Source organism: Chroicocephalus ridibundus, chromosome 1, assembly GCF_963924245.1.
Source record: "Chroicocephalus ridibundus chromosome 1, bChrRid1.1, whole genome shotgun sequence".
Classification (NCBI taxonomy): Eukaryota; Metazoa; Chordata; class Aves; order Charadriiformes; family Laridae; genus Chroicocephalus; species Chroicocephalus ridibundus.
In genome coordinates, this window is record NC_086284.1 from 205,207,789 (window position 1) to 205,279,877 (window position 72,089).

Consider the following 72,089-nt stretch of genomic DNA (forward strand, 5'->3'; position numbering starts at 1 on the left):
GCCAAAGCTCAGCTGGAGTTGAAACTTGCAAAGGACATGAGGGACAACAAGAGCTTTTACTGCTCCGTTAGCATTAAAAGAATAAACAAGCGTGGGCCTGCTGCTGAATGGGATGGGTGATTTAGTGACAGTGGGCACAGACAAGGCTGAGGTACTCAGTGCTTCCTTCACCTCGGTCTTCACCAGCAAGGTCTCCCAGGCTGTTGTGCCTGGAGAGGAGAGGGAGTAAAGGAGAACTATCTTCTCCTTGGAAAAGGGTGAAGGCAAGTATGTCTTGAGAAATCTTGACTCATCCAATGTGATCAGATCACACACGCCGAGCTTGTGTGATCACACTAACCTAAGGTGAGGTTGAACGTGTTTAGCCTAGAGAAGGGTTTAGGGGGCACCTAATAGCAACCTTTCAATGCTTGCAAGGAGCTTGAAACAGAGGAGGTTCCAGCTGGATGTAAGTGGGGGGGATAATCACAATCAGACTGCTTAATCGTAATTAAGCATTGGAACAAATTGTCCAGAGACAGTGGAGAACATCTATCCCTGGATATTTTCAAGATCTGACACAAAAAAACCCTGAACAATATAGTCTGAATTCCTTACTGACCTGCTTTAAGCAGCAGACCAGACTAGAGATCTCACAAGGTCTCTTCCAACCTGGGCAGCTCTATGAATTATCACAGAGAGTTTAAATGAGTTCCCTGAGATTCAACAGTAAATGGTGGGAAAAGAAACGGGCTCAGGACTTGCCAAGACTTCAGCTCACCTATTTCCCTTCCTGATGTATCTCCTCTTTCACCAGTTCAAAATAACATAATGTTTTTAGAGGCTACTCATACACCATTGCATCCAGGAATATCCTCTTAATTCCAAGGTCTGAATACGGAAGCATACCACCTCCTGACTGCATCTGGAGCTCTCATATCACCTTTGTGAGACTGGAACTTCATAGCCATCCTCCTTGCCCCGACCCTGCCTTATGGACCCTACAAAATAAGGTACGTCTCTTGGACAGATGATATGCTAGAAGAGATGCTAAACTGGATAACCAGCAGCCAGAAAACCAGTGTACACTGGGACACAGTGTGACCCAACACATAAACAACTCTTCCTCTGATTTCCTGATCTAGTGGAACTCCTGAGGATCTCCCCATAGACATGACTCATAGGAAGGGTGGCGAAGATTACTCCAGCGCTGTTGCCATAAACAAGGACAACCGACCATTTCTTCTACACATATTTTCTTACTGCGGTCTTCTGGATCATTTATCTTCAACCTTTAATTTCACTCCCACTCTTTTCCATTACTCCATGATAGTTAGTTGACCCTCACTGTCCTCTGAATATTTCCCTCTGGGAGGAAAAGTTTTGAATCTTTAGCATTTCAGCATCAAATAGAACACTGTTTCTTGAGCTACACACTCAGACATCCCCCACTCAAATTTCCAGTGTTGCATTTCAATTCTCCCTGTAAAAGAGACCCTTGGGTTTAACAAATATTGCACAACATTTATCAGTTAATTTTTACTTAAATCTTAAAAGTCTTTTAAATTTAAAACTTTTAATTGGAATCAAGTTGTTAGCAAATGGCAAATCTTTGTGACAGTATAAGTTAGGTGACTGGATAATACATAAACAGTAATAAATATAAAGTGACACAGAAATAAATCCTTTTAATAGGAATATGGATTGATTTCCACTACTATGATCAGTTTAAAAAAGAGAGAAAACATTACTATGTAAACCATAGGAGGAGGTACCTGCAGAAAAACATACATCAGATACCTTCTGCCTCCCCAGCAAGAAGAGAGAAACTGCTGCCAGAAGCAGCAAAACAGGTTCTTTAGGTAGAAAAACAAAATGAATGAGAAAATGAAAACATAAGGAAGGTACTGGTTCGATATAGTAAAATTAACAGAGGCTATGGAAAGGTTCACATTTCATTTGACACCAAGGATTATCACAAGCCTTTACCTCACTGGGTTCACAGAACCACAAATTTCCCAAAACATTTGTGGAAAGATTATTACTTGCTACGCAATCAGCTAATGCCATATTTATTTAATTTCTTTTGTTAAAGATTATCTCATTTCCATGTTTAAAAAAGTAATATTGCCAGATAGTTGATTAATGGTTCATCCTAAGCAATAACTTCAGTGCTGTTTTGACACAAAAATCCTAACTCTAAAAATTAGCAACCTAAAATCTCACTCCTGTTTCCACTACGAGATCTCAGGATTGAATTTACAGAGGGAGAAATAGAAAAGACACCTTGCTAATGATCCCAGAGGAAGGACTAGCTATAAACAAGTGCGGGTTTCAGGGGCGGGTTTTAATTATTTGGTTCATTTCTTGAGAGCACTGAGGAAGAAATGAGACTGTAGGCGGGAACTGAATTCAGGGAGCTTGGCAAACCTTCCGGGAGGAGAAGAGAAGTTGGCAAGAAAACACTGTGTGTGGGGGGCTATGCTATAATTCAGTTCACTGCAACTTATCAGATTGACAAACTCTCCAAATGTCGCCAAAGTGAAAGGGAAAAGCCAGACCCTACAGGTATCTGGCGGGTAGGTGCAATCCAAATCAATAGCTCAAACCGGGATCCCACATTGATTCCTGATGCAGCACAAGCTGTTACATTGCCCGCCTGCCACCTCTCTGCCTACGAGGCTCAGGCAGCTTTTCCTTCCACTTCTCAGCACCTCTTGTAGCGCCTCATAATTTGAGGTAATATGTTTTCTTAATTAATGCATCAGTCTGATCTGTATTGAAATTGACGCCTAAAGTTCTTCCCTGTCTCCTGCCACAGTAGGCTCCACTCTCCTGTTCTCACTTCATGTTTAATTACAAATCACTAAAATTAGGACAAAGGTGAGTAAAGTAGAATTTAAGAGGGAAAAAAGACCTAAATCAAAGTGTACCATTCATAGAAAACTCTGTATTATGTAGCAGGTGCCCATTTGTTCAGCCCAAAGACCTTCTCGCGGCCCGCAGCCTGACTGCCTCGGTGCCCACCCCTCCAACCCACCAGCATCCACAGGCAACATCCCTCTGCATACATCCAGAGAGCATTTCTAGGCCATGCTTCGTGCACGCTAATAGGATTAAGCTCTTCGCAAAATGCAGCTGCAATCTTTTTTCCGTGCAGAGAGTGAGAGCAGAGAACTGCCCCTGCATTTAAAAGGCGGCACCGCAGGAAGGGGCCATGCGGAGGCTCCCAGACCATGCCATGCAGCACAGCTCCCAGACCAGCTGGCTACCGGCAAGCCTAGGCTGCGTGCCAGCCTACTCAGTGTTGTCCACTGTGGAGAGAATTGAAGATGGGTTTGGTCTGAAAGAGATCAGAAGAAACCTACGTCTCACCTATACCCGTAAGGATGGTGGGGCGCTGCTCTAGGAGGGTGTCTGCTGCTCCAGTGACTCTGCGCTTCACAGGAATTAGTCAACAGAGATCTTGGGAAGCAAAGCGCCCCATGCGCAGTGCAAATATTGTGTAAGACCACTTTTTTTTTAAAAAAAAAAGTTTTTTTCAGAGATCACTTCTGTTTGAGACATCAAAAAGAAAGATCTCCAGCTCCGCAAATGAGTGCACACACACTCACTGCTTCATCACTTCTGCAATTATTCACTAAACGCGCTGACTTTAATCCTGCTCAAGTCAATAAACTGTTAACATCCTAAATTTAAGCACCTGAGGTAGCTTTTGCTGGTTATGGGCTTAGGCTAATATTCTAAATCCATCTCTCTTTCCTTCCTTGTTACCTTAAGAAGCAATGCAATACAAACCCAAACATAAACTTCCATGAGGATTTCCCCCGGTTTCAAAGGTGTTCCAGACAATTCTGCTTCCCACCTCTGCACAGGAGAGGCACAAGCCATGGCACAGTCCGGCAGCAGTTTGCACGCACCGGCACTGAGTGAGCAGAAATGATCCCGCATCTGTACGCAGGGTTTCCCCACCTACAGCTAGGATGACTTGGCAGAACAGCCCTGCATCCTTACGCAGTACCACAGCCACATACCCTTGCTGATTTACTGGAACGGTCTTAATTTGTCCCCTTGTCAAATGATAATCTCTGATGAACTGTTATGAAAATGGACAACGCTTAGGGCTCTGTCCTGATCCCTTTATAATCAAAATATCCGCACTCCTCAGGAACAGCAGGAGCAAGGTCTTTGCCTGATAAACCTCCCAGTTCATTTTTAGAAAGGGTGCAAGGGAAGAATCACACGTTTCTTTAAGCTTGTAGTGAGATAAATTTTGTAGCCTTGTGATATTTTTTTTGCCAGAAAACTGGCTGTTCAGCACAGCTTGCCCTCTATACCATTCTTTCAGAGAGCATAAATAAATTATTCCTTTTTTTTCTCTCTTTAAAGAAACAGTATACAAGATCCCCGAGCATACTGAAGTCAGTGGCAGCTCTGCGTGCTCACTGGAGAAGCATTGCATGTTACAGGATCAAGCCAAAGCAGAAAGTGTCTGTGCGTGTTAACGCAACCCCAGAAAAAAAGACAGTTCAAGGCTGAAGTTCATGTGAGGACACCAGCTGATGTCACAAGCTGTGAAGCCGCAGCTCCTCGAACTGATGGGCTGTAGCAAAATGCTGGGTGCCTGGCCCTCTACTGCGTTTTACAGATGTGTTGATTTATCCTGTTTTGCTTCAGGTATTCTCCTCCAAAACCAGCAGGAATATTACAGAAACCGGGCAATCACTAAATATGTATAATCTTTCATGTTGTCTACACAGCAAAAACAGAAATTCTGGGCAATCGGTGTTTTTAGGTGGGGGGGCAGGTTTTTTTTCTTCCCAGGTAGGTAGAAATCAAATGAAGAGAAATATAAGCTTCAGCTTGCCAGAATGAACATGGACACCTGGATCATTAGAAAGTCATCTTCTGTCTTTCCATACTGGACAACTGCCATTTGGTCCCCAGACAGAACTGTGGCAGCATGGTTGAACTTTGCGTGTTCTGCTAACTCAGTGGTGTAGCGGGTGTTGTATTTTTACCTAGACACACCACTGTACGTCTCTCTCTCATATTGGAATACATACTGTGTGTTGTGAAATACACAACAAAAATCAATGCGTTTAGCTTCAGGTCTCTTATCCCTCCACCATACAAAGCTTGATCACGTCCCGCAGACACCACCGTTGAGGCTCTTACTGTGTTCGTGCAGAAGCTCCGGGTTGAATCAGTCATAGAATCATAGAATTATAGAATGTGTTGGGTTGGAGAGGACCTTTAAAGGTCATCTAGTCCAACCCCCCTGCAGTAAGCAGGAACATCTTCAAGTAGATCAGGTTGCTCAGAGCCTCATCAAGCCTGGCCTTGAATGTCTCCAGGGATGGGGCCTCCACCACCTCTCTGGGCAACCTGTGCCAGTGCCTCACCACCCTCATTGTAAAGAACTTCTTCCTCATGTCTCATCTAAACCTACCCTGCTCTAGTTTAAAACCATCGCCCCTCGTCCTATCGCTACATGCCCTTGCAAACAGCCCCTCCCCGGCTTTCTTACAGGCCCCCTTCAGGTACTGGAAGGCTGCTATAAGGTCTCCCCAGAGCCTTCTCTTCTCCAGGCTGAACAACCCCGACTCTCCTCATGACGTCTGGTGATAAACAAACACCGAACTGGAAATGGTCTCAGCTCCAGAGGACTCATTTTGTTTTACTCTGGAGCAGTAAAAACTGATTAAATTACAACTGTTATTCTAGACAAACGGCAGTAAAGTCTTCACACTATGTCATAACATCGCAAATTCTCCATTGGGCAAACACTGCTGAGGAAACTATTTAGAAGTACTTCTGAATCTTGAAATATATTTATTGGAAATATTTCACTCTTCTTCCTGTAAAAGCCAGATGCATTCATTATGATGAACTGTACTTTATTTGCCCAAGATGAGCCTCGGGGCACTGTAATGAAGTGGAGGAAATTTCATTTGGGAGGCCAAGAAAATACTTCGTGCTCACTTGATTTAAGAGAAAAGAAACCCAGCTGCTCGGATGTTTGGGAACCTTGGTGTGTGGGGCAAAGCACAGGTGATCGAGTCTAATATTCATGTCAGCTCCCTTCTTGCCTTGCGTCCTACACTCCACAGCCATCACTTAACCAGCTGTAGAAGGTTATTTCAGTTGCACATTAGTTGTGCCACAGACACTCTGAATAGCTCAGAGGTTATTAATACCAAGTGTATTGGCTCAGGTGCAGTGCTGCACAAACAAGGTTAAACAGCTTTCGGTGTCAGTTCAGATCTGGAAGCAGTTCAGCCATTTTTAAATGATGTGGAACATGAAGAATAAGCTCTACCTACCCAAGCCAGCTCCATTCACTGTATATCTAGAGCACGGTACAAAACTAGGAAAACTCAGAAGTGCAGCCTTTTACTTCATGGGGCACCATTAGATTCAACAAGCTCCTGCTCAGGAAGGTCTCTGGATCAAGAAGATCCAAGCTGGTGCTAGACAGATGCACTCAGATATCCATAAGCAACACTTACTTGCCATCCGTCTCATGAGGAATCTTAAGCATTGAAAAAATGCAGAGGAGATCCACCTGAGTGGCTCTTTGTGGAGGGAGCCTCAGGACTCAGCCAAAGCCGATAAACTGTGCTGGATCCACAGTGACTATGCAGGACCAGTCAGGCATCTCTGTAACAGGGGAAACGTCAGGGTGTCCTGTGGCATTCATCCATCTGTGTGACAGCATTTTCAAGTTATTGCAGCTTCACATTGCTCTGAACCATGAAGCAATGGAGCTTTTTTTACTCTTCAAAGAACACGCAAAAACTTCAGTACGGGTTACACAATGCATGCCAAGAAATAAAAAATTTACGTGCTGTGATACAAAGCCACAATCATAATCCAAATTCACCTCTCCCAAAAATCATGGCAAGAAGCCTCACAGCACGTTCGGAAAGGTAGTAATCCCAACTCCCAGCAGAAATACATGCATTGACTTCCGAAGATGAGACCTTATGGCGACATACAGATCTTAAGACAGTATAAAGAAACACTGAGTTGCTGTGGCTCACACTCGGAAGCACAAAACCTGACAAACATCCGAAGGTTAGCTGTGCTGAGGTGCGAATCTTCTGACCCAGGTCCCGCAGTCATATAAACACCTCTTGGTAGCTGGAGTTCAGAAAAGAGATGCCACGCCATGGACCGAACAGACACCTCAGTAAGCAGACCATCAAGCAGTATTTCAACAGAATATTGGTGCGGGGTATGTATATATATACACACACGCACAGACAAAAGATCTAAATATCAAATTACATATAATCTAGTGTGACTGCTCACCAGAAGAATCTGCCATCTCCTGTAAACAGAATCTTGCACTGGATTTAACCTTGTCCTATATACTTCATAAATAAAGCAATTCCTCTTTATTTTTCATACATATTATAGTCAGTTATTTATACAGTCTGCATAACACATAATTTTTAAAGTGGATTTTGAGTAATGGTTCAATCAGACTTCTACACAAGCCTTCGGATAAACTACAGGGGAGAAATACTAGGCTTGCTTCATTCACTGAAAATGATTTAAAATGATGTGTCAGAATTTTTTTATTCACTTTTATGCAAAAGAATCTACCTCTCTGTGCTTCCTAGTGACCGGGATACTATTTAACAAGACTATTGATGGATACTGTTTAGCAATGAGAATTAAATTCTGGAGCCCACTAAAGTCTACTGAGATAATCTTAACCAATTATGCACTGATTGACTCTGGAGTCCCAGCCAGGTATCCAAGGTGAAAGAATGCTACAAGAACACAGAGGAAACACCGAGGTGCTGCAGAATGGTGTAGGATGGGAAGCCTTAGGAAGGATAAAAGGAGATTTAGGAGACTTGGCCTTGAAAAAAAGTCTGCAGGCTCCATTCCGTTTTCCGCATAGCTCCACAGCGAAGAATTGTATGCACCGAGGTGCAGAGTGACAGATGTCTGATAAACTCCAGCAATACCAGCCTGGCTATCAGGCACCGAGGGACTTGTTGCCAATCATTACAAGCTTAAACACTGCCATAAGCACTAGTTGCACCAAAGCAAAAGGAGTAGAGCTAAAATTCTGTTCTTTCGCCAGTGTATTTGAACAGAAAAATAACAGTATTAAGAGATAATGTTGACATTTAATCTGTCAATATGCCTTGAAACTATCACCCAGATAAAGGGAGCACAAGGGATTGGTTCGGGATCAGAATTAATGACCAAAAGAACCAGAAACTCTTTGTGGGGGAGGAAATCACACTGTGCATTACCATGGCGTGTGCAGAAATTTCAGTCACATAGATCTGTGCAACTGTGATGGGACTCTCACAGCTGGATGAAATAAATATCAAGTTTTGCAATAGTGATCGAAGAAGGGATATAATGCAATATCCATCTTAATTTGGCTGTCCTTGTACACCTCCTCAGACATCAACCTGAGGACATATTTGCAGGATAGCTTTCCTCCCAATACAAGAGCAGACTACATTATAGACTTTATATACATATAATGCTGACTGGACACTTCTGCTACACAGAATATCATTTATTATCAGAAATCCCTTGGGAACAAACCTGTCCCCGGATTAATAAGAATTTATTAAAGCTATCATTAGAGCTTTGTTTATTAAAAATATCTAACGTGAATACCTATAAAAATCTCTCACATGCCAAAGGGAAATGTTAGAAGATAATTATTGAAGAACCCTGGCTCTATCAGTATGCTAAATGGTATCAGAAACAATTTAGCTGAACTCGCATTTAAATTGATGAACACGATTTCTTGGTGTGGTTCCATCTGAAGACAGAAGTTAAGCCCCACGTACATTACAAATGCTGGTTTCAATAAGCCAGATGAACAGTCCAAAGTCAGTTTCACGGATAACAGATGACAAACACAGCACAGGAATGGAGTGTTTGAGGTTCCTAGGTTTATTTCTCTTTTGCCATTGTAACTATACTCCCACCATCTACTGCTGCAAGAGATGTATTTAATTTTTTCCAAACTTAAAATATGTTCTCTTCACCAGAAAACTGTGATTTAATATAGTTCTGTTTAGCATAATACCATTTTCTATTAATACTCTGAAGTCTCCTAACTTTACAATATTTCATTACAGATACAGCTTTAGATATGTTCATATGAGCTAAATTAAACCATTATTCAAGTTCTGGCACATCCTAAGGTACAAGAAAGAGCCAGCAGGAGGAGGGGGAAGATGCTAATAAAAATTATGTCTGAGCAAATCATCATTAATTATTCTATTGAAGGCTTGAAGATATATCAGCAGAATTCTGTAGCGAGAAACATCATTTTTTTAAAAAAAACAAGCAGCCCTGTAGTATCTCTCTGACTTTTCTAATTTCTTGCAACAGTTAGGATAAAAGACCGATCTGATCAATTAATTTATTTTTTCTTTTTACTAATCTTCCTTATATTAAAATAGACTTTCCAAACAAAAATTAAGATTTGACCTTTGCAGCTGAGAAATTTCACCATGAAAAATACACAGATAAAGAACATGGTAAGGGGCAAAATTCTGATGTAAATGACATCACAGAAGAAAGTTTTGGGACAAAACAAGGGAGATTTGTATATTTAAAATTATCATTTCAAATTATCCCATAATCATGTTGTCGCCTTGATGGGATGCTCCACGAAAGGAATCCTCAGAAGGAATTAAGGAAGAGTCAAGCCCAGGCAACTTCAGAAAAATAATCTTATATTTCAGGAGGATGTGGAAAAAGGCAGAGCAGCTTTACAGACTAGCTAATGGAAGTGAGCAGACTGGGTTGGCTATGCAGCCACAAACAAAACAAAGAGATAAGAAGAGGAAGAGCTACAGAGAACCCTGAGAAAGAAAATGGAAATTTCAACTTTTTTTGCTGTGATGGGGAAGTAATGGTAAGAACTTCGTGTCCATGGGACTGAACAAGAGCAAGCAGAAAACTTGAGACAAGCAGAAGAGTTAGTTGCAAGTTCATGGTGGATAATAGCAATAATAGCAATTATCATTGCTACTACCAGGTTTTGTTGCAAAATCGCACACAGACAAACTGGCAGAAGGAAGCGTACAGGGAACTCCTGATACACATATTCTTTTAATGTTTCTAACTGCTTCACTGACTTTTTCCTGCTCCATGGGAACACTTTCCCTCCTGAGAAAACTAATGAAAGTAGTTTCATACAGCTTGATTATTGTTAGTAGCTGTCAGTGTTTACCTTTTTTTTTTTAAACAGTAAGTAAATGGTTTAATAGTAAGTAGTCACAATTAAATAAAAGACCTGGTACTTCTCTCACATGAAATGGCATAAAGCAAAAGCACACTGAAGTCAACAGGGCACACTGAAGTCAACAGGGCACACAAGGGTAATTGAAAGAATGTGGCTCACAGTGCAATTATGGATCAACCAGGACCGATGTAGAATTAGGTCCAAAATATCTGGATGCCATTCCTGATCATATTCTTCGCAATTTTATTGGATATTCATATTTCTATGAAAATCTGACTGGTGAAATACATCTTTTCGGAAGCATCTTAATAAACAGCTATTAGTTATACAATTTTGGGTTTGGATTTGCAGATCATCAAATGTCAACCTAAGTGTTAATTCACCAACAGTTTTACAGAAAAGGCTAATTAAGCAGCTTTTTTAATGCAGTACTGATCAGTAGTACGGTCAATATTGAATGTTATTATTTTTCCATACATCTAATTAGTAGAGAGCAAGAAGACCATCTTCCCATCATGAAAGAGCCACAATTGTGACCAAAACCATATTTGCTACTTGCTCCAAAAGAAGCAATGTTTCCTGTTGTCACAGAACAATTCAAACAATAGCTAAACATGATTTACACAGATTAGAAAACCAATTACCATTATAATGAGTATAAAAGAAAGCTTTTGGAAGGCATATGTGTGTTTACATTTCAGGTCAACACCTACTTAAAAGGGGGCTAGGAAGTATTGTTCTATAGAAAAGTATCTTATTCTTTCACTGGAGCAACTGGTTCTGAACAAGGGAGGCAGAGATGGAGATTTTGATGCTCTGGAAGGCCAGGCAGTCCCTTCCCATACGGCAATGTCAGCACTTTGATAACGGGAGGCCTGACTGGCGCAGCAGCTCTGACACTTTACTGTTCGATCATTGTTCTCTGTATGGCCGCTGCAGCTCTTTTTCTCACACATGCTTTCCACCTTCCGAAAATTCTCCACCTCGTTACTCCATCTTTTTCCTCAAACTGACTCCAAGCACACCTGCAGGGCTCAAGGGAGACCTTATCGCTCTCTAAACTACCTGAAAGGAGGTTGTAGTGAGGTGAGGCCTGGTCTCTTTTCACAATTAATAGGCAATAGGACAAGAGGAAACGGCCTCAAGTTGCGCCAGGGGAGGTTTGGATTGGATATTAGGAAAAATTTCTTCACTGAAAGGGTTATCAAGCACTGGAACAGGCTGCCCAGGGCAGTGATTGATTCATCGTCCCTAGAGGTATTTGAAAGACAGGTAGACCGTTGGTTGCTGAGCTCAACATGACCTGGCAATGTGTACTTGCATCTCAGAAAGCCAACCACATCCTGGGCTTCATCAGAGGAAGCGTGTCCAGCAGTTCAAGTGAGGTGATTCTCCCCCTCTGCTCTGTTCTGGTGAGACCCCACCTGGAGCACTGCATCCAGCTCTGGAGCCCTCAGCACAGGAAAGACATGGACCTGTTGGAGCGGGTCCAGAGAGGGGCCACAAAAACGGTCAGAGGGCTGGAGCAGCTCTCCTATGACAAAAGGCTGATAGAGTTGGGGTTGTTCAGCCTGAAGAAAAGGCTCCGGGGAGACCTTATTATGGCCTTCGAAGGAGGCCTACAGGAGAGATGGAGAGGGACTTACAAGGGATGTAGCGATAGGATGAGGGGTAATGGCTTCAAACTGGAAGAGGGAAGATTTAGATAGGCATCAGGAAGAAATTCTTTACTGTGGGGGTGGTGAGACACTGGAACAGGTTGCCCAGAGGAGCTGTGGATGCCCCGTCCCTGGAAGTGTTCAGGGCCAGGCTGGATGGGGCTTTGAGCAGCCTGGTCTAGTGGGAGGTGTCCCTGCCCTTGGCAGGGGGGTGGAACTGGATGATCTTTAAGGTCCCTTCCAACCTAAACCATTCCGTGATTCTATGTAGTGCTGAGGGACATGCTCCAGCAGTAACGTGGCAGTGCTAGGCTAATGGTTCGACGTGATGATCTTGAAGGTCTCTTCCAACCATAACGACTCTTACGACTCCATGCCCCTCTCCTTCCTCCTCCTCCTCACACACGCCCAATGGCCCCGACCCAGGCTCACTGTACTCAACAGCTGCCGCACTCGTGCTCTCCCGGCAGCGGCGCGGTGGCAGCCGGTGCCCGGGTCCCTCCCGGGGGACCTGTCCTCACTGACCCGACCCACCCCACCCTCCCGTCACGGGGCACACCGGCCAGGCCTCCCGCCCTCCCAGCCAGCCCTGCCCCCGGCGCGGCTGCAGGTCCCCCCCTCGCCTCCTCGCAGCCCGACGGGGCGGCCGGGGAGCCGGGCCCTCCCTCACGGCCGGGTCCTAGCCCCCCGCAGGGCCGAGGCCGCCGCCCGCCCCTTCCCGTAACGGCCTCACGGAGAAACGAAACCGCGACACCCCCACCCCTGCCCCGCCGCACAGCACATGCGCAGGCCGCCCCTGTGCCCCGCGCCCGCTGCTCGGCCCAGCATCCCGTCCGCCCCGCCGCCGCGCCGCTGGCCAATAGGGAGAGAGCGCGCACCGGCCGCGCAGTGACGTCACCCAGCCGGCCCCGCCCGGGATCCGGTCAAAGAGAACGTGCAGCACGGGGCCTCGCCCCGCCCCCCCATGACGTCACAGCCACCTCCTCCCTTCCCCTGCACCGATCGGGCGGTGGGGCCAATCAGAGCCCGCCTGGCCCCTTGGCCCCGCCCCACCCGCGCAGTGACCTCACGGCCCCTCCTTCGGCGGCGGAGACGGGCGGCCAATCAGCGTTGCGAGGAGCCGCGCGAGGTCCCCGCCCCCCCCGTCGGCCGTAATCCCCTTTCTCCCCGCCCCATCCCCGTTCCCCCCTTTCTCCTCTCTCCCCCCCGCACCGAGCGCCTGGCGGTGGCGGCGGAGCCCGGCCCGGCCCGGCCCAGACCTGTCCGTGCGGGCGGCGGCGCCTCCCTGGTGCCGGCGACATGGAGTGCGCTGCGGCGGGGACCGAGTTCAACATCCTCCTCGCCACCGACTCCTACAAGGTGGGTGCGGGCACGGCGGGCGGGCGGGAGGGGGTCACCTCTGCGGGCGCCCCGCCGCCGCCGCCGCACGGGACTCGCCGGGGCGCTCCACCCACGGGGCGCCGAGCCAGGCCCTCCCCGTCGCCGCCGGCTCCCTGTCCCCTGCCCGCGGCCGGGAGGGCCCCCCCGAGGCGGGAGGGAGCGTGCCCGGCATGGGGAGGGTGGCGACGGAGAGGCCTGGCCGGGGTCCCCCCACCACCACCTCGGCCCCGTCCCGCGGAGCTCCGGGAGCCGGGTGCCCGAGGCCGCGCTGCCGGCGGCGGCCGGGCGAGAAAAGAAAGTGAAAGCGGGCGGGGTGGGCGCCCCGGCGGGCAGGGGCAGGGCGCGGGGGGCGGCCATGGCGGGCAGGCGGGAGGTGGGGGCCGCCTGCCGCCGCCGGGCATCCTCCGGCCCGCCGGGCTGCCCGCCCCCCCCGGGGACGGGAGCGGGGGCACATGTCGCCCGGGTGGGGGGTGGGACGCGAGCAGAGCGGGTGCTCTTTCCCCCCCACCCTCCCTCCCACCCCCCGTGTTTCGTTTCTTTGGTCAACTCTGGCGGCGGAGCCGTGGCGGCGCAGAGCGCTCCGAGCAACCGGCTGGCTCCAAAATATTTATTTTCGAGTCCTCTGCTTAGTTTTCTGGTCACTGCGGTGTCAGACTCGGTACGCGAGGTGATTCAAGAGTGAGGGGATCGCGCTTCACGGTCCTCCCTTCGTTCCGTGAAATTGCTTGAAAATCGTGCTGTTTGATAGCAGTGGCCGAGTACCGGCGCGCTGGCCACGCTCTGGTCCGGTGGTCACCGGCTGACGACTGACGTGCCTCAGGACGTGAATGTGCCCAGGCCCACGTCCCCTCCTGCGCTGCGCTGCGTTAGTGTCACCATAGGGTTCCTAGGCACCGGGCAGAGCCAGCGCGTGACTCCCCAGGTCTGGTCGTACAGATGTGCCCTGCGTCTCCTAGACCGAAAAACTAACTTTTTATTTCTTCAGGAGCTGCGTTGCAATGTCAAAGAGGTTATTAGTGCCCTCAACAAACAGTCCTGAGTGTCATTATAAAGCATTTATTATGTTATAGTCCTTTAAAGCTTTGAGCACTCCGGTGGGTTTCAGGGAGGATGGTACCTCTAGATAGAAGAGTTGGAAAAACAGGCAAATATGATGTTATGGCCAGGTCTCGTTACTGGCCAACTATCACAGTACGAGCCTCAGTGAGTGCTCCGTTGCTGACTGGTGCTGTTGTACCTTTCACAGCTCCTCCGTGATATTATTATTATTGCATGATGTTACATAAAGATGCTCTTTTTGTAAAGAAATTCTTAACGTTTATTGTTGCTGTTTGTTCGAAGATGCTGATAAATCTTGGAGCAGCTCAGTCAGAGAATCCTAACACTGCTACTGAGGGCTCACAAAACTGCATGCATGGAGGACGCACTTCATCTAGCGACAGTACTCTTTTAAGAGCCATGTTTAAGTGTTCGTTATCAAACTTACTCAAATATGGAGTTTCTTCCGTGTCCGAGACTAATCACATTAAATACTGTAGGCCTGGGTTTAAAGGGTGTCTATTTTAAATCTAACTTGCACACTACTTTTCCTAAATTCAGTGGATCTGCTGTAGGATTAGTGCTAGTGAGGAGCACTGGAGTGACAGATCACTAGTTTGCTAATTTGCTTCTGTTTTGTTCACATAGGAAAGACGATTTGGTAACATTTCAGCAGTGGTAGAAATCTTAACGAGGTCAAGTAAAGGTTGAGTTGTTTTTTTTTTTTTTCCAGTTTAAAATCCAGAATTTGGACGAGGTTTTCTGTGGCAGCTAGGAGCATTTTGTATTATAATAAAAAAGCAGTTGTAATGGTCTACTTTGCTTTGTTAGGGCTGTTCAAATTGTCTCTTTTCCTCTATGCTTTTTTTCCGAAATCTTAGGAACTCCAGCCTTTTTTAAAAGTACTTAAACACGTAGCTTCTTTTATCTTGTTAAGTAATATGAGCAAACATCACTTATCTTCTCCCTGGTTGATACTGTCATTTCCTAATCAATGAAAGACACTTAGCGAGAGCGCTTTCAGTAACAATTGCACTAAAATATCTGGTAGTTTGCACCATCAAGCTTTTTACAGGAGTTACCAAACACTCTTACTAGCAATTAAAACAAAAATGAGAATTGATTTTGTGTGTTTTTCTTTTTTTTTTTTTTTAGACATTTCTGCAGTATCCGCAATTGTAGCATCTCTGTGTGCAGTACTGTCCGTATACAGTGTTCAGACTTTGAGGAAAAACCATGTATCCGTCCAGAAGCTTACTTGGCGATCCTATTGCAGTAGATGCCGATCCATATGAACTAACGTTGATGACAAAAGTCATGTGGAAATAAACAGCTCAGGGCAAAAAAAAAAAAAATATGTGCAGACCTTCCCAAACAGTACAAGCCCAACTTAGGCAGCTGTCTATGAGTAAAAAGTTCTGGTATCCCAGGGTCATATCTGTCACAACTCATTAGTTTTGAGTGTTGACTCCGGTGTCCCAGTTCTCTCTTGCTGCAGTTGGAAATTTGGGGTGGAGAGAAAATTGGTTACTGGTTTAGTGCCTACAAAAATTCAGAAACAAAGTGATTTGGTAGGCAAAGATTCGTCTGTTGATAGTTAATCCAGCCGCACCTCCCTCTAAGCTGTTTTCCTGCCTGTGTGTGCATCATAGGACATTTCCTCTGAAGTCACAGAAGATCATCAAATATTCAGTTTCAAAATCTTAAAAGCTGTTTTCGAAAAGCAACTGAGTATCATGCTAATTTTTAGCATACTTGATATTTTTGGATAGGAATAGTTCCTGCTGAGTGAATCGCAGAAACTTGCTACACACTGGACCCAGTACTGAGCTTCCGTTATGAACTGGGAATTGTACAAGTGCTTCAGGATTTTGAGGCTGGGCTTCAAATCGTGCAGTTTATGTCTAACCCACATAACGAGATAAGTGTTTTTACATCGGTTAGGGTTTGTGTTTTTTTTTCTTCCTGTGTACTTTGTTGCATATTCCTAAGCTTCTCCAAATCCCCCGACAGTGTAATTCCTCCTGTGTGCGCGGTATTATATGCCATCGCCCCAGAGTCTGGGCATGGGCATATGGCATGGTGTGCGTGCATCTCGCTGATAGATGACAGCAGTCTTTTTAATTCTTTGGATCGTAAGACTTGGAAGAGATTCATCAATGCGGTGTTATCTGGGGAATCTCTTTGTTTGAATGTCCAGTACAGCAATGATGCTTTTAAGAGTAAAGTTTCCTGCTAGTGACTCAGTATTACAGAAAAAGGGAAGCATTTGAAGTCAAAATCCTTGTTGGTAGAGCTGCAAGTGAGGGGATATCAGCAGGCTCCTTGGAGCTCCGTGTTTGTGCTGCATGATAGCTTACTCTTGTGTCTCTGCCAAGAAGTCCCAGCAATCACTGTCCTCTCTGTGACAGTGAGGGTTCTGTTCACTCATGGCGGTTCCCAAGCGGAGAGGTCCATGCCCTTCAGTTCTTCATTCGTCTGACGCTGTTGGCTGCGGCGGGTTGACCCTGGCTGGGCACTGGGTGCCCACCAAAGCCGCTCTATCGCTCCCCTCCTCGGCTGGACAGGGGAGAGAAAATAAAGTGAAAGGCTCATGGGTCGAGGTAAGGGCAGGGAGAGATCACTCACCAATTACTGGCATGGCCAAAACAGACTCGACTTGGGGAAATTAGTTTAATTTATTGCCAATCAAATCTGAGTAGGGTAATGAGAAATAAACCCCAAATCTCAAAACACCTTCCCCCCACCCCTCCCTTCTTCCTGGGCTAAACTTCACTCCTGATTTCTCTCCTTTCGAGCAGTGCAGGGGGACAGGGAATAGGGGTCGTGGTCAGTGCATCACAGGTTGTCTCTGCCGCTCCTTCCTCCTCATGGGCAGGACTCCGCATACTCTTCCTGTGCTCCAGCGTGGCGTCCTTCCCACGGGAGACAGCCCTCCACTAACTTCTCCAACCTGGGTCTTTCCCATGGGCTGCAGTTCTTCACAAACTGCTCCAGCGTGGGTCCTTTCTACGGGCTGCAGTCCTTCAGGAACAGACTGCTTCAGCGTGGATCCCCCATGGGGTTACAGGTCTTCCCAGGGGCCTGTTCCAACACGGGCTCTCCACGGGGTCACAGCCTCCTTCAGGCATTCACCTGCTTCAGCGTGGGGTCCTCCATGGGCTGCAGGTGGATCTCTGCTCCACCATGGACCTCCATGGGGTGCAGGGGGACAGCCTGCCTCACCATGGTCTTCACCAGGGGCTGCAGGGGAATCTCTGCTCTGATGCCTGGAGCACCTCCTCCCCCTCCTTCTTCTCTGACACTGGTGCCTGCAGGGCTGTTTCTCTCACATATTCTTGCTCATCTCTTCAGCTGCTGTTGCTGTCATACAGCAACTTTTTACCCTTCTTAAATACGTTACCCCAGAGGCTCTACCACTGTTGGCTCATGGGCTCAGCCTTGGCCAGTGGTGGGTCCATCTTGGAGCCAGTTGGCATTGGGTCTGTCAGACGCTGGGGAAGCTTCTGGCATCTTCTCACAGAAGCCACCCCTGCAGCCCCCCTGCTACCAAAACCTCGCCGTGCAAACCCAATACATGGATACACCACCTCTCTATTTTCTTTCGCTTCGCTTCCCAATAATCTTTATCCTGTATTTATTTATTCTGCACAGGCAAAAAATCTTCCAGGGCATATGTAGTCTGAAACTGTTGAGAGGATCAGCTTAGCAGAGCTGTGTTGTTTGGTCAGAAGATACCAGTGATTGGCCTGTACTGGGCTGTGTTGGATGGACCATGAGCTGCAAGTGGGAAAGGCTATCAAAATGAGGACTGAACCTTGTTCGCTGAAGTAATAATAGCTTATTTTGCTTTTACCAATGAAATGTATTACTGTTGCTTGGACTGTTTCGTAATTAAGGTGATAGCTTTAATAAGCTGCCATGCAGTTGCCCCGTAGGAGGAGCTGACTTGCTATCTAGACTGTAAATGATATCCGCTTCAGAATTCAGTTCTTTCTGGATGCTTCAAGGAAGCCTAAAAGATACTTTTAAACACTATATGCCTTACATGTTGGATTTTAAGTATTTGTCGTTTTGAAGGACTTCTTTTCTTCTGCGTGGATGTAGAAGAGCACTTCTGAAGCGCTTCACGTGAGTGTGTGTTTATTCCGGGCTCTGACAGCCTGTATATCCTTTATTTAGAAGGCTAGAGGTATGCAAGGAAGAGACATGAGTATTCTTTAGCTTGTTGGTTTGGGCTAGTACTTACTGACTGCAAAATATTCTTTTCAGCAGCTCGTATATGTGTATAGATATTTATTAAAATCTTGTAGTGGGGGTGTGAATTGTGAATGTGTTCTGTTACCTCCTGTAATTCTGTCAGTGTAGAAGTGTTGGAAACTCCTGGCCCGGCACTCCTTGTAAGTAATCTTCACTCTATCTAGGTTTGTTTCCTTCCAAGTTTTGATTTGCAGTCACACAGTCCTGTTACAAACCCCCAGTCGTCATTGCTCTAAAGGAACACTGCAACTGTACAGAATTCAGCCAATTGTTAATGGAAAGTAACCCCTTCCAGAGTCATTGCAACTTTCATTGTTGAGAAGGTAAATGTTTTTCTTTTTTTCATTAAGGACCAGGAAACTTGTAGCAGTATGTGACATAGTACAGCTGACTATTCACAAATGTGTAAACAGTAAACATAAGGCATGTTGTCATCTTTGTTATGATAATCTTGGATGCAAAGCACACAGAAATTTCTGACGGGAAAGAAATCTGCTGTTACCTTTTTTACACATTGTATTTTCTCTGAGCAATTGAAAATACACTCAGTTCTAGTGCTTACACTTGACATTGTTTTTTAAATGAACGTGGACGTGGTCACTTAGAGCATCTCTGCTGCTAATATGCAGCTTCCATAGGAATTCAGTTGCTCTCCTTAGTTTTCTCAGTACTGGCTGATCTCTTAACTTTTTTTTTCCTCACCTCTGGTCCTCTTACTTTTCAATACACACATAAGAGATGATGGATGAACTAGAATACAGAGACGTTAAAAGTGGTACAAGATCAGCCTTCAGTCATAACCTGCATTAGTTTATCCCTCTCATCTCGTAAGAGTAGATATCTCCCAATATTGTCACTTTAGGTCTTAAACATTTTCTTAATCTGTATTTACTTCACTTAAGCATTTTTAATAAGGGATCTGGAGTCTCTCTAAGGCTACTTGCCTTTGGCAATTTGAAGCTCGTGTATAACCAAAATACTAAGATAGTACTTGACTGGAATAGGCTCCCCAGGGCGGTGGTGGAGTCACCATCCCTGAATGTGTTTAAGACTCGTTTAGATGTGGTGTTAGGGGATATGGTGTAGGGGAGAACTTTGTAGAGTGGGGCTGATGGTTGGACTCGATGATCCCAAGGGTCTTTTCCAACCTAAACGATTCTATGATTCTATTACTTTTTTTTTTCAGTACTCGCTTGCAAGTGTGTCTCACTTTACCTGCTACTATTGGATGCCCTTTTTGTTGACTTATTAAAGATTGATTCTTCTGAGGTTTCCTCTTGTGTTCGAATAAGCTTATCTTTTAACCACACTGACTTTTGGTTTGGTTTTCATTTCCACTTTTGTTTGTGGTGTGCATTCCTTTTGTGATTGCTTTGAAAGCTACTAAAGCATCCTTGTTGAATGTAACTGCTAGTTGCAGTTGTGGGTGTTTTTCCTGAAGGGGGTCAGCAATACCTTATAACTGCTGTTCGTTACGTCTCTCGTCCCAGTGAGGTATATCTGATAGAGCATTCCCTTTGTTCCTAAGTACTGGTTCATCTCCTCGTTGTTAACAGTGTTGTTTTCCATATAGGTTATTGGCAACCTTTGCTTTTAACCGCTCCATTGGTTAAACCTCATGGAGGTTTAGGTAAAGCAGTCGTTGAAATCATGGCCTCTTTCCACAATATTTTCAAGTAATATGTGATGTTGTAACTAATGGGGATCTTAGAGGTGCTTCACGGAAGTATAAATGCCAGAAGCACCACTGCAGTAAGATCCTCTAACTCAGTAAGTTGTGTATGAGGGCGACGGTCCCCCAAATATATCTCTTCCATCATTGACAAGCCATTCTGTCAGACTTGTTTTCTTTAGGTGGAAGCTGCCAGCGAGGCAGTCTGGAGGAGCTGTTTTGCCAGATATGCTACGTAAAGGATAAACCTGGCCGTTAGCCTTCCAGCTTGATTTCAGCCCTCAAGTTCCGATTTGCAGCAAGAGCAATGTGTTTTGTGATTGTGCTTCAAAGCAGAGCTGGAATGGGAAGTCCCTAAAAAAAAAAAAAAAACCCTGAAAAGAAACGTAATAGGAAAAGGTGGCACCAATTCAATGTGTGTACACTGTACACCTTAAGCTAATTTTGGTTGTGTAACCTATTTGATAGAAGCGTTTAACTGGAGGAGATATCTTCGAACTGCAGAAGTCAAGTATTTTTTTAAAGATTGTAGCCAAGGATCATGCAAATTTTCATTATAATGTAGGTTGTTGACTTCAACAACCAGCTCATAGTTAGTTAATAAGCTGGATAATTAAACTTTTTAAAGAAACCTGAGTAGGCAGTGGAGATAGTTTTCTTTGTTTTGCTTGAACTGTTGTGAATAGAACAGGAGCGTTACGTTGGTTTGCTGTAGAGCTCCTCACAAGGAATTCAGAGAGTGGTTTGTGGAATTGTTCCTGGGACATCTGCTATGGACAGGCTAAGCTGGTGGGCTCTGTGTTGAGCCTTTACTCTGAAACCATGGAGCTGTAGCATGTCAATAGGATGAAGAACGGAAATAAACAGTGTTTTCCCAGGCAATATAATGAAATCATAAAGAAGCACTAAGTTAAAGGCCAGTCCCAGTCATAAAAAGAGCAGCTTTCTTCATACAGCTGCTATAACTTGCGGCAACAGTGCGAAGCAAAGAACTTCTGCTCTCTGTACCTTACAGTGGGTGAATGAACCTTCTAATGAATTGTTACGTGCTCTTTTTCCTCAGAGTCCATTTTATACCTTTTTTTGCAAGGTGGTTGTGTGTGTGTTCATCTTCCCATTAGTTAGAAAGTAGTGTCAAACAGAGCATATTTTTAACTGCTCCATAGTGTGGGGGGTGGTTTAGGGAGGGGGTGTGTTTTGTTTGTTTGGATTTTTTTCCTTTAAGCATCATGATACCCCGAACACAGTTTTCTGTGAGCTGGCAGTGCGATTTACTTTTTTAGAAGTTCTCTGTAGAACTAGAAAAGGACATGTTATAATTTGTGGAGTGAGACATCTCTTAATAGCTAGAAGTAAACCTAAAAGTCAGGTTTTGTCTTTGGGTCTAACGTTGCTACTCTTAAGCATTCTGCTTTTGACTGGCTGTGGAATGGGAACAGAATAGGTTTGTGCTCCATTAAATGCCTGCGTTGCAGTGCTTTGTTCGAAGTAAAGGCAGAAAACTTGCAATGACAAGCTTGGGTTTTATTTGATTGGCCTTGAAAACTTCATAGAAGTAAAGATAATGGAAAGATCCGAAAATTGACCTTTTTGTTGTTTGAATGTTTCCTGGCATCATTGGAAACAGAAGCACAGCAGCGTTGTGCCGGTATAGGAGAAACAAAAAAATTCAGTTGAGCTGGGTTCATTTTCTAAGCTGAGTGAAATACTGAATATAAGTGGCATTTGAGAGGAAAAACAAAATGTATTTTTTAATCCCTTAATACACAGTTTTAGCAATACAGGTAAGGGAAACTTTCAAATATTTTATTTTTGAAGTGTCAGTGGTACACTTAAACAAACAAACCAAAACCACCAGGACAATAAGGAAGAAGTGGTAAAACTATCGCTTTTCCAATTCCATGTGGTATTAGAAACAAAAGGTTTTAAGGTGATTTGGAGTAAGAAGTAGCAGCAAGACACTTATAACGAACTCATGCTCTAACCTATAAATATGGCGTTTTGAGAAAAATTCAGACACAACTTTCATACCTTTTTGAGTTTTATTCTGTTGTACGGTGGTGCTTTACTCTGCCGTAGGAACAGTCTTCCCTTATGGAATCTATAGACTTGTTCACAGACTTTTCGTCATAATTTAGGACAACTTTTGATAGGTTCACCTTTGCGAATGCCTTAAGTTTATTTATGTATCCTGTAATTTGAACATTGGTAGTATTACAGTTATGTCATTGTGTATTCTTTTTGTTTAATGTGGAATTATGGCTTTTGCAGGGAGTTTGCTTTTTATACATTAGGAGATAACAATTTTGCAGGTTTAAGTTATTAACATTTAGAGTGTACTTGTTTTAAATGATACGTAACTCAAAGTAAGAGTTTCTGGGTAGATTACTATCAGTACCTTAAAAAAGTTGTTATGGTGGAATCCAGGGTAACATTATATGTTCGTATGACCAATTTCCATGTAATACGCACTTTCAGGCTGCAACTCTTCATGCTTCCTTTATGCTGAACATGAACTTTTTCAAAGGTTGGGAAAAAACATCCACCTAGCAAACTTTGTGGGGAGGTACAAACCTCAGGTAGATTTTAACAGCATTACCAACAGTAATAGGTTTGTAATCTGGCTTTGATGTAATCTGGGCTTGGGAAACCCGCTCTGCTCATAGTGAACAGGACGTTTGGGTAAAGGCCATTGTCAGTGCCTTCTTGAGTCCAGATGGCTTTTATTATAGCCTTCAAAACGTCAGTCGAATACAGTGGGTGCCTCCACTTTGGTGTAGTACCTGGTGGTACCACTTTGGTAGTGGCAGACAACTTTGTGCTTCCAACTTCAGCTTGGCCAAAGTGTGGGAGAAGGAACACTGACCCTGGGTGGTGGGGCTCCTAAAATCCCAGCCAGTGTCTAAATCAAAGTCATCGGGGGAGTGGAAGAGCTGACCATGAAGATTGCTCCAGGGGGAAAGGCTTGACACAGAAGCAAAGGTTAAGATAGGGAAATCAGTCTTTTGAACTGAAAATTGAAGGTGGCTGAAAAAGGGGAAATCCCCGAAATACTTACTAGGTAGAATGTGAATGGATAAATAATGGTCCAGAAGAATTGGGTGTTACTCTAAGCTTTAACGTACAAACGTATTCTCTTGTGCTTTGTAGTGATGTTTTGAGCTCTTACTGAAGTTTTTCTTGATGTAGGTTACACACTACAAGCAATATCCACCTAATACAAGCAAAGTATATTCCTACTTTGAATGTCGTGAAAAGAAGACTGAAAATTCCAAATTAAGGAAAGTGAAATATGAAGAAACTGTTTTTTATGGCTTGCAGTACATACTGAATAAATACTTAAAAGGTAACTGTCTCAAATTCCAGTAAAATTTTACCTGTAAATAAATATTTTAATTTTTCTCAAGCCTGGAGTCTTATAGTTGAAACAGTTCCAGGTTGTCTGGGTACAGGGTAGGTAGTGACAGGCATAAGATCTTATTTATGTGATTCTGAAAATGAGATGTCCACCCTCGTAAAACGGTATTGACTTCTTAATTCAGACACCTCTCTGCTATGTTTATTTATGCCAACGATGCATTAAAAATGAAGAGGTGTTCGTATCCCAGCTTCAGTGGACTAAATTGAAATGAATTAAAGTAGAGCAAGACTGTGCATAGAATCACAAGAAGATAGAAGATTCGAGGGGAAAAAAAGATTTTGCACTCTGAACATAAACTTTAGTCTATTCGCTAGTTTATTTACTGTGTAAACTAATAATGGGTTTAATTTCCCTTAAGTTTCAGTTGCCACTCAGGTTAGATCACTGAATATGGCAGCTATGTGTGAAAGTGGTTTCAATACTGACAATTCAAGAGTAACATCTGAAAATTCCTTGGTGCCGGTTTAAGATTTTGTTTGCTTTTTTGCATTATGTGCAAATATCGCCTGTTCTGACCAGAATGCAAGTTGCCTTCTGCCGAGCTTTAGGAGGAAAGCTCGAGTCATGTGGCTTACGTATCCATGTCTTGATCCAGAATCCATAAATGTCTCTGCCAATTCTGCCAAGGATTGGAATTCCACTATAATCAAAACGCTTGATAAACTTGTTTCTTTTCTCTTTGTCAGTCTGAGGATTGATCTCTAACGTTTCCAGTAGACGACTGGTCCTAAAGCAGCAGCAATGCTTATTCAAATAATGTGGTTCGTTTGTCAGTTCGTATGGCAGAAGTGGTTAATCAAAGGCTGGCTGTAAGGCCTCTCCACTAGAGCCGCGTAGCTTAACCCTTGTGCCAGGCTGGTTATGTCTTGTTCCAAATTGCACAATCATCACATTCCCCTGGGAAAAGCACTGCTGCTAAAACCCTTGACAGGTTATTGACCATCATAAAAGAGTAATAATCTCAAATTGTTCCTGAGTCACCTGCAAATTACAAGTTTATTTTATCCTGTTGGTTTCTTGAGCAACCTGATCTATATAATAAATGAAAGTAAAATTTGGTTTTAACGTAGCTAGTATACTGCATTTGACATGTTCTCCGTGTCTTTGTTGGAGGCAAAGTGACTTTACTGTGTCTGAACCTTTTTGTTATTTATTTTATAAATTGATGAATATCATCAGTTTCTAAATTCTCATCTGTTTCTGAAACCACAGGTAAAGTGGTGACCAAAGAGAAAATCAAGGAAGCCAAAGAAGTATATAGGGAGCATTTTCAAGATGATGTCTTCAACGAAAAGGGATGGAACTATATTCTGGAGGTAAAAACTTATGAAAACAGTATGAGATCATCATGAAGGATTTATGAATCAACTGTAGAATAACACAGCAGTCTCTCCTTTTTACCATGATAGTAAAGACTGGATAAATTTAGCTTCTTATGTTTAGTGTACAGGGAGTAGCAGCTGTCAAAGAATAATCATATAATTGTAATTCCTTAGAGAAAAGTAATTTTCATCCTTTCAGATGCCAAATATGGCTTTGCAGGTAATAAGGATTTATGTCTGCCATCAGCCAGTCAGTGTAAGTGGGGGCTTGTTGGCAAGTCTCCATATGTAGTACAGCGCTTAGTGGTTGCTTGCATCATTTACATTGCTTTCTGTAACTAATCATAACCATTTTTATTCTAATGCAGAAAGCATTACAACTTCTTGCACGTGTAAGTAGTTCCAGAAAATACATGTTTTATTCAGTCGTTTCCTAAATTTTTCAGAGATACTTAAGTTGAACCTTATTGTGAAATACAAGGCTCGAGCACTTTTGACACAAAAAATCCCTCTAAATTAAGTCTTTCCACAATTATCCTCTTTCCCTTTTGTTTAAAAAGGTGTCAGTCTTCAAATAATTGCAAACATCTCTTCTCTGAAAAAGCAGCAGATTCAGACTAATAGCATTCATCGGAGCTGTTCTAATCCCTGCAGATTAATTAAATGCTAAATTTCATTGTGGGTTCTAGTGAATGGATATTTTTGGCATTTGAAAACACAATTTTTAGTTCTTTGCATTTATTTGTCCCTGAATACCCTGACGGTATGTATTTTATGGTGGCATCTGTCTGTGAATATATCTAGATGTCATCTTGCAACTAGGGTGGACCATAAGGTGTGCCAGAGAAAAGTGAATTTCAGCTAAACGTGGCAAGTGGCAGCAAGGTAAATAAAACCGTGGTTTTCTAAGAGGGAGTTACGGAGAGGTTTGTAGAGGACTTGCAACCATTTGAAATAATATGAATTCAATCCATATTTGTGTTTAAGATACATTATACATTGTGAACTGCTCTCATCTGCATTTGATATTGGTCCTTCTTTGGCTAAACTGAATTAATACACTTTTAATACTGCGTCTCTGTCCACACAGTTTTAACGTGGTTTAACTAATTGCGTTTCAATGCATGCTTTTGGTTTAGTCAAAAGCAGCCTTCCTGCATACACACTGTCTGCAAATTTTTTATTCCTTTGTCAGATTTTCTTGTTGAAATTGTGCATCAGTATAAACAAATATGATTTCAACTTCTTGATCTTAGATGCCGATGGCTCTCAAACTGGAAGTGTACATACCCTTTGGGTCTTTGCGTGCCCTTATGTCCGCACAGACCCTGCTTCTGCTCACTCACATACCCACCACTGTTTGCTCTCTGGCTCTGTTACCTGATGTGTAGCGTTGGAGGGAGCAATGGCTGTATGAGCAAAGTGCCAAAACGGATTTGAAATGTACAGGCATTAATTTGTACAAAGAATAAATGAATGAGTTAAATACCGATAGGGTGAAGGTGTGGGAGAGGAGTGGACTTCCTGGAGAACAAGATGGGGGTGTAAAGGCTGGAAGTGGGCAAGAACTGATGATGGGTGATAGAGATCTAAGCCCTAAATTATACAAGTTGATTTTGCCTAAAATTTTTGAAAAGGGCTATAATATAGTGCAATAGCATGACCATATTCCTTTTTTGATGGGCAAAATCACCACCTATAGCAACTTTGAAATCTGTTTTGTTTTTTCACTTAAGTATACTTTTGTCTTCATTGAATCAGTAATAAATTATTTTGAGCCTTTTTGAAAGCTTCATTGTCCTTTTTTAATCCAGAACAGACATCTCCAAGTCTAACGACTAAACCCCATGTGGTATATAAACAGAATTTGCTTCAGCATATTACGCTTTGGAAGAAACTTTTAAACTGCAATGTAGAAGAGACTTCTGATGTGTTTTGGGCACTGGAGAATATGTTTTGATTCTACTTATGAATCTGTGTAATTTCTCTGAATTGATGCAATTTTTGTTGCCTTTAAAGAATATGTCATGAGAAGCTTTCTATCAAAACATAAACAATATACAAAATGTTTTAAGTATTATCAGTTTAGCTTGCGAAGCTCTTTCTGAAAGTGATAATTATTCGTTTAGAGTTGCTGTTTGCAACTTACTCTTTTTTTCAAAAGGCGTATTTCACACAATGTTTAGTCCTTCAGGGCTGAAAGACTGAATTTGGCAAAAGAATGACACTTCAAGATTAGATTTCATGTTTAGTGAATAACTGAGATGATAAAATATTCTTTAAGATAGATAATAAATGGAATATGCACGAATAAATTAAAAAAGCACACATCTATGCTAAGCAAAACTAGAGATTTTTTCAAGGCCTAGATAATAGGAAAACTTTTTTGGCTTACTTCATGTGAAAGCACTGAAAAAAAAACAATTAGCAAATATTTCTTATTCTGGGGGTAGAACTTAAGTATTTTTATGGAATATCTAAGCCTTCCTGACTCAGTTTGCACAAGGACTACAACTGATAACCGTCATTTGGTTTGATAAAGAGACTATTTTCTAGGTTACAGGGTTGTCCTCCTTTTGTGATAAATGTGGATTTTTTTACTTATTTGGGTTGGTGGGTGTACAAACAAACGAAGTTATTTCTAGGATGGAAAGAAATGAAGACGAAGAAAACTTTATCAATAAACTCATAGCCTGACTTTTTTCCGTTGCAATCAAATAAAGGGGGGCAGATCCTATCTTTCCTGTTGTCTAACAATATTACTGTTTCTTACACAGAAATATGATGGCCATCTTCCTATAGAAATAAAGGCTGTTCCTGAGGGCTCTGTAATTCCCAGAGGAAATGTTCTTTTCACAGTAGAAAACACAGATCCAGAGTGCTACTGGCTCACAAATTGGATTGAGGTCAGTTTTGGAAAGTTAACATGTTTTTTCTAAGTAAATATTAATGCACTTACATTAAAGGCTGAATCCCTTATTGGTTTAAGGAGAATCTCTGGCACCTTTAGTTTTCTGCTTTAAGTCAGCCTAGATTCTTTTTTTAGTGCTCTTACACAGATCTCTTCCCCCTACCTGGCAAGAAATTGTAATAATTTTACAGAAAATTCACAACAGTACTTTTATCCATAAGGAAAGGAGGCCGGGGGGAATTGTGTGTCTGTAGCTTGGGAGTGGTAATTCCTGAGATGGTCAATACCTAGCCTACCTTATGAAGGCTAATTACTTCAGCCGTAAAGCAAACTGTTGGAGGCATCGGTACTTTCTGAATGGGCGATGGAAACAAATCGACCTTTTTGTGCCTGATGAAATGCCAGGTAGGGATTTCTAAGTCCTAAGCAAACATACATCTAATAATGTGGTGGGTTTTGTTTTAGACTATTCTTGTGCAGTCATGGTATCCAATCACAGTGGCTACAAACTCCAGAGAGCAGAAAAAGATTTTGGCCAAATATTTGCTAGAGACTTCTGGTAGTTTAGAAGGGCTGGAGTATAAACTGCATGACTTCGGCTACAGAGGAGTTTCTTCACAAGAGGTAATACTATTTGTCTAATAATATGAGATTTCTAGTTGCTCTTAACTATAGAGGATTGTAGCGTGTATCTATTAACGATTGTGTCCCTGTTCAGCAGTGAAATTGTGAATGCTCAGAGCATCGTGGACTGATGTGGAGGGGGGAGATCTGGGCTGGGGGGTGGGTATGTGTCTGAACTGTGAGCACAGTCTGCCGAAGTGTTTTTCTGTATGGAAGCTGTCTTTCCTCTGTGGATGCATGAAGAAGGTATTGGTGAAAGGGGAACTGAGTCAGAGTTTTGCTGTTACAAACTAGTGCTAGGCGGTGTCAGGATTTAGGCTTCTATATTTGGCGCAGCAACTGGAAGTTGCATCTTTTTCAGACTGCAGGAATAGGAGCTTCAGCTCATTTGGTGAACTTCAAAGGAACAGACACTGTAGCAGGAATTGCATTAATTAAAAAGTACTACGGTACAAAAGATCCGGTTCCGGGATATTCTGTTCCAGCTGCTGAACACAGGTAAGATATTAGGCTATTAAAGGCTTTTTAAAAATAGCTTAACAAAATTGAAATTTTTTTCTTGTCCATCTTTGTATCTAGAATTACTAAGCTATTTCACTTACATCGTGTAGTATTAGCCATGACTGATCCAGCTGTTAAAGCTGAAGATCAATACTGATGCCTCTGCATGTTTTCGGGACGCAACAGTGGCATGGTTGTTCTTACCTATAAGTGTATTTTAAATGTTTTTTAACTATAACCTTCTTATCAGTGTCTAAGTAAATTTGGATGATTCTTTTTAGAATTGACTTGGAGGCTTACAGGTAAAAGTAGATATTGAGGATTCATGTTATGAACTTTAAATTTTATTTTAAACATAAAACCATAAAAATAAAAACCCACATAAGTTGCAGTTCTGGACTCTCCCAGATCATGTTTGCCCTCCAGAAAAGGCAGCTGCTCTAAAGCTTCCTGTTGGCATAACTAATTCGGCCAATGGTAAATCCTTGATCTCTCCCTAAGAAATGTGAATGAGTTTTTGAGAGTAAGGAACAGGCATTTGGGTTGAAGAGCTCTCATTTTTTATATCCGAATCCTGTACGAGGTCATGAGCGAATGCAAATCCTTGGATTTCACTTGCACGTCTGCATACTGAAATAAGCAGAACATAAAGGGAAGGGACAGTTACTTTTTTCTTATATGCTACAAAACCTAGTGCTTTTGAATAGTCAATATCTTCACTTAGAATTGCAAGACAGACAATGGAAAGGCTTACCTGAATAGTCCTAATATGGTGGTGATCATCTTTGAACGAACACTGCTTCATCGAACTTCCTGAACCATTGCTGTAGTGCTGTTGTAGAACACCTGCTTGATCAGTAGACGTGACATTTGCTTAATACTGCAGTTAAATCCAAAAATGGTGGATCAAGCAACTACAAAATTCGTTGTGATGAAGGCAAACTCATGGAGTCAAAGAACAAGCAAGTGTCTTTTGCCCTGCGTATTGAAGTGGTGGTATAAGAGCAGACAGCTTAAGCTGTCCTAGTTCAAGTTCGCATTGCCAAATGCAGTCTGCAGTTGCTCTTTCCAAGGTAATACACCAAAAGGGTCTCATGCAAGACATCCACATTTTTCTAGAATTGTTCTACTGTTCCACAGCCTCCAGTGAGAGTTTGGGTTGTGAGTGTGGTGCTTGCCTCTGTCACGCCGCCAGGGTCGTTCCTCAGACTGCCCCAAACTCTTTGAAACAAATTTTGTTTTGTCTCTTCACTAGTGTGATGTGGGGCTTGTCCACACAGAAGTTAATGCTGGTGCTTAATGGTAAAAATTCAATGCCCACTAGCTGCACACCTATGCTTTGCATGGGAGCATTTTCAGGTGTTCACACACAAGTTAAGGTAAATTATGTCGGCTGGTCTGTGACAGCCACATACAAACATCGGCTGCAGACCAGCTGTCATTCAATAACTTATTACCTCTCTCAGCAACTCTGTTTTATGTGCTTGCCTGTGCCCTTGTGCCAAGGGTAATGCCCTGAGGTTCCTCTAGAAGAATGTTTGTTTGGGTGAGCGTAATGATTTTAAATCACTATTAAAAAAAAAAGAAAATAAATTGTGTTTTCTCTAAGATTTTCTCAAACGTATGCTGCTAGTTCTTTACTTCCCATTTTGTAGTCTGAAGTTGCCAGAGCCAATGTTCTGTTAGTTACCATCTGTAGTTTCCTGTCTGAATTTCAGATTTAAAAGAGAAACTCTCTCACATATGTTAAATAGAATCATAAAATGGTTTGGATTGGAAGGGACCTTAAAGATCATCTATTTCCAACCCCCCTGCCATGGTCAGGGACACCTCCCACTAGACGTGGTTGCTCAAAGCCCCATCCAGCCTGGCCTTGAACACCTCCAGGGATGGGGCATCCACAGCTTCTCTGGGCAACCTGTTCCAGTGCCTCACCACCCTCACAGTAAAGAATTTCATCCTAATAACCAATCTAAATCTACCCTCCTTCAGTTTGAAATCGTTACCCCTCGTCCTATCACTACACTCCCTGACAAAGGGTCCCTCCCCATCTCTCCTGTAGGCCCCCTTTAGGTACTAGAAGGCCTCAATAAGGTCTCCCCGGAGCCTTCTCTTCTCCAGGCTGAACAACCCCAACTCTCTCAGCCTGTCTTCATAGGAGAGGTGCTCCATCCCTCTGATCATCTTTGTGGCCCTCCACTGGACCCGTTCCAACAGGTCCATGTCCTTTTTGTGCTGGATGCAGGAGTCCATGTGTGGTCTCACCAGAGCAGAGTAGAGGGGCAGAATCACCTCCCTCGATCTGCTGGCCACCCTTCTTTTGATGCAGCCCAGGATGCGGTTGGCTTTCTGGGCTGCAAGTGCGCAATGCCCGCTCATGTTGAGCTTCTCATCAACCAACACCCCCAAGTCCTTCTGCTCAGGGCTGCTCTCAATAAATAAACAAAATAAAATAAAATCTCAATAAAATAAATAAATAAAATCACATTTACATGTGAAAGAAGTTTCATGTGTCAAGTGTTTGTCTTGAGTTGCCAAAGATGCATCCAGGGTGCTGTTTATTTAGTATGTAGTATATTTACTATCCATGCAACACAGAGCTGACAAGCACGTAGTTTATGCTGTCTTGTAATCGTATTGCCTACTAATATCTTGAACTGTTACTGGTAAGAAATACCGAATGTGTGATTTAACATGTAAATGCTGCTCTAATGTGTTTTTTTCAATTGACTTTACAGTACCATAACAGCTTGGGGGAAAGATCATGAAAAAGATGCTTTTGAACACATAGTGACACAGTTCTCTTCAGTGCCTGTATCTGTGGTTAGTGACAGCTACGACATTTACAATGCTTGTGAAAAAATATGGGGTGATGACTTAAGGCATATAATTGAAGCCCGAAGTCCAGAGGCACCACTTATTATTAGACCAGATTCTGGGAATCCCCTTGACACTGTTCTAAAGGTAATCCTTTCTTTAAGTCGTTTGTATACGAGATTGGGAAGGGCAATTGTTTGTTTTGTAATGACTGGCTAACAAACCTAGGAAACGTCATGCTCTAATTCGATACGCATAGTATATAGATGATGCTGGATGATTTGGACCTATAAAAGATGTGAACATTTACCTGCTCTCAGTACAGATATGGGAACTCTTGCAGTCCGAATAGTTCAATCTTTTTCATCAAACCCATTCTTGCATACTATTCTTGAAGCTTTTACAACCGCTACCAACAGCTACATCTAATGACGTTGAAATGATTCTATAAAGAGAGGTCTTTCATCACTTAATAAGAAATAAAATGGGAAACAACTTGAGCATTAATAAATGCCAGGCCAAAAAGACGTCTTACCATCAAGTTTTAGATATCTTGGTGTCCTGTATTAATGTGATTCATTGTTTTATGCTACAAATAGAAGTTTAGCACTTTTCTCCCTTTTGTAAGATGTGCGTTTAAGTCAGTGGCACGCGACCTCCAAGTTGAAAAGTGCTTCTTGCCCTGAAGCTCTTTAGAGAGTCTAAGGACTGTTGCAATTTTAGAATAAAAGCTGTTGATACCTCTGGATTTGAGTAGCTGTCAGCACTGTTTTGATAAGAAAGTAGGGGAGATTTTAGTTATGCTGGCACTCTATCAGATTAGATCCATACAGCTTTAACACTTTTCTTTTTTTCTCCTTTGGTACAACTGACATATCACAAATAGGAACTTTGAATAATCTTTATCAGAGCTGATTAGAAAAACTCCTAGCTGAAGTATTTCATTTTAATTATTGGTGGCTAACAAAATTACAGAAAACCGAAAGCCTCATCCACCATCCTAAGGGAGGTCAAAAGAAGACCAGAATCTTAAGTTAATGCACTAATAACAAAAACTCGCAGCAACCAAAGAGAGAGAGGAGGGAAGCATGGTTCCGGGTAGCTCTTGGGTACAAGTTCATAAAGGCCGTATGGTCTGTGACTGCTTTAATCTAATGGCTCCCACCACAATGGCTGGCATGCTTTTTGTTTGTGTGCCTACGTGGATAGATTTTGAGCAGGATACGGGGGTATATTTAGGGAATTATTTTTTATTTTTTTTATTTTCAGAGCATTACTCAAATGTGGAAGTTGTGGGGGTTTTATTGGAATGGCAGGTTTTTGGTTTTATTTTGAACTGTCTCCCTTCCCTTTTCAATAGGTCTTGGAGATTTTAGGGAAGAAATTTCCCATTACAGAGAACTCAAAAGGTTACAAGTTGCTGCCACCGTATCTCAGAGTTATTCAAGGAGATGGTGTGGATATCAACACATTGCAAGAGGTAGGAGATCCTGTTTGGGTGTCAGGGTGACACTGGTAATGTTGATATTTAATCTGGACTTTGTTACGCCTAGTGAAATATTGCAGCTTCTCTGCTGACCCCACCCTGCCCTTCATTCCAGACACTGGCAGTGATATCCTGATATGTAAAACAAATTCATTAAAACTCCACAGGGAATTAAGATGCATAAAAAAAAATAAAAGGCACTTCCTAATCCTCCTGTTGTAACCCATCTCCTCCCACTGTCTCCTTTTGTTTGCTTTCATCCTGCCTGTCAAGTCTCATTCAGATCAAAATCTGGCAGCGTTTGGTCCTTTCATTGATGTATCTAAGGCACACTGTGTGATTGCTGTGCTATAGCAATAGTAGTAATTAACTGGTTTGGCTCATTAGTTATGTACCATCTGAAGTGTGCTTGCACTCAAGTATTGAAGGTGTAGTTTTGAAGGAGACTTTAAAAACAAAGGTAAGGGAGGTGAGTTCATTTAATTGGCAACTAGTGGAATAAGGATTGTTGAAAGCACAGAAAATATGTTTAACAGATTAGTCTGTAGTCTAAGTCGAAAGTACAATTTCATCAAGACAAAAATTGATTATTTAAGTAGATGCTGCATGCTTGGAACTAGTTATAAATACACCACTATTGACTAGATGGAGATACTAGGTAATATAATGTGGTTACAAAGGTATAGACTCCAGTAACTACAGATGGGGAGATGTGTGTAAGAGGAGAACTTGACTTTATCAGGTTTTTCCTGGGTCATTCATCTTCAGCTGTATTGGAGTTCAAAACCAGAAATAAGTGGAATAAATTGAGATTAATTTTACTTGATTTTATTCACAATTGTCTTGGCTTTCTAGATTGAGACATCCTTAGATTCTTCTTAATCAAAGTTGACTTACGCTACTCCTCAAAATTAGGAGTAAGAGAGACATCAAGCTTGTTTTTTAGCTGGTCTGAAACTACCTGAGTATCTAACACAGGCACATCATGTGAACCGCAGCGACAGAACTCAAATTTGTTACTCAGATCCTTAGAGAGCAGTTAACTTTGAGATTGTTCCCTGTGCCTACTGTAGTGCAGTCATGCTCTATAGTTTTGTTCCTCCACTGATAGCCTTTAAAGCAAATTCTATTTTACTTCATTTTTTTTGTCCCATGTGGCTTTTTGAAAATCTACAACTGTGCTAAAGTGCTTAACAGGACACAAGCATGAGAGGCTAATAGCTGGAAAGAAAGTTTTATTATTAGATACTAGGGAAAGAGACTCTTTTTTTCTTTTTTTTTTTTTTTTTTAATATAAACTTCTACTTGTTCTCAACAACCATTTAACAGGACGGATGCCTGTGTTAGGCAAAGTATGTTGAGATTTTCATGAGTCATGACAGGAAAGAAACTGGGCTATTAATTATTTCTTGTAAGGAATTCGAAGGTTGCTTTCTGTAAATTGTACTGGACAAAATTCAAGGATACTCATATAACATCAATTGTAATCAAAATAGTAAAACTAGTATTTAAAATGTTAAAAAATGCACTGCTTTATAAGTTCTAAATAGAGCAGGTAAATAATTCCAGCAGCTAATGGGAGAGGGTAAGAGGCAGAAGGAGCAATTCTTTGTTCAGATGATCTGCCTGTTTACGTATCTTCCTTGTCAAACTGTAACTGATTATGAGGAAAAGTCTACTTCTGTGTAGTAGAAGGGACTTGAAGGTCTGGTTCCACAAGACTTACAGAGCAGACATAAGTCCCTGCTGCCTACTGGCTGCCTTTTTAGCTCTTCCTGATTCTAATCTTGCTGCGTACCTCATGTCAGCTTTGGTCATTGAACCACTGGTCATTAAACTAATTTAGCCCACACACATAGCAGCAAACTAACTGAGCCAAAAGTGACCAGTTTTTTGGTTCAGTGAATTAAACTGGCTCAAAAAAGGGGCCGGTACTCACCAGCACAATACAGGAGAGAAAAGCTGTTGTTTTGAGCTGGGAGAAGCAGGAAGGAAGGAAAGAGACACAGCAGCAAGTTATCTTGGAGAAAAACCCCTGAATTTGCAGCCTAATTTTAGTCATGTTTAAATTTCATGGATTTCTTTATCCTCGTATGTCAGCAAAACCAAGGTTACCATGCTGACTTTTGGAAGACTGGGTAATAGCTTGCCATGTGAAAAACAAACAAACAAAAAAAACCCACCCTAAAGCGAACCTAACCTTTTCAAAAAAGGAGTTTACATGAACAAGTATCGTTGTAGCCATACCACTGCCCCCACCCCCTGGCCCCTTAGACCCTATGGAAGTGATTATCCTAATTATTCCATATCAGCCTTAGATTCGAGGTGTGATTTATGGTTATGGATCAGATGAAAGGTAATGGGTACAGTAGGAAAATCTAGAATGAGTAATGACCGATCAGTCTCATTTCACTATCCAAACTAGCTGAAACAATATAGAAAACAACTCAGAGTATAAACTGGATTTTAAAATTCTTTGTTTTAATAGGGGATGCTGGTAGAACAGGTAAGGAACCTTTTCTGACTTTCTTCTAGCATTTTCACTTTTTAAAATCATTCCAATCTGCTAACTCCACAATATACTACACTTTCAAAGGATTTTCTTTGAACATTCAATTTCCAGATGTCTTTACATTTTTATACAAAGAAAATCCTCTAATCTGGAGTCACAGTTGACAGATTAATCATGCTCATAATGGTCAAAGGAAGCTGGCCAAAACCTTGACACCTGAACTGTTCTCCCGGTATAGGTTTGAAAGTGTGAAACAAGAAATTCTTCTGTACTGTTTTCCTTTGGGGGAGGCTTCAGTTGTTTCAGATCTCCCCCTTTTCTTCTTCCATACTACGGCTGCTGTTTGCCATCTCTTCCCCATACCTAAGGAAGCTGTTATCTGGGCCTCTGCTGCGGGTCACTGGTAGAGTTAGAGCTGTCTTTCAGGTTGGTCTCGATTTCCCTTGCCTTCCACCCCTCACCAGCCAAAGATCAGTCTGAGTAAGGAAATCCCTTGGGAGAGAGTGGAAAGGTGGAAGCCAGTTCTTCACCCAAGGTAAGTGAGGAGCTGTGCCTGTGCCAGGTGAACAAACCCTCTGTAAACGAGAGCAGGAACACTAGCTGAACAGGGGTTCACATTTCTTCTCACCTAGGCAAGAGGGTTAAGCGGCCATGGCCCAGCTATGCTGCGCTTGTACGAGCATCTGTTAGCCTACAGGTATCGGTGAACACGAGGTCTAAGCATCCGTGTGCCTTGGTAGGATGTTGTTTATACCAGGCAGTTTGCGCTACATCTTGCAGGCATGTTCAAGGGAGTTCAGTGTCAGATGTGATCTATAAAACTCCATAAGGAAAGGAGTCAAATATGTTGGCTCAGGATTGGCCAACAGTTCACGTGGCTTCAGTCTTGGTCAGCATCTGGACAGAATTTGATCAGAGTCCAGGTGGAGTTTACCTACATTTGCCTTTTCAAAAGACAGTGCAGATAAGCAGAGTCCATATCCTGGCCCAGTCAAGGCTGACTTCTTACGGTGCTGTTTGGCCTTATGCTTAAGGAGAAAGTATGGAGAATCTCTTTTTTTACCCTTCCTTTTCTGTTTTCAGTTACTTCTCAGATGCTTAAGGGAGAACTTCATTCATTTCAATCCCTCACTGGGTACCCCCTTTAACTGCTTCCAGGAGAACCTAATCACCTGAAAACAGGGATTCCTTTTATGCCTGGTCACTGTCTGAAAGGATATGGTAACTACTGCTGAAATCCACAGGATTGTCACATATTGAGGGGTTATCTGTTCAGGATACAAAACTTCCAAAGGGTTCCCTTAAGTGAAAGTTATGGTGGTAGTGTCATGAGATTCATTGCGCTTGGTTTCTTGGATGAGGCTGAGTAAGCTGGTAGCTTTAGAATGATGGAAGCTCACTGATGAAATCTTTACTGCGGAAATCTCTGCTAAAAACATAGTGGGAGTGTGTTCAGAGCATACCCTCAAAAGGTTACGGCTCTGCAGTCCACCTGTTGGCTGGCCTCTGCCAGGCATTCGGACTTGGAGAGCGTTTGAAGAGGCAGTCTGCATGTGGTGACTAAATGGATAAACAAAACACTAACTAGTATGCTCTTTTGTTTACATTAGCTATCCATTTGCCACTCTCTAGAGTTGGAGTTGTCTATTTTTTTTTTTTCATCTAAAATTCTAACTTTGCCTTAGCTGTGCCTTAAAAAAAGTGTCTTGACATCAGTAGCTCCTGAAACAGTCCTTTTCAGTGTTACTCTGGCATTTTTTTTTTTTGATGCAGGAGGCTGAGACTGCACAAAAGATTACTGGGTTTCTGACAATGTTGATTTTTGAAACTCTGCACTGTTCCACATAATTTTGTCCTCCCCTTCTGCTTCTCACCTTCCTTTTTTCTGGATGGATGGGATTTTGCTATTTCGTCCACTCTGAAGTTCTCACCAGCTTTTATTAGGAAAATGGTTAGGAGATGGGAGTTCAAACACTCCGGTATTGGGGCTATAACCATCATTTCGGGCTGTCGTAAGGGTAAACAGGTCAGGGAAACAAATCTTGGCCATTTATGAGCATGACTAAACCAGCACCCATTACTCCAGGCTAGAGGACGTCATGTTTGTCTGGGTAGGATGAGAGTTGGGGGAAACGATAAATAGCAAGTTTTAACTTGACTATTGGCAGTGCAGTTCACATGGATCTGCTTTGCCACCTTCTCAGGCAGGTACCAACTTTTTGAGCAGCTTTATGTATTTCCGTTTCCCATCTTTGAGATCGCTAATTGAATTCTAGTCAATGTGATTTTCAGGACCGTAGAAATCATTGGTCAAAGTGGGTAATAACCTTCTTTGTTATGAGTCGATGAGCAAGATGACTGCTTTGTTTCAGGATACATGCTATGCTTTGAGGTCTTCCCATAATTCTGAGAAATCAGAAGGCTCTGAAATGCTTCCATGAAGTCTTTCATTTCCTTTAGAGCTCTGATTGTTTGGGCATTGCACTACTGTGCTACCCTAGTTTGGGAAGTATACATGCTGGCATGATGATAATTTTACAGCATAAACTTTCTATAATTAGTCCATGCTGGAGTCTCAAATAAAAATGCAAACAGCGTGCCAAGTATTGACAGAATTTTTGCATATATCTCCTGGAAACTGAATGTTAGTTGGCTTAATTGTCTGTAAAAGCATCTTGTTTAAGTAGTATAATATTTTTATGGTAAAATGGCATGGCCTGAAAGTACGTTCCAACATAATTTTCTTTTTCTTATTAGATTGTGGAGGGAATGAAGAAGAACAAATGGAGTATTGAGAATATTGCCTTTGGATCTGGTGGAGCTTTGTTGCAGAAACTAACCAGAGATCTTTTAAACTGTTCCTTCAAATGTAGTTACGTGGTGACCAACGGTCTTGGGGTATGTCCTTGTACTACTTCTACCATCATGTTTTCAATAGAGGCCTCGCTGCTTGAATGCCTGTTGATATTTCCTGTTACATTACCACCATCTGCATTAGGTACACAAGGCCCACAAAGCCCTTTCCTTTTAAAAAAAAATGCTCTTTTCATTTTAGGTAAATGTTTTCAAGGATCCTGTTGCCGATCCAAACAAAAGGTCAAAGAAAGGCAGACTGTCGTTGCACAGGACACCTGCTGGAGATTATGTGACACTTGAAGAAGGCAAGGGAGATCTTGAAGAGTATGGGCAGGTATGAATTTTCAAAATTTCTTACATCCTTCTTCATGCAAAAATAGGCTGAGGAAAAGTAGGTTATAACTTAATTTCAGAATTTATTTTTTATTGTCTTTTTTGTTCAACTCCTGTCCTATTACCTCAGAAGTGTCCCCGGTGCCAAATTCAGTAACAGCAGGAATGTTAGAATGCCAGTAGAATGTTCAGGCTTTACAATTAGAGGTCTTTCTCTTTTGTTTGTCTTCAGAAACAATAGAACATTGCTGCTTTTTCCCAAAACTAATGTCTCAATGTTGCAGAATAAGTGCTAGCCAAGTAGTCTTGCCTGGGCTGTATTGCACTATTGGAGTCGTGAGCTCAGTTGGAGGTGGGAGAGGGACAGGCGTAACTAAAACTTGTTTCTACTTCCCCATTGAGATTTTTAAGTAGTTCCTTCAGATGTTAATGCTCTGTGTGTGGAGTAATTGCCCAGTTTTTAAAGATGTAAATTTAAGCCAGGAATTCAGTTTCCCTGTTAATTCTTTATAATTGCAAAATGAAATGCTATTTCTCTAAAATAAGCGCAGACTTCATGCCAGTCTTGGCTTTCAGTTTGATATCGATTAACATTTTCCGTGTACAAGCAATGAAATGGTTAACTGGATGTTGAGTCTCTTCCTGAATTAAGAGGACTGAAAATAAGTTATCGAATTGCACTTCAGCCTTTAGAAGCTGGAAGGTTCTTGAGTTTTCTGGTACATGGATGGACATTTCTGTGCTTTTAGGCAGAGGGGTACCACTAGGCGTACTGTAAAACTGAGATCTGTCTGAGAAAATTCAAGATGGAAACTAAACAGTTATATACACTGTAGATAATGTGCTCTAGATGCAAAGATTTAAGAGAAAAAGACTTTCAAAGTTAAGTATACACATATGCACGTGTGTATGTTTGTGGTGAACGTACATGTATATGTAGAGAGAGAGGGACCTCATGGTGAGAAATCTCTTCAAAACAAATCACGAAACTTTGGCTCTGAAATCAGGCAATTTATAGTTCCTTCTTTTTTGACAGGTGAAATAATTCATTTTTGAATTTTTTTTTTTTGTCCTGGGATATTAGAGAGGGTTATTTGTATGGTACGGGTGCCGGGGCTCCCTGGGAAAGGACAGGGAAATGTACTCTTTTGTGGGCCCGTTTCCCTAAAGCCACAGGTCCTTGCAGGAGGTCATCCATCATAGCGACTGCTCAGCGTTGCTGTTGTGCTGACTTTTCTGCACAAAGCTGTGCCTATTGCTCTTTGGGTGCGCTGTTTGCAAGCACTTCTTGAGACACCGTTTTACAAAATGTATATGCAAAGGGGACTGCAAAGAGATATTTTTTTTAAAAATTTTTTTTTTCATAGTTGCTCTAGAAGAAATAAAGGCTTAATGTAAACCTCTGTAGTTGAGTTGTATTTAATTGGTCGAGCATCTCCTTTCTTACTAGCTGCTCTAGGAGGGTATCTTTAGCATGTGTGTGACTCTGGCCAGATGTGGACAACTTACTTTAGGGACTACTCAGCATAAATCTCTCTGTGCACAGAATGGCCTAAATCCTTTCTTCTGTCTAACCATTGGTGAAAGGTGTCAGAAGACACTGTAAAGATTTCGTATCTTGGCAGTTTGAAGCTCTAGTCTTAACCAGGCTTGAATTGGGCGCTTGCTTTTGAGTTTGTGTTACCCCATGTTGTTTGTTCGTTTGCCAAATCGCTCTTGCTAAAGCAGTGGTGTTTCTTGCAGGATCTCCTTCATACAGTATTTAAGAATGGAAAGGTAACGAAGTCATATTCTTTTGATGAAGTAAGACAAAATGCCAGGCTGAAGAACAGTGAACTAGAAGTGGCGTCTCACTAAGTTCCATTCCATGTCTGTGTACGTGTGTGTGTAACAAGTACGTACTGCATAGCTACTGGGTTTATTGTACAGATTTGTGTGTTTGTGTTTTATGACATTGTAGCCAAATTATTTGTTGGTTTATGGACATACTGCCCTATCTTTTGCCAGTCTTTAGAAAAGATGAAATCAGGAAATGGTACTTACATTGTAAAACATATTTAATGCTAAAGTGTGCTTTTTAGGGCCCTTTGCCAGTAGTGATTCAATCTGGTATTGATCTTTTCACAAATGAGACAGAGCTGAGAAACTTTTTTATATATAACAGAATATCACAAAATGGATTTACATAAAATTATCATGATTGCTTTATGTTTATATTTAACTTGTATTTTTGTACAAACAAGATTGTGTAAAATATATTTAAAGTTTCAATAATTAAGTCTTTCCAACTTTTCATGATTTTTATGAGCACAGACTTTCAAGAAAATATTTGGTGGGGGGGAAAAATCCATTGCCTTTTGTCCATTAATCAGCAAATAAAACATGGCCTTAAAGTTTGTTGTGACATTATACCATTTGACGACTAAATGAGGACTCGTATCTCCTTAAGATCCCATAGAATTGCTGACCTCACCGTTTCTTGTAGTTGTCTGTATTAGTAAATCTGCATTAAAGAAAATTACTGTTCTTACTAGAAGGTTTAGGTACTACAGACCTTGCTGGCATGGTAAGGGATGTAAATGAAATGCCAAATTTGAAAGGATTCTCTACTGCAACTTAACTTGCCAAGTCTATCCCACTTGGCATATGCACCTCAATATTTTAAGAGTAAAGTTTTTAAGAGATCTCCTCTTCCAGTATAGAATATATGTGTAAAATACTGAAATATGGAAGCGGTGTATTTTAAAGTAATTACACTTCTGGGTTTATTTTTCATATACTGTAAGTGACATGACTTTAAAGCAGAATACTGGACTGGGTAGTGCACTTTTTTACTTTTTTGTATTTTTTTCATTGATTTGCCTTTTGTCAGACTGGATGTTAAATTGTAAAAATGTTTAACTATTTTTGTTAACAACTTTAATAAAACTTTATGCTCGCCAAACTCCTACATGAATGGCAGACCTGTTTCCCCTTCTCGCCCCGTCTCATTGGGGTGAGGAGGGGCTTTTATTTTGCAGAGGGTAACTGTAAAACAATATGTTTGAGAGATGCTTTTGAACTGTCTGCACTTGATTGTATTTGCTCTCTGCGCGTGCTTGATTTGAATATCTGCTGGAAAACGAAACTCTTGAGGATTTTATTTGAGAAGCTATGTAGTAACCTCTGAAATGTTTGGTAGTACTGTAGGATGGCTCTCACTAGAAAAGTACCTCCCTTACTCAAAAGCAAAAAGCAACAGGAAAAGTAAATGGCTCCTGTGTTACGCTGGTGACCGACTATCAGCCAATGGCTTAATATATCGATGTCACTGATGCTTCTAATTAGTAAACGATGTTATAGAAAAATGTTAGGGGTCCTGTAAAATAACTTAAGCCTATAAAATTTTATAAAATATGCTTTTAAAGGAAGATTGAAAAGCCATACTTCATTGTTCTTATTCTCTCGCCAAAAAGGGCCACATCAAAGCACCTATAATATTTCCAGAGTTTGCGGTTAAGACATTTATGCCCAGTCTCAATAGTTCTTGTTAATGAAAATTTGTTTTCCACTTGTAGTGTATGTAATTATACATTTAAGTGATGTATTGTTTCAAAAATAGTGCTTTAGTGAGACTCTAAATGCTGACCTTTCACACTGAGGAACTGCCTTCCCTTTGCTATTAATGGTATTGTTTGTATTTGGCCAGGAAAGGTTTTAAATCTGGACCTAGGATGAGTAGCAGGTAAATAGAACAGAGCCTATTTCACTCCTCCACGTGTGTACTAGGGAATTTTATGATGTATGGTTTAAACAACAATAAAGTAAATGCTGCTTTCATTCTGTACCAATAAAAATTTTGATAACTATTGACTACCCATAACTGATATTTTTGTACTTGAACTGAGGATATACTGTGGAAGCACTGTTCTCTTGTGTACCATGAAATACAGGAGTAATTGTTCAGTATTGTCTAAAACTTTTAGCTTATTAGTTGGAGATCTGAAGCAAATTGTCTACTTGTGCATGTCACTTTCAGAAGGTTGTCATGTCACTCATTTTATTAAATGTTAATATCTTTAAAAGGGGGGGGGGGGGCAGGGGAAAGAAAAACACCTGGTGCTATTCAGACCTGAATACGTGTCTCTCTGTGTTTGGCGGTTTGACATTCTGGGCATCAAGGAGTTGACAGAAATTACTGCAGTGCTTGAACCATACAATATCCTAATTCTTCCATATGAAAGCAAACAGCATGTTTAAGTTTGCTTTAAATTACTAGATTTGTAGTCACTGATATATTTTAATTATCCCCATTTCATAATATAATACAGTATTTGTATTTAAAAATAGAAATTGGGAGTTTTGTGTTAATACTCTTATTTGTAACCATATTTAGCATAAGAAATGGGTTTTATAAGACTATTTTTTTTTTTTTTTTCTTGAGCTGCATGATTATGATAAGATGCTTTTTTGGTACTTTGAAAGGTCTGAGGAGAGAACAGAAGAGTACTTAACTGTTTGGTTTGCCAAAATCAAAACAAAGCTTAAACAGTTTTTTCTTATAGGTTTTTACATTCCTTCCTAACCTGTTTAGTGAAGAAGAAATATTCCTCACTTAAATCCTCTGTTAAAGTAATTTAATGTACTTGGCATCAAATACCAGTATGTAATACACATGGAAATAAAGTTTAGTTCTGGCAGTGAAAATAATAGCTACTTGACTGTGTCTTAAAGTTGCGATGTTGGGCATCAGATTTCATTCCCGTGCTTTTTGTTGCCAAACAGAGACGTCAGCGTAGCTGTGCTGTCATTGCAGTCCTCTGCAGGAGAGCTGCTCCGCTGGCCGGCACGCTGTTTGGGGTTGAGTAGTTGAATTTACAGTCAGCTCAGTTCCCGAGAAGAAGGGTGTGTTTTAGGGTGTGAGCGCGTCCGCGCTTCGGCATCTTGCGTGTTTGTGCTTAAAAATCAAGCACTTGTAATTGAATTTGGTAGAAGGAATTACCCTCTATTTATATTTCGCTACCCTCTATTTATATTTCATATAATCCTTTCTCAAATAAGGATTCATTATTTAAATTTTACCTCTAAAGCTATTAAAAAAGCTTGTTTAAAGCAAATTAACCAAAGATGTTGCAGCCTTCGGTTCACTTCAGTATATGTCAACAAATGGTGTCAGCTCTTCAACAGAGAGAACATTTCATGTCCCTTTGGGCAAGATTTTCATAATTGGAAGAAGCTACACTTTTAACTCCTACATAACTTAAAATTGCAGAGGGTACCTTACAGACACAGACGCTGTTAGGATGGGTGTGTAAGGCACCTAGTGTAAAGATTTACCAGCATTTGTTGCTGGTCCCTTTAAGTCATTCTGTAATGTAAAAAGGGACTCCTGTAGCCTTTTAGCACTTGAATTTAAAGTCTCTGTTCCATTATCTTTACAGAGAACATGCACAGCCTAAGTGTTAGGCAGGCCTCTTCTTCCTCCTTTCCACACTGGTAAAAACCTCCAGCTGCAATGGTCCAGCTTTTCTCACTCTATAATCAGCCTTTGTGTAAGTTAAAAATTATTATTGATGGTGAGCGTGCGGTGGTGGGCTCCCAGGTCATCACGCAAAGAGATCTGCAAGGAAATTCCAAGCCTCAGAATGTGCAGGAGAAGACAAGGGACTCACAAATGTGTGTCTTCCTAGGTCTTCTAATTCTACCATAATAAATAAAACAATATGTGTGCCGAGCTGCTCAAGGCAGGAACTTTAAGGATGCATTTGAGCAATGGTAACTGCATGTCTACCTGGTAATGTATGGGGGGTTTTGTCCATGAGAGCCCCGTCAGGGTCCTGTAGGTGTGCACCTTCTCTGTGGAATTTGCTAACACTTGAGTGAAAGATGCTCCTCTTGTCTTAAACCTGTTGGATAGAGGCACCTCATGTGGAGAGCTGCATGCCTTCTAAATAACCTGGTGATCAGAAATAAGGAAATACTGAGATTAAAGATGCTCTGTAAAGTCACGCTCAATGAAATCACCGTTGTCTGCCATGGATATGTTCTTTTTTTCCCTGTTTTACTAGTAGTAGTAAAGCTGACCTTGTAATGATTTTTAAACACCCTTCAGAGTTATCTAAAGACGTTTGGTTTTAACTCATGGTAAGGGATGAAAATTGCTTAGCAATAGAGCATTTCCAAAAACTGTTTTCCTGTGGCGCAGTATTTTGTTGAAAGGTGCTCTGATTTCTGCTGTAACATAACCCAGAGCAATTTAACAGATATGGGAGTGAAGTCAGCAGGATTCTTCTCTAGTAACACGTTTTGTTCCATATCAGTTCCTTACTAATCCTTATCCGAGTACTCCTAACTGCTTTTTGAGTAGAATTACTGGAATTTTCAATTTATGGTGAGGTTTCCTGGAATCAGAATTGCAGTCCTCTCTCCTGCTCCTGGCTGGAGTAGAGAGGTCTCTTAAGGAGGGAGAGGGAGCCATCATGCCTCCAGCGATGTTTTTACTTCCCTCTTATGCAACTTTTCTGAGTAGAAGGGCAAGTTTATTGTTTGTTTACCTTTGAGCCAAAAAAAAATCAGAAAATTTGGGTTGTATAACTTCTCTTTTTTTTTTCCCCCAGCAATTTAGATTGTGTCTAAATCAGTTCAAGCTGTTTCTAGGTCACTAGATACATTTACACAAGCATACTCTAATTTATTAGTATATGTAACTATTTACCTTATGCTTCATTGATTAATACTGGCCTATGAGATTTGACGATCCGATTCTTGGTGGTTGTTCCTATGCTTGTGTCAAGTAAACATACTGTATGTAGCCAGGTAATTATAAATTATTGAAAATGGCTTCAGAATTTTCTATAATTACAGTACCTAAGAAATTTGAGTGGGTAGTTAAAGGATGCGTGGAAGGATCTGAGGGCTGGATGTTTTTACTTTTCTGTTGCTAGTTTAGGTTATTAGTGTAGCTATTTAAAGCTTTCTCATCAGCTGTATTATAGGAAAGGAGATGAAGAAACTTATTTTATAATGGCTGAGTATTCATATCACCAAAAGATTAATAAAAGTAATACAGCTCACCTGACGTGAGAGCGTATGGACTCTAAAATTTTTATCTTCTAAGGAAAAGTGAAGAACATCAGTCCCAAACTTCCTTCCCTTTTCCACAAAAGGGAGAAGCAGCAGCTGTTTTCTCAGGGCGTTTGGGATGCAGTTTCCTCAGCTGTCAGAGCGTAAAGAACAAGGCTGCCATGCTCTTCCCTTTCAAGGAAGTCTTCCCTATTCCAAAAGATGCTACCCTATTTTAAGCATAAGGAATTGCGGCTCGTTGTTGGATGTGTCAGAAGGATGACATACCCCAGCAATTTCAGAGGATAATCTCTGGGCGAAATGGCTTTGGGTAGAGATATGTCTGTAAGTCACAGAAAGGTCAGAGTATGACAACTAATCTGCCTCTGGTGAGGGTCCCTCCCCCTCTCCTGTCAGCTGAGCAGGTTCAAGTCTATCCTATAATCTGCTGTGAAAACATTGAGGCTGTTCAACCAAAACAGAGTGTTGCCGTGTCCCTGCGATAACAAAGCACCAGTCTGTTAATGTGCTCCAGTCTAACCTGAATCCATTTTTCAAGGCTTGTAGCTACTTGTTAAGCCAAATGCCAGTGACAAACCTCATTAAAGCTACTGTTCTTCCCACACGCCGTGGGTTTTGCAGCCTCACCTCCAGCACTGCTGCTTGAGGACCATTATTTGCTTTTATTGCAACTATAAATCTCCAGAAGATAAAAAGGAAGATTTCACCTCTGTACAAGGTTTTGCACGCTTTACACCTTCAGACAAAAGCAAATAGATTCCCACAGTAAAACCAGGAAAGAAAGCTGTCCCTTTGCTGCCTTTCATGTCTTGAGTTGTGACTATGAAAGCGTTAATGGACACATGAGAGCTGGCAAAACAAAGATAATATATTCTCTTAAAAATTGGTTTCCTTATAAATGCCATCTACTGAAACATACACATATAATCTTTCTACTAATTAATAAAACAACTGAATGCTCAAACACTTTAGCTTGGTTTCTGCAGGTGCCTCTTGACTCGCCAGTCTCAGCCAGATTCCATACATGTTATACAGGGTTAATCCCATCAGACAGGAGCCAGCACTGGCACACGGAATACCAAAAGAAAGTCCTCAAGTACATAGGGACCACAATTCCCGGTCTTGTGTCTGCTGGGAAAGTCCAACACTATAAGAAATAACAAGTCCTGCTGCCATCCTGAACCCTGGAGTTAAAAAGCGTTTCTGGTGGGTTTGGTGACCCTCATTCAGCTCTGGCTCTGCTTAGAGCTGTGGAGACTATTCCCATGGCTGTTCTGCTGTAAGAAAGCATGTCCGTGTTCTATTCCTGGTCTATCTTTTGCAGCCCGTACTAGATTAGGCAAGACCTGGACAGTTTCATTCATTTCTTCCATGTTACAACGGGGTCCTGCCCAAAGGCGTTTTGAGACAAGAACCCATATGGTTATTAAGTATGAGGTGTGCTGTAAACCAGCGTGAGAAGAGGGAGTGACTTTGCCGGTTGTGGTATGATTGTAAATAATAATTCCTTCCCAAGTCAATTGATTAGACACAAATGCTGTCACTGAGATGGTTGTTACAACACCGCAGCAAAGGCAGGGGCATCAAGATGCGTGTTGGCTAAGGCTGCCTCTGGTTCTCTTCCAACTGGGCTTTCTTTATCCACTACTCTCTTAAAACACATGGAATTTGGAAAGCATCACTCTCACCATGTGTAATTTTCCTACAACGGGGTAAAGCTCTGCGTTACAGTCTCTATTCTTGCCTAACCTTTGAATTGCCTGGGGTATTTTTGGTTGGTTGGTTGGTTTTAGTGCTATTGAGCTTAGTACTGATATTTTTTATGAAGCTATTTTTTATAACCCCAGGATTTTTTATTTCAGTGGTAGATGAATCATAGCACATCATTTCATGCATGCGGTTAGGATTATTTTTTTCCTATACACCTCAGTTTATGTTTATGCTGAATTCCATCTCCCATTATAATTTGCAGACACAGTGTTTCATAATGTCCTTTTGCAATTCTTCACAATCAGCTCCCATCTTTATTACCCAGAGTAACTCAGCACCTCCAGCAAACTGTCACCTACTTACTCATCCTTCTCGAGATTGTTTAGTAACATGTTGAGCAGCCTGACTTCCAGCACAGATCACTAAGTGGAGTTTCACACTCTCTGTGAAAGCTGAGTATTTTTCCTACTCTCTTTTCTGTCCTTTGATCAATATTGTACCCATCTGAGGACCTCCCCTCATGTCTCAAAAGTTTTTGTCTCCCTTCAAGACTTGATTGGAAATCTTGTTGAATGCCTTTTTGAAATTCAAGTAGATTATATTAAAAGGGTCTCCCTTACCCACACATCCGTTGACTTCTTCAAAGGACTTCAAAGAAAGTGACTCTCTTTGTGATGGGTTGACCCTGGCTGTACGCTGGGTGCCCACCAAAGCCGCTCTATCGCTCCCCTCCTCGGCTGGACAGGGGAGAGAAAATGAAGTGAAAGGCTCATGGGTCGAGGTAAGGGCAGGGAGAGATCACTCACCAATTACTGGCATGGCCAAAACAGACTCGACTTGGGGAAATTAGTTTAATTTATTGCCAATCAAATCTGAGTAGGGTAATGAGAAATAAAACACAAATCTTAAAACACCTTCCTCTCAACCTCTCCCTTCTTCCTGGGCTCAACTTGACTCCCGATTTCTCTCCCTTCATCCGAGTGGCGCAGGGGGACGGGGAATGGGGGTCGTGGTCAGTGCATCACAAGTTGTCTCTGCCGCTCCTTCCTCCTCATGCGCAGGACTCCTCACTCTTCCTGTGCTCCAGCGTGGTGTCCTTCCCACAGGAGACAGTCCTCCACGAACTTCTCCAAAGTGGGTCCTTCCCACGAGCTACACATAAATGTAAGTATATATGCATATATATTTTACATACAAAAACATGCAATCTATCTATGTATGAATAGACGGATGTATGTAGATGTGTATGTATTCTAGCTGTAGAAGCCAATGTCCATAAAGACATTCTAACAGTGATCTTTCGTGGGCTGTGGTCTTTCACAAAGGGATCCTTGCCCTGTTTCTTCCCGATAGCTTCATTTTATACGTGATGGGGTTGCGTAACCAGCCATTTCAGCTACTACCTGACTGGCAGCTTATGCTGAAATGATCATCTATGATTACTCCTAAATCTGTCTCTGAATTATTGCTTGCCAAGACAGTCCGCATGTCTGCCTCTGGTGTTGTGAAAGTTGGTATTTAGCTACCTGCCAGGCAATGTCACGGGACTGTGACCAGGCAAGTCAGATTTGCTTAACAGTAACCTGTCCTTGTCCCTCTTTATTACCCTCCAGTTTACATGTCTTCCCCAGACTTTAGTTGCAGAAGTTTCATGTCATTGTCTAGTTCACCAAGGAACAAACTGAATTGGATGCTGTGCCCAGGGCCACTGGCCCCAAGGGTTGGGAGGACAGCGTGGCAGTTCCACCACGGGGTAGAGAAGGAGGAAGGAGGCTGCAGGGTTGCTCCATGCCAGTGGCTGTTCTGCACAGGTGGAAACCACACCAGACAGAGCCCTCTGCTACCCCAGGGGGGATCTCACAGCCCCCAGGGAACTGCACATTGAAGCTGCAGTGGGTGTGTGAGTACTTCTGCACTGTGACGTTAATATTTCCAGAGTGAAAGAATGGCTGATGGCAGGATGAAATTTAAACTGCTGAGTTAGATACCACACAGGTCTGGATCAGAGAAGTACAATGTCAAGAAGAAGGTGGGGAGTAACCAGCCAGCAAACCAACCAAGGGTGAAGAGGGAACTCCCCTCAAACACCCAGCATACCCTGGGGAAAAAAAGGGATTTTATATGAAATGCATTCTCCTCTTCCACATTGCTCCTGCTCAGTTAAGTGTGAGTAGGGATGGGGCAATCATCATTTAGCACGCAAGGTGCTTCCCACCAGGCCAAGCTGTCCATGTGAGGTGCATTTGTGTTTCAAAACTGAGGTCCAGGTCAGCCTAGCTGCAAGCTGGGGGAGAGCAAAGTCGTACGGACCAAGGGAGTCTGTAGGGAAACAGCTGCTCCAAGAACACCAGATCCCTCTGCCTGCATCTAAGAAAAGCCAGGGGGATGGGCACTGTGTGGGCATCCTGTTAAGCACAGGCGAGGACTGTACAGCTTTCACTGGTGACCTTTCAGCTTCCAAAATCTTGGCTGTAATTCGCTAAAACACACTTTGCCTTTACTATCACACCTGTCCAAGTGCAGGTGGGAGGGAAGGAACTGAACTGGAGCTGGCTGAGTACGCTGCTTCCCTCAAGATGCCAAGCCAAAGCCAAGCCATCCTGGGCCCTCCAGCAAGTCCTCTCCATCAGCAGCTGCTGCCTGTGTGCTCCTCTCAGGAGGGACTTCTCTCTCCCCACAGCCCAGCAATGTGCATGAGCAAGGAGCAGCCCCTGGAGTAACTCCATTCCCAGCTCCAGGTAAGTCCTGAAGGTGAGTGAGCAGCATCACAACAAAACTGCATCGGGTCTTCAACTTCTGGTCAAAACCACTGCAGCTGCCTTGTGTCTGTATAGGGATTATTTCTCCTGGGGAGACATTTGCCGTCTCAGGACAGGGTGTGAGGTTTTTCTCTCCTGATGATGCAGACTCGGGACAGGACACCCCTGGGCGATGGGCAGGTGTTGGCAGAGCCAGTGGCCCATGAGAGATGTGATGTACTCCTGCCTCGTTCATTGGCACTTCCTTATGAATAAGTTCCTCTCTAACAAGTTCAGTGGCGGTCAGAAAAGGCCAGCAAGCAACACCAGAAAGGAAAAATGATTCTGAAAGTGGAAGAACTCAAGATTCTCTGATGCCTTCCTCTGCTGGGTGAATAACAAACCGCTCGGCCACAGTGTTTGTAACCAGACTCTTCTCCGTATTTTTAGCAACTGATCTATGAGATCATTTTGCTATTTTCAGTTGTTTGTGACTTGGGACTTTTCTGCCGGGAACATGCTGAGTGGGAAGGAGCACATACCCTGAGCTCCCAGTGAGGGGCTGAGCAGACCTTACGTACCCAGCAAATGCTACTCATTGTCTGAGTAGTTTACGCCCCCCGGAGCATCAGCAATGAGCATCAGCAATCCAGGGCATCAACGACAGTTTCGGAAATGCCCTCTAGGTTGTTCCTCCAAGACACAGGAGAATAAGCATGTTCCCAGGAAAAGTCCAGACAGTCTTCACTAAACTGACCTGACCGCTTCCTTAAGCAGGCAGAGTCTGTCTGTAAGCCTGGATGTCATCTCCTGTGTCCCATTCGCAAACACCATCTTGCTGAAAGCAAGAAATATAATTTCCACACATGTCTTTCAGTGACTGCGCAGTTTCAGTGTGAAGGATCTCACTGCATATCCTACACCATTCCCCGTGTTAACACAGCACTTGCTGGAAACCCCTACGTCTGGCAGCTGGGCACCATTATCAGGCACTGTCCTCCCAAAGGGGCAGCTTGACCATCTCCCTCTGGCCTGCTCCTCTCCTGCTTGTCCTGCTGCATTACACGCACGGTGCCATACGTCATCTATTATCTCAAAGTACAAAGACACCCTGATCCCTCATAAATTAATAAAGCAGCACTAATTAATTGGCTGAGTGATAAGCCACAGCTATATAACTTCAGATCAAGCCTGCTGAAATACCTGCTGGAGCACCTCTCCCATGAGGACAGGCTGAGAGAGTTGGGGTTGTTCAGCCTGGAGAAGAAAAGGCTCCAGGGAGATCTTATAGTGGCCTTCCAGTATCTAAAGGTCCTGGAGAGATGGGGAGGGACTCTTTACCAGGGAGTGTAGTGATCAGATGAGGGCTAATGGTTTTAAACTGAGAGAAGGTAGATTTAGATTAGATATTAGGAAGAAATTCTTTACGGTGAGGGTGGTGAGATACTGGAACAAGTTGCCCAGAGGAGCTGTGGATGCCCCATCCCTGGAGGTGTTCAAGGCCAGGCTGGATGGGGCTTTGAGCAGCCTGGTCTAGTGGGAGGTGTCCCTGACCATGGCAGGGGAGGTTGCAACTAGATGATCTTTAAGGTCCCTTCTAGCCCAAATCATTTTATGATTTGTTGATTCTGATTCCCCTAATGCTGCCTGTGCTGTGCTAAAACTGCAGCTTCCTTCATCTCCACCAGAATTTAACATTCATTAAACAGAGACAATCTCCTGCAGCCAGGTCAAGGCCTAGAAGAGACGGCTTACTTGGGCTGTCTGTAAGTGGGGTGGCCCCAGCAGCGCCGGGGCTGGGACTTGGGTCTGCTGGGCGGGCGAGCGCTGCTGACCTTTCGGACTTTGTCAGAACAGCAGGGTTTCCAGCCAGGGTGAAAATCTGGCTCTGGGAAAACCGAGGGTAAACCCGGAGGTGGGAGAGCTTATTTTCATCTCAGCAGACCCCCAAGTTCAAGGTAAGCTCTGGGATTTTTGCGCGTTGGGAGCCTTGACAGGGCTCTGCTGACCGAAGCACAGCCACCGACCCAGTGACTCCGCACGGAGCCATGGGACACTGGACCTCCTCACAGCCTGGTGGCCAGCAACGAGCTCTGCAAACCAGCAAGCACGAGATATCTCAGCCTTGGGTCTCCAGCATTTCCACAGCTTCAGGTTCGCCACCTCAGCTGCAGAAGTTTTAAATGACTTAATTACTTTTTCTATGGTGCTTCAAATGTATAAAGTGCTTATCAAAGTACAAAACGGCACTTTTACTACCAAAAGGGGAATGTTTATCTATTTTTATTTCCTTTCGAGTTAGAGCAGGAGAGCAGAACAAAATATGAGCTTGCTTTCTCCAAGAAAACAAACTGACCTTTGAGTGCTATGAAAGCCTTTATACAATAATTTGGGCAAAGAGAACTGGAATTTCTCCTGTGAAGCATATTTTTCCTTAAAAAATGCCAGTTCACTAAAACCAGAGCACTCTGCAGAAAGACTTGGTTTCAGTGAATCCGTCCATTTGATAGCTGGCTAGAAAAGTTTTGGAACTGCTGAAATGCTGAGTTTGTCAGCATAACTCTTCACATACAAATTGTATCTACAGTTGAGAGTTAAAAAAATATAACTAGAATTTTTTAAAAATAGAAAAAATAAATACTACTAATAAAAAAGTATAATTGAAATAAGAATTAAGTATTTTTGCATTATTTAAAACCAAAATGTTTGAAGTGACCTAATCCAAAACACACTGTAATCATCAGTTCACAACAGCTTTGCAATTCGGATTTCTGGGGAGTGGGAAGTTCATCCCCTCCCTGGGGGAGACTGGGAAGCAGCCCTGGCAGGAAAGCTGCAGGGCAGGTGGGGGCTGGGGGCTGAGGCATCACGCCTGTGCTCTAGGATAAACCGCCGACCTTGTGCAACGGCATCGCTTTCTTTACAGGTATCTCTTCCGAAATGGGCTCGAATAGCTCCCTGACCGGCGGCTGTGGCCGCGGTCATGCAAAGCAGGAGCTCTGCGTTTGGACAGGTTAGCATGCAGCCAATACCTCCTCTGCACACAAAATAAGTCTATCTAGTACTCTGATGCAAAAATAATGTCAGTTAGAAATTGGGAAGCCCCTTCTGCCTCATGACTGTTTTCTCCCAGCAGCTCGGAGGTGGGACACAGCCACCGCGTGGTTTGCGCGGGGAGGGCCGGGGCCATGGTGGGTGGCCCTTATTTGTAGTTGTTTTACTGATCTGCCCTGATTCCATGGATTTGGTTTCATTTTTCGGAATAGCGCATGTTCAAAGCAACAGGTGAGGCATTTCTGGCTCTCTCCCTCTTCACCAAAGGCAGTGCAAGAGGTCTAATGAGAAAAAGAGCAAATATCACACTAAAGGCACACGTTGGTCTTGCTAACCAACACTAACTAACCTTAGAAGGCTTATTACTGTTTTGCTGCTGCTTTTTACCCCCAGAAGGAAGTATTCTGGGCTGGAACTACTGTGAAGCATGTTTAGAACAAGGTAAAGGTCCAGCCAAGATCCTGCCCTCTGTTAAAGGTATTTTCGTCCAGGAAATACGTTGGGAATAATTGGTGGGTTGGGGAAACCAAAGGAAATAATTAAAAATAGGTGAGTAAACTTTATTTTTCCGTCCCCTCCCCCTCCTCTGCTTTCTGCACCAGCGAAAGCACACGAAGCCAATTACATTAATTCTAATTTTGGAAAATGTGGGATTTTTAAGGCCAAATAAAAAAGGAAGACTTCATCAAGGAATAACATTCTCCAGAACCTGTGCTGGCAAAGTACTAATGCACTTCCCAGCTGGGTGAAACGATGCTGCCTGTGGCCTTAAGTCCCATGGCACACCAAAGGCGTGGAACTGTGGCCCATCACAGATAACTTTTGTTGTGGCTTAGGGCCAAAAAGGCAACAATAACAACTTATATTTGCACAGCATGTTTCATGATCCACTGGGGTTGCAACCAAGCAGGTTGTGGGCAGCTGTGCCCATCTCATTTAAATTCCCAAGTACCAAATTAATCTGCTGGATTGTGGTTGTTAGAGACGACATTAAGTGGCCTGTCTTTCCTCCTCGTTGCTTGATAATGCATCCTGCTGCAAGTCTTCCTAAGAGATGCTGCTGATGATTTTTATCCTCCCGGGGCTGAAATGACATTTTAATACCAGTCAGCGTACAATCCGTGCAAACCTGACCTTGCTCAGGTCGCCAGCTGGAGAAAGAGATGTATCTGTTTGAAACCCAGAAAGACAAAACCATTCCCTCTCAGTCGATCATCTCCAAACTGCATTCCCTGGCAGCTGTGCATGAGGCACCGTCATCTGCAATTAATGTCTGCTTTTCAAAAAAATCACCCATCACTTATTTTTTTGCTTCCTTGTAGCTTAGCCCAACATTTTCCTGAATAGCCAGGAGTAAAGTGGTAATGTGGGGTTTTTTAAGTTCACAGAGCTGTGTGTGATTAACAGTAGCCAAGAATCAAAAGCATTATGCTTAAACACGTCTAATAAATATAATGAAGAGAGAGAGAGAGAGAGAAGTCTGAAGGCTTTTCTACATCTAAATCAGGTAATTCAAGGGTCATAAAAAAGTCACCGCCACAAAAAATGTAAGTCCCCAGAGCTTTTGGAGTAAATCCAGTCCAAAACCAAAGAGCATCAACCAGGGGTCCCTTTAATAAACAATTAATTAATCAATCATTGGATCATGTGGTTCCTAATTCTCTCCTAGTGAACATTTTACTTGGTTAGTTAGTTTATGCACTAAGCTCACACCAAATCCCAGTGTCCTCCTCCTGCTGGGCAATACCGCTGAGAGACACTCATGGGGCCCTCCATAGCCCCTGGTACCTCCGCGCTGGCTTGGCACCAAGCGCTGTCACTCAGCAGAGCCACCCACAAACATGGTGCCCAAACAGCTGGATCAGGGCTCGAGGGGCGGCTGGGGCTCCAACGTCCCCTGCATGTCCTCCCACCAAGACCTGGGCTGATGCTGGGGCACTCACGGTTTCCATCGCACTGGGATTTCGGTGGGGACGGGCAGCGGCAGCCGCACAGTCATGCCTGGGGAGTCTCCGCCTCCCAGCTCCTGCTGGCCCTGTCCTTAGGAGTTACAGGAGCAGGATTCAGCCAGGCTGCTGGAGAATTATCCTCATCCTCCAGGAGTCACAAAGCTCCCAAGGCAGCCAGTGGGGCGGTGGGAGGGGTGACACCAGGACCACAGGCACCCCAGCAGGGGCCTGGGAGTCCCCTGGCCATCTGCAGTGTGCTGGCAGGAGCCTGGAGGAGCAGAGCAGCCCAAATAATACCATTTCATAGCTCACCACTGGTGTGGAAGAAATAACAACAGTTGTATACCAGGCTGAGGTGGTCCCTTCAGGCAGACACAGGCACTGCTGTGCTCAGCGGGGAGCCCAGCACGCCTCCTGCCCAGCGGCCACCACAGCACCCAGCCTGGGAGATGAGCCGGACCTCGGCTCTGCAGAGCATCACCTGCCTGCTGGCATGTCTAGTGCAGCCCTGCATCCAGCCTGTGCTGTATCCCCAGTTCAAATAGCGATAGCATGAAATCATATTTTAACTCAGTTTTGCTTTCTGTAAAAACATGTTAAGAAAGTTTATTTCAGCAACTGAACTGGGGGAATCCATTAAATAACGGTCCCCGTCCAGCTTTCTGAACTCCTCTATTGTTATATGGAACTGGCTTCTTTTGAGGACTATCTTTATTTTGCCTTTTTGTTTAGAATATTTATTTTGACAACCAAACTAGCATTAAAAAAAAGTGCTGCCTTGACTCCAGACCCAACCTAGCAGCTTTGAGGCTGACGTGCTTTATGTTTCTGAGCCTGGAAACCAGTGCTGGGCTTGCAGAGGGTGCTCAGCGGCAGCCCTGTGGCACAGGCACAGCGTATCACACCTAGCTTCGCCTCTTCACCATAATGCTGCCTGAGCAGGGGCTATGCCACTTCCCTACCTGATTGCTTTTTGGGGTGCATTTTCTCTCGGTAGGTCTATGAAGCCTTCTGCAGGGAAATACTTCATAACCTCTACTAATCATAAAAGAAATTAGGTAGAAACCCATATAGGAGCCCTCTAGTTAGGATCCAGAAGTGCATCTTTCCAAGAGCCAGAGTTGACATCTCCTGGAACAAAAGACTGGGTTTGTCCTCCTCAAAGGACAACAAAATATGAGGATGTCCCCAGCAGTGCAATCCTGAGTCTGTGTTGCCCCCCCTGCAGTGAAGCCTTCATGCCCAGCGGTGGGTTTGCTCTCAGACCGGCCTTGATTCTGGGAGGTTGGGACCTGCTGGAGTAATCCCATGTGCACAAAGTACATACATGTCTTTTGACACTCGGGTGACAACCAAGGGCCTTCACAGCTGGCTTGAGCAGTATGTTGGAGCCAGGTTGCTTGTCTGACTTGGCACTGTGGGATGGGATTGTGCACCGTAGGAGAAGCTGGTATCGGTCAATCTCAGCATTTTTAGTTCCAGCCTTGGTTATGAGAAGGGCCATCTCATCCTGTGAGCACTTTCCCCACACCCCATCATGGTCCAAGCAGGTTTCTTACCTGCCTCCTCAGTCCTATGCTGGGGCACCTGTGGGCAGGAGGGTAGGGAAGGTGTCTCCCTCCCTCTGTGTTCCCAAGGTGGGTACCCAGTCCCCTGCCGACAGCCAGCTGGCAGGGACACTGCCATCACCGACCTCACCATGGGGTTCCCCTGGAGAGCGTGTGGCAGCACAAGTGACTGCAAGACAGTCCCTGTGTCGTGCACGTCACCATGTCATTTATCACCGCTGCTGCAGTGCGACCACTGGTCTCTTACTGATCGCCTTTCTTTTTAATGAGAGTAGGTGGACTTTAAAGCCCCAGAGGAGTTATTTCAGGCAGAGTCGATGCGTGGCTCAGTCTTGCTGGGCAACTTCATACTGCTGAGGCTAAGCTGAGTTTGATAGTCGTTAGTTAGAAATATGTGGATGTGCTGCTGCTCCAGTAGACACGTGTCCACCAACCCGGGTAGCTGCTGGCTACAACCTACCCTGTCTGCAAGGGGATGCAAGCAAATTTTCCATGGCTGGACTGAGCGGCAGGATGCATGCTTATGGTGGGCACAGTCGCAGGGAGGGATTTTATGAAGCTCCCAGTGCTGGCAGGGAGACGCCGGAATGAATCTGGGGGTTGTGGCAGCCTCCTGGAAAACAAAGCAGCACGGGTTGGCCACTGCCCATAAATCCAACGAGGCCACTGTGGCGTGTATGGACTTAATGTGGGAGGGCAGGTATGTCTGGGAGAGATTCAAGGAAAGGAGGAAGCAATACCACGTAGACAAACAGGAAAAATATGATTTTTTTTCACGGAAAGACCTACTTTTTAAACAAGAATAGGAAACCCTGGAGGAGGTGGGAATGCTGCTGCTGCTTCATCCTTTGCTTCCATGAGCAAGGCAGGGAACTGCAAAGCAGTTGGCAAACAAACCCTGGGGAGTGTGAGTCCAAGGGACATGGCAGCTATGGAGACATCGTCCCGGTCCCAGGGCATGAGGGGGGTGAGCCTGAGTTGGGGTCTCAGCCTTGATTACTGCATTTGCTGGAGGCCTGGGATTATATGAAAATCTCAGCCTTCACGTTTAAAAAATGTCTTACCCCTTGCGGTTAAAAGCAAAGGTTAGAAATGCGGTTCTGGGTGTTCAAGAACCAAGAACAACAAAAAGATAAAACTGTTTTGCTTAAGTCGCATTGATTTTTAAATCACTCTCATGATGTTGAGTTGGTGACACTTCTTTTTGGGGAACCCAGTGTAAGACACCACACAATCACCACATCGTTCGGTCTGGAAGGCTAAAGCCAAGCTCCTGCTCTGAGGACGGTCAGCTGTAACATCAGACCAGGCATCGTCCTGGGCCTGCAAACCCCCAGGGTGGCTGTACCTGACTCTGGTCTCATATAGATCACTATAAATCAGACGCAGGTCCTGTCGAGTCAGTAGATGCCCACTGCTGCCATCTGTACCTCATCACTCAGTCTCTCGTATGCCATTTCCCAAGGAATCTACAGCTCTTTGGTGCAGGTCTCCTTTTCCGCACATTTTAAAGTGAATTAACCTGAGTCTGTTAATACCCAGACCAAGTTGAAGTGTTTGCAGGTAAAACGTAGAGCTCAGGTTGATAATGACAACTGGAAATGTTACTAGGGCAAAACATAGCATCCGGAAACAGAACCGCTGGGGATGCACACAAGGCTATTGAGCTGGTTTGATAGGGAGCATCGATTTTCTTCTACAGTCAATTGCTGCCACACAACTTCACAAATACTCCCTGCTCCCGCTTCATTCGAAAGTTAAAAATGGCCTGCGGTGCTGCAGAAAGGGTTGATGAAACAATAGCTCTTTTTGCCTTTTCATTTCTCAGCAACACAGGGGGAGAAAATTGCAAGGAAAAAAAGAAACAAACAAACGCGCATCTGCCAAGATGAGGTTCGTCCTTTTTCCCAGTGGGCTGAGCAGGGAGCGTAGCGTCTGTCTCAGAAGAAGCACAACAACGGCAGTGAAAATTACAACTGAGCCTCCTCTGGTGCCAGGAAATCCTATGTTTTCCCACATGAAATGACCAGAGAAGATTTTTTGGTCACTGAAGACTATTACCCCCTTCCCCAAAGGCAGCACAGGAGCGAAGAGTGCAGGCAGCTGCCCTCCAGTGACAGGACTATAAATCTCTGTCTCAAGGGCAATGGAAATGAAACTGTCTCAAGTGCTATTGGAAAATCCCTCCTTGTTTCTTACTGTGTTCAAGCAAACTGAATTAAATCACTATTTTTTCCTTACTCAGAGCTGTGCATCTTGTAGATAAAGGAAGATAAATGTACAGTCGTCTGCCTCTGGCAGCTGGCGTGGTTGATGCTCTGTGCGCAGGGGCAGTAGAAAAACCACCTTCCAGAGTGAGGTGACGACTCATCCATACAGGAATTTTTTTGTTGAACTTACTTTTTTTTTTCTTTCTGCTACGGAAGATCCAACATCAACATTGCTGTCATAGCAGCTGCACAAGGAAATAAGTGATTTCCTGTCTGAGCAGGTTCCATCGCCCTGCATTTTATTTTTGTGCTAAACCACAACCAGGCACGTCACCCCCACCCTGTGCTGGGGCACACTACCCCATCCCCACGGGAAAGGCGCTGGGAAAACATCAGAGAGGCAAAATGTGCCGCAAAATGTGCCACATAATGCCCGCTTGGTACTGGTGCCAAATGCCTTCCCCAGAAACGTGCTGCCGAGGCAGAGTTTTCTGGGCTCTTGGAGTAGCCAAGGGCTCTTCTTGCAGCATACGCCCCCTCCTCCCAGAGCTGTCAACCTAAATGGGGGCCAAGCAAACCGGTCCTTGGCACAACCTTCAGCCTGAACTTGCTCCAGAATCCCCAAGATAGTGAAAGCCTCTACCTAGCTGTGCAAACAACAGAGAAAAAAACCCCAAATATTGACAAGCCTGTTATTGCTTTTCCCTTCCTTAATAACAATTCTTATAATATGACAAAAGAGCTGACTTGCATCCTAAGAGAAGTAGGTTCTGCTTGGGTGCGGTGCTGCCGATGTCCATGGGAGGGCTATTGGCAAGGGCGTTTTGGTATTTTACCCTAACAGAAATACAGAAAACTCACTGGCAGCTGATTGCGAAGTTCATAGGCACCCCTGCTCCCTTGCAAGCTTTTGCGCAAGCTCTGGCTCAAGCCAATGTGCCCTCGCAGCAGCTGGAGCAGGAGGCAGCAGCTGGGTGCAACGTGACCTCCTCTGCCCGAAGCATCTCTTTCAGTAATAAAGCCATTAATGACTTCGCAGCAGCACGGGGTAGTTGTGGGGGCTCTGCTGCCTCCAGCTCAGGCTCCCTGCAGGCTCCTGGGCAATCTTCTGCATTGTCAGAGTGTCTGAGATGAGTCCCATGCCGAGGACTGGTTTTTCTTAATATGGCAGTTAAAATTAAACACATTTTATTCACACACAGTTGAAAGATTTTGTTATCCTCATTATTAAATAAAGCAAATTTCAGAATCAAACATGCTTTCAAAATGAAAAACTACAGCATTTTAATCAAAAACATGTAAAAATTAAATCTTTTTTTCCTATACATGTATATTTTATATATGTAACATATATCTAACATAGCAATCGAAACATTTCATATCTTTTTCTTCTCTGCATATATTGTACCATTACCTTCACCCAAAAGATACTTTCTGAATTAGATACAGGTTTTGGTCAACACAAGAGAGGTTTGGGGGGAATAAATCATCAATGAGAAAGAATCAAAAAAAAAAAAAAGGCAACTCAAACCCCAAACCCTTTTCTCATTCTGAGATTTTGCTTCCATTCACTTTTGCAGTCACCAGTAGAGCTCTTGGCTCTTCTGAATGCACCTTGAGTGAAATTCAATCCAGTCTTCCTTGAGGTCAATATGAATGTCAGCATTGCCTAGATGGAGAGATCCTACTTGAAAGGTACGTGATCTATAGAGTTGCACTGGTTCATTGCACGGGGCTGAATGTGACCTTTAGATTGCTCCTTCAGCTCATCTGAGACTTTGTACATTATCTTTGGGACATTAAGCACGGCAGGATGAGCTCCCCAGAGAGATTCTGCAGGGTTGCCAGCACTCTGATGGCTGGTCCTGTGGGACGCAATGTACTACTTCTATCCCCAGCTTCTGGAGTCATATGATTATGCGAGGATCTCAGCTTTCATGACAATGAAAAGTAGGTTTCTAGCCATTGAGACTGCAGACAAAAGCTGGCAAATGTCACCTCCTAAAGGTAAAGGATCAGAAGACAAATGAAAAGGAATCTCAGCTGTATCAAGAGCCTGATTGTTAAGCTAACTGCATGGCTTAAACATGGCACGGTTTTGAGGACCAACTATTAACTTCTGAATACTCGGAATGAGAAATAATATAATGAAATTCTTGATGAGAGAAACAATTCCTCCTTGCTTTTTCCTTCTCTCCCTGCCCTTCTTCCTCCTTTTCTAAGGCTCTAGCCTATTGCTTACGCTCCTTTGATGCTCCTCAGTCCGGAGATGCCATTGGAGGAGGATGCTGTTAACCAGTCAGATGGGGTGTGAGTACTGGGAATTTTCCAGGGTTACAAAATGTTTTCCTTACATCTGCCAAAGCTAACGGCAGCAGTCACTGAACACGTGCCACTGGAAAATCACAAGCGGGCCAGCTGCCAAGTATGCAGAGCTCTTTGGACGGAGGCATGTCGAGGTCTTGCGAGTGTGAAAGGACAGTGCCGTGTCTGGGCTGGCAGGGCAGCGCTCCAGGCTGGCCTCGGGCACGTGACAGCCCGTGGCTGCTTTCCCAGCCTGGAGGGCTGGGGCTGAGCCTGCAGATCTGCTCTGCGAGCCGCCGGGCTTCGCTGCAGAGCGAGCCTTCTGTGGGGAGGGTCCGCTTTGCCGTCAGAAGAGCACATTTATTTTTAATGGAACGGTTTCAGTGGAAGTAAAGTGGTCAGCATAGAATAAACAGTCTCAGCTAATGGCTTGCTGACGCTCAATCACAGTTCAGCGGGGACACCTCCAGCACCCCTTGAATCTTGTGCCAAGCCATTAAACCCCTCTCGCTTGGCAAGGGGCATTTGCCAAAAAGAGGCTAAAACAAAAGCTACTGAGGAATTAGTCTACTGTGAGCATGTGAAGAGGAGTGTCACCAGTGTGCGATGGGGAATTTTATGTTCATACTGTATATACATTTATATATTTATAATACATAGGGAGAAATCAATCAGAACAATGTCCATGCTAGATCAGACCTGGGGCCTATCCTTACCCTATAGTCTGTTCTCTGGCAGTGCCTAAAACGAGAGGAAAGATACCTAAAACTATGGAAATTTTCTCCCAGCCTCAAATGAGTTGTGACACACAGGCTTTGGTGAGGGACTCCATCCGCCAGTGGAATTGTAGGAGATCTTTTGTACAACTCACTGAAACCCATGGCTGCCATAATGTCTCATCCAGAAAAAAGATGGTGGGAAAGGCTGAATCCATGTAACTGGGAGAGATTATAAATTTTCACAGAATCATAGAATGGCTTGGGTTGGAAGGGACCTTTAAAGATCATCTAGTCCAACCCTCCTGCCATAGGCAAGGACGTCTTTCCCTAGATCAGGCTGCTCAAAGCCCCGTCCAACCTGACCTTGAACACTTCCAATGATGGGGCATCCACAGCTTCTCTGGGCAACCTGTTCCAGTGTCTCACCAACATCGTTATAAAAAATTTCTTCCTTATATCCAGTTTTGGTAATATCTGTCCAGGTGAGAACCTTGTCTTACACATACAGAGGAAAGCAGAGTATTCCCACAGGAACGCACACCTCTGTATATGACTGCTCTCGTCTGGGTTGATTTCTACCTTCAGGTTTTTGCACTGAAGCCAAATTCTTCAATTAAAGCTATCTATTTCCATGAGAGATGCTCAATGGCATCCATTTTTTAAGATATAACTTCCAAGGAGTTATTCGTGATTTATATCAACTTAATGAAAAAATCGAACAAAGCTCCATGTTACAGAAGGCTTTGTCAAAATGCTTAGGTCCTAAATTCTGCCTTCCATTAACAGTATGCATTTTAAACAGGTGCTTGAAATTTATAACTTAATGTAAATTATGTGCACATATGTTATGTGCCAAGTCTATATATACCTGTTTGAGGGAGCTTAAAAAAACCCCACACCTCTTCTCTCTTGGATGTTAACAGGACAGCATGGAGAAGGTAGAATTTTTAGGCACTATGTATAGCCCAGAATCTGGTGCGTGCTCAGTGCAGAAAGGATGAAGGGAGGAAATAACAGTGGATTTATGCCTTTGCAGAACCAGCCAAGCTGAGACAGCCTCACAGTTTGCTGCCCGTGGCCCTTGGAGGTTGTTCCAGCTTTATGTTTCACTAATATGCGCTACCGAAATGCTGCCTGGGGCTGACAGACTACCAGCAAGACTGATTAAACCAACTACTGGAAAAATCCCCAGGAAGCTAGTCAAAACACAGCATTTCCAGCGCTGAAACACGAGCTGCTCCTAGAACCGACTCCTGGGTTTGGTTGTTTTAAATTATACGTTCATACACACACAGGCGCAGCAGCCCACGACCGTGAGATGACAGCGCAACGTGTATCTCTTACAGCCGCAGGCTTTAAAGCGCTGTACACCGGTAAGGCACTTGTTTCTGGCTGTGCTCTACTGACATGCAGGTATTGGCTGAAGGACACATGGCAATGACGGGGCACCGGTATGTATCAATGGCCCCAGAGCAACCACGTAATTAGGCCACCAAGACTTTCCTTCTAAGCTTTCTATTCTTCAAGATTTTCTCTGAGTAAAGGGCTCATTGGTGAATATGATGAATGGCTCATGAAATGGCTTGTACAGCGGGATGCTTACAATAAAACGGGTTTGGAGCAGACAAGGCAGCGTTATTATTCCCCTGCCTGCCTGGCTTCTTGCCAGCCTCCTGCTGCCTTCTATCTCCCATCACAGGAGGCTGGAAAAATTCCCCTGGGATTGATTAACATGAGAGAGATCCTGTGAAAAACGGAGGCGGCGTGAAGCAGGGAGGTGACGGCTGAAGGGAGAAATCAGGCTTGCAAGGACTGACACAAGCAGTAAAGCGCCTGGAGGGCTGGGAGAGCCATGAGAGTCACTGCAACCGGGAACGTGGAGGAAATCCCAGGCAAGTTCTTCTCTCTCTCCAGGTGCTCCAGCCCTCCCACAAAAATGCTGCTTCTAGATGAGAAAATTCAAGAGTGGCAAGGGAAAGTCACTCGCCCTGGAGCATCGTTGGTCAGCAAATTGGTGAAGCACCCCAGGGCAGGAATTGGACACATGGACATGCTCCCAGATAATTCCCAGGCACAGTTTGGGAGTGAGGATGGTCCAGAGATGGTTCTCGCCAAGTCACAGAGCCACCACAGTTTGGAGGTTGAGGCTTTATGAGCAGGGAGTCAGATAACACCATGTCAGCTGGTCTCCATGTCCAGGAAGGTCCCCAGACACATTTCATTTACTGCAGCTGAAGCATCTTGGGAAACTAAGGTTTTCTTCTGTATTTTATACTACATTTTACCCTGCATTTATACTGCCACTCACCACAAAGCTAAGGCTCTGGAAAGACAAGGAGACTTTTTAAAAATTAAACTGGAAATATTCTCAAAGAAAATCTTAAACCTGATTTTTAAAAATCTTTGTGCGAGGGCCAGTTTTTTTACAGCCCAAGTATTTAGTAGCCTATAGGAGATCCTTTTCTTCTGTTTTCTCTGTGATATTGTTTTCCTAGGATAATTTGGTGACATTGCAACATCTTCTTTCTCAACTGGTATCCTCATTTGGTCCGTTTTCTGCCAAAAATTGTACTCCTGTTGAAGCCTGTCGTGTGAAGGCAGGTACCAGCAGTGGCTGAATTTATTCCTTGGCTTTGGACGCAGAAAGAAAAGGCCAGGGGTCACCACGCGCCTACTCGGTTTGTTTCTGCTATATGTCAAGTCCTGAAGCAGTCTTGGAGGAAAGATGTTAAACATGTAGCTACCAAATTACAGTGCAAAGAGTGTAGTTTGCTTTTTGTATGTGAAGATGGACTCCGCCAAACTCTTGGCTTGCATCAAAAAGAGAGCTCACTCTTGCGTTTGGAAGGCTATGAACTTTTGGACTAAGAATTTATGAACTATTTTCTTTGACTGAGTAGCATTTGCATTTAATGACATTAATAACGGCTTTTTTTATTTACATAGACTGCTTGAGACTGGTTTGGTTTGTGTTTTGTTTTCCAGAAAATTTAATCTGGTCAGACCATTTAATCCGGTCAGACAATAACTGAATAACATAGCAACACTTTAATTTTATTATGCCCTCTGTTTCAGTTTTCACTTTACTTATCATTGCTGTTTGCATTTTGTTTAATCCGTCTGTATTTTTGCAATTTATGATCTAAAATATATGATCTACCCAGTGCATTTCATTGCTTACAAATTCATAACAGGTTTTTTAAGAATATCTATTGTGTCTCATTTGGCAGACAAATAATACCTGCTTGACCATCTGTATTTGTGTACAGTTATTCCACCCAAGTACAAAAGACTTCCTTTCTCACCATTTAGAAGGAGAAATACTTGTACTGTTGAATAGATTAATTTTTATTTTGTGGCCTGATGTCCATGACCCGGATTTGAGTTATAAACCTGTCATGTGTCAGGGATCATTATCCACTGATTGCATAAGCTATTGTTACCAGGATAAATTTAGAATTCATCTGAAAATCACAGTTAATCATTTGGCCAGCTCTACAAATAAGGTTAGCCAACATCTACTGTCTCTAAGTTCATGTGTGTTGAAGTTTGCTGCCAGAATATCCTCTGAGTTTTATCTGCCTTGATTTTTGTTACAATCAGAAATATCTAATTTCAGATTCAAATCACTTTGTGTAGTTAGCTCACTAACTCAAGTGTGTTGGCATGGCTTTTAAAGACTAGCATATTCTAAATGTGTGCATGGACAATAAAGTAGCAAGATCTGAAATAATTACTATTTATATCCTTCCGTTGTTTTCTCAAAAACCAGTATTTTATACTTAGATATTGTTTTCAAGATGATTAAGCTGACTCCTAAAATGTTTTTCCTGAAATGTTTTTGTTTTTTCAAGTCCAACAGTGCTTCAGGACTATTTCCATCTGGTAGTAATAGTCCTGTTTATTCTGGAACATCTTGGTTTATATTATGCCTCTGTGTCACAAAATCTATTGAAATCATGCAAAACACCGATCTCTCTGCCAAAGTCAATAAAATCACTACTTGTTGAAGAAAACAGTAAACAACAGAACTTCGTAATGATGTCATTAACACATCCTTTGTCAACAGTTGGGAAATCTGGAACCTTCAAGAAAAATAAAGATGAAAACAAAGTAATGCATTCTGCTTAGTTGTATAATTAATTATACATAAACTTCTAATGAGATTTGGTTAGAAATGCAAACAATTTTTATAGCAGCGTTAGCTGCACAGCGGCGTAGCAGCAGTAGTTCAGCAAGTAGAGCGGATGCTGCATTTTACTCATCCATCAGATATATGGACACATTTTAAAGCTTCTTTAGAGTCAGTATCTAAAACACGCCCTTTGCAACTGGTATATAGATCTGAGCTGATCTGGAGTCCAATTCAAGAGTCCAATTCAGTACACTTGGGAGCTCTGAAAGGATTTTGTCCTACCCCGCATTTTCTGCTGGGAGCCAAATTCTCCTGCTCTTTGTGTTCTGAACACTCCTGGGACGTTGCCCCAACTATCTCTTGCTTTGTGCCAGAACAAGCTTTTGTGCATCCATTTGGTACCAAAAAAAAAAAAAACCCCAACAAAAAAACCCTATTCATGGGTTTATTACCCGACATCCTAAAAAGTCCCTCACCAGCTTTTTTGTAGGCCCCCTTAAGATACTGGTAGGCCACTATAAGGTCTCCTCGGAGCCTTCTTTTCTCCAGACTGAACAACCACAACTCTCTCAGTCTGTCCTCATAGGAGAGGTGCTCCAGCCCTCTGATCATCCTCGTGGCCCTTCTCTGGACATGTTCCAGCATGTCTGTATCTCTCTTGTAGTCGGGGCTCCAGAATTGGACGCAGTACTCCAGGTGGGGTCTCACAAGAGTGGAGTAGAGGGGTAGAATCACCTCCCTTGACCTGCTGGCCACGCTTCTCCTGATGCAGCCCAGGATACGATTGACTTTCTGGGCTGCAAGTGTGCACTGATGGCTCATGTTGAGCCTCTCGTCCACCAGCACCCCCAAGTCCTTTTCTTCAGGGCTGCTCTCAAGCCAGTCACTGCCCAGCCTATATCCGTGCTTGGGATTGCCCTGACCCAGATGGATAAAGCACTAGAAATTACAGCAATAGGCTGAAGTGTGATGGACAGATATCACCTGGAAGAGGCATGGTATGGTCAAAACTGAACTTACTAGATTAGTTCTCAGAAATTGCTGTCAGAAAATGAAGAGAGGGGGAAGGGAAGGGGGCTTCCGATTTCTAGATTCATCAAAAAGTAAATTAATAACAACACTACAGAGGTGTGCTTTGTTGTGTGTTAGTAAATGCTAGGCTTTAGTGGTACTAGCGTATATTAAGGGATGCTGCTGATGCCCACACCAAGCTTAACTGGACTGGCTGAAGCAGAGAATATGTTCTATCTCCTTTTCTCCACGCTTTCCACTTTAAATCAGCATCTGTGGCACTCTTAATGTCTTCCTTTCAACCAAGAAATTCTATTGGGTTTCACAGACGACAAACATATATTAATAATAATTTATTAAATTAATAATAACCTCCTTAAACTGAAAAGGGGCAATTTCCACAGTGCGCACTGTCACAACACGCCACTAGATGGTAGAACAGGATCCTGTCTGCACAGTTCTGCAGCCACTCAGCACTCCCAGATAAAACCCTTCCAGTGAGCAACTAAATTAATTCCGGCTGAAGATTCATAAGTCTACGATGCAATTTAGAATTTTTATTCCAAGTGCATACATCATATCCTTTGCCATTTACGGTTAATTGTTATGTTCCAGAGCTCTGTCTTCAGTGATGACTTTCCAAGGTGTATTTACAGAGCAAAGACACGTAGCAGCACACTGTGCGGGCTCGGTCTCACGGCTACCCAGTTAACACCTGCAAAGTGACGAGCTATGAAAATTAAGCCACGGGACTCGTTTGCAAGTTGTGATCCCACGTGGAAATCACACTGCCTGGGAGGCAGGAGTGGCTACAAGAAACTTCTGCTCTGAAGCATCCTCCAGAGGAGCTGCCACCGCTCTGGGAAGGGCCGCCTTCCCTCTTGCCCTTGGGAAATGTACACAGAAAAGGGGCGGGGGGTCGCGGGGGACGTGACCGCCTGCCCTTCAGTGCCTTCCGTGGGGATCAAGGAGAATTTTTACACATGCAGCAGTAGAAAACTAAAATTCAAGGCAGCAAGGGTACTAATAAGCAAGATAATAGTTCAGAAGTAACTAGGCTGCTGTGAGTAAATGAAATAAAGGCAGTCAGTGTAAAATGCCTAGAATTTATTTTTTTAAATTTTGATACAGTGTCTCTAGAAAATCTAACTTGCATTAACCACAGAACTTAAAACCCGCTTGGGCATGATAGATGAATGGCACATGCAGTGAAAAATGTCTCAAGGACTTTTAGCAAAAGACGTTAAACAGTGATTTCCAAAGTCTTGGAGAAAAGGCAAAGGGTGCCACAGAAATCAGGAAAAAAGAACTTAGCATTGTTATTAAAGAGCCAAAAGAGGAATAAATGTAATAATAAATATACTGACAGGTATAAAGAGGCAAGGTTTAAAACATCAGAGTGCACAAACAAACAAAATGCTGAAAAGATACTAGAAAACTGACAGACAGCTAACGAAACAGACAGAAAAATTATATCACAAGAAACTACCTGTAAACAGCTATTTGGCAGGTGCTATTTATTTAATATGGGAGGAAGAAAAGCACTTTCCCCACCTGGAGTTTTGTAAGAGTCATGTCAGACCTGCTGAGCAGACAGTGTTGCGGGCAGAGAGGTCCCGTGCAATGCTGTGTCCCCTGCCAGATAACTATGAACTTAATCATCTACTCTCGCTTTATCTATAAACACAGAGCTCAGGACTTCCCTGAATTAATCCTTGTTTGGACCACGTAGGGAATTAGGATGGGAAAAGAACATCATGAATCACCAAGTTTTTTCCACTGCTACCACAAGCAACAACACAACTATTCTGAACTCCCTCCTAAAACAACCTCCAGTATTTGCCTTCTGTTGTAAGTAATTTCCAGAATCTCATACTCACGTTCAGCATAAATCATAATTTTTTGATTATACGCAGTGATCCCTGTGGTAAAACTGTCTTTTAGTATAAATCTCTGCCTTCCCTGTGTCTGCTCCCTGGTGTACTTGAAACCAGCAGAAATAGCTTCAGTTACCCTTCGTTTTGCTGAGCTAAACCACCCAAGTTCTTTCAGTCTAAGAAAATGAGCTCTCCGTGACCCTTAATCATCCAGGTAGTTTGAATTAATCTTCCGCAAGCATTAGTAAATGAGACTGCTGCACAATGCTCCAGAGGAAGCTCACTTGCTCCTTGCACAGGGGCACCAGCGCTTTGCTGTCTCTGTTGGAGACGTGTCTTCCGCCGGTCTCTCCCACAGCCTCATCAGACACCACGAGACCGGCTGTATAAACCCCACCGTTTTGTCCTCCTTTTTATTTTCCAAAGAATGGGACTCGCTATACTGGGAATTATTATTTTTTTCCACTAATCATGCTGATTTTCATTTTAAGACCCATCAGTTACCTAGTTTCTAATTAAATCAGTGTTTCACATCAGTTTTATATTCTTCTAGATTCATCAAGTCAAATATCTCGTATGCTGTAGTGGCAACTACTAACAGCATCAGTCCAGTCTTCTGATCATCGCTGCTTAAGCACAGGCTTAAACATAGGCTAATCAGCAAGAACTAACTCCCAAATGACCGTGTAGCTTGACATTAACTATATTGTTCTAACTTAATTCTCTATCAAGAGGGTTCTGCGCCAGTCAATCCATCTTTTTTCTTAGGAATAGTGGTAAATGTATAGGCCTATGTTGCCATAACATCAGACATCTGGATCTTGACCAGTGTTTTAAAGATGACTGGCAATCATTGTTCATATTCTGAGAGCTCCTTTATCAGCCCTGTCCAAGCCGGGGTTGCTGGGTATTGACAACTGATATAAAAGCTTTAGCAGATGTGACTCAACACTCCCCTGAGCCCTGCTGGAGTGGAAAGGATTTATTACATGATTAGCATATTAATACTTTCCTGCTTTTTCCCAAACACAGAACATAATATTGGTCATTCCTGCCCTTTTTCTTTTTTTCTTTTTTTTTTTTTTAGCTGATTTCCATCATTTCTGTCTGTTCACTTCGGTATAATCTCTTTTCTTCCTCCTGTGTTTCAAAAATGCATTGTTGTTGTCTGCAAGCCTGCAGACCATATACTGGTCCCTCAGTCCATTCGCTTTCTTATCACTTTTCTGCAATAGGCTGCCTTCTAATTTATATTCATTGTTACCAACTTCTCTTTTCTCCCATTTACTATATAATTTTTATATTTATGTCACCTTCTCTCTAAGCCAAACTGATTTTCCAAGGAAAATAACTCTCTCTTTTTGTAGTGGGCTTTTTTGGTGCTCTTAAACAGTGTACAACCTACCTGCTTAAATTCTTCCTTGCAGAGATTCGATTCAGAATTGGTTTCAGTTTATGAAATTGGCCTATGGAAGTACTATCTATATTTAAAGTGCTGGATATCACTTTGGAATGCAATCCACTAGCAAAAATGTTCCAAAAGACTTTTAACCCCAGCAGAGAGATAAGTTATATGGAGTGAAAAATTAAGAGTCTTTTCCAATTTTGAATTAATGAGCCCACAGCTACAACATTGCGTATAGTTCACAGAACATCCATACCAGACATCTGACACCTGAAAAGACTTGGGGAGGGGGGGAAATATCAATCAGGAGCTCAGAGCATTTTTGAAGAATGCTTTAAATAATTAAAAACTTTTAACTAACTGACAAGTGGGAAAGGAGAGGAATCAAACAAGCGCCTATATGTATTTTTAGGGAGATACATAGCTTACAGGGTTTAAGTAGAAGATGGGAAAGAAGGGAGACAGAGAAAAAAAATACTGAGACATATTGGATGGGGGGCTGGGAGTTGCTTGTTTCATTTAGACTGAACCAAGGCTTTACATGTCACTTATATATGGAACAGTTTTTCTTGGGCATGAAGGATGTGGAGGTGATAAGCAAATAGATATTCCATCTTTTATCTTGGTCTGTCCCTTTTTTATTTTTTATTCCTATTTAACTCCTTAAAGGCACTGCCTGTTCAGGCAGCTAAGCGAATTAAGGTGGCTTGAACCCTCAGCACTGCTTGTCTGTGCTGGTGATTGAGGGGGGGGGTGGTGGTTTAAGATTCATGTGTTATATGGAGAGTAGGATACATAAATAGTCTCTCATGAGCTACGTTTTCCTGGTTCAGCCACTGCTTATTTAATTCAGGGGAAATAACATTGAACTATGACAGACCCTTACAAGATCAGAGGGCATTTCACTGGCTGCTTTAGAAACACCACCACGAAATACATAAGAAACACCGTCAGTTCCACTGTCAGTGACTCCCCCATTGGACTTTGATCCTATGAGAGCAGCACAGCCCAAACTAAAGCAGGTTTTAGTTGTGCCATTGCAATATTCCCATGAGGGAGACCCTAGGAGACTTGCACAACTCTGCTATGGTTTTGCTCTCTAATTTGCCCCCACTGTTCAACTCCATTAACCTCAAGAGGGATTAATTTCAGCACCAAAAATCAGATTACTGTTCTCCCCTTGCAACATCAGTCCATGACATATCTTATGAAAACAAATTAGAAGTTCGTTATAACTAATGAAATAACTAGTTTTATTGTCTTAGACTTCACCTTGGACAGCCTTTGCTAAGCCTATCTAAAACACCCCTGAAAATGCAAGATGAAGGCTCAGG

General features: G+C 43.0%; 1 protein-coding gene across 2 annotated transcripts; it reads left to right on the forward strand.

Annotated features, from left to right (window-relative positions):
- The first annotated feature begins 13,058 nt into the window (after positions 1-13,058).
- On the forward strand, positions 13,059-43,702 carry NAMPT (nicotinamide phosphoribosyltransferase). 2 transcript variants are annotated; one of them, XM_063323442.1, is made up of 12 exons: positions 13,059-13,239; positions 23,420-23,576; positions 24,864-24,967; positions 27,751-27,879; positions 28,350-28,508; positions 28,870-29,006; positions 31,748-31,973; positions 33,187-33,306; positions 35,801-35,818; positions 38,582-38,722; positions 38,880-39,014; positions 40,757-43,702. In XM_063323442.1, exons 1-12 carry the CDS (start codon positions 13,180-13,182, stop codon positions 40,868-40,870), a joined length of 1,500 nt encoding a protein of 499 aa, XP_063179512.1. In that variant the 5' UTR covers positions 13,059-13,179; the 3' UTR covers positions 40,871-43,702. The 2 variants fall into 2 exon arrangements, with proteins under 2 accessions (XP_063179512.1, XP_063179513.1); XM_063323443.1 differs by lacking the exon at positions 35,801-35,818.
- Positions 43,703-72,089: the final 28,387 nt, after the last annotated feature.

Coding starts and splice junctions, on each gene's coding strand:
- NAMPT (XM_063323442.1), top strand. CDS start 13,180: ATGGAGTGCGCTGCGGCGGGGACCGAGTTCAACATCCTCCTCGCCACC. Junction 13,240..23,419: donor TCGCCACCGACTCCTACAAG/GTGGGTGCGGGC, acceptor TTCTTGATGTAG/GTTACACACTACAAGCAATA. Junction 27,880..28,349: donor GGCTCACAAATTGGATTGAG/GTCAGTTTTGGA, acceptor GTTTTGTTTTAG/ACTATTCTTGTGCAGTCATG.